The 71567-nt window shown below is 37.3% G+C and overlaps 4 protein-coding genes and 1 non-coding gene across 6 annotated transcripts; 3 read left to right on the top strand and 2 right to left on the bottom strand.

Moving 5' to 3' along the window:
- Positions 1-4671: 4671 nt before the first annotated feature.
- LOC145787382 (sodium/potassium-transporting ATPase subunit beta-1-like) lies at positions 4672-16276 on the top strand. 2 transcript variants are annotated; one of them, XM_082599117.1, is made up of 8 exons: positions 10281-10298; positions 10986-11163; positions 11277-11405; positions 11705-11821; positions 12522-12715; positions 13174-13314; positions 13697-13858; positions 14219-16276. In XM_082599117.1, exons 2-8 carry the CDS (start codon positions 11037-11039, stop codon positions 14327-14329), a joined length of 981 nt encoding a protein of 326 aa, XP_082455243.1. In that variant the 5' UTR covers positions 10281-10298; positions 10986-11036; the 3' UTR covers positions 14330-16276. The 2 variants fall into 2 exon arrangements, with proteins under 2 accessions (XP_082455241.1, XP_082455243.1); XM_082599115.1 differs by lacking the exons at positions 10281-10298; positions 10986-11163 and adding an exon at positions 4672-4877.
- Positions 16277-19224: 2948 nt separating this feature from the next.
- Positions 19225-23547, bottom strand: LOC145787644 (uncharacterized). The gene is made up of 6 exons (XM_082599426.1): positions 23331-23547; positions 22886-23042; positions 20907-21191; positions 20289-20499; positions 19640-19801; positions 19225-19479 (listed from the first exon to the last, which is right to left on the bottom strand). Exons 2-4 carry the CDS (start codon positions 23010-23012, stop codon positions 20429-20431), a joined length of 483 nt encoding a protein of 160 aa, XP_082455552.1. The 5' UTR covers positions 23013-23042; positions 23331-23547; the 3' UTR covers positions 19225-19479; positions 19640-19801; positions 20289-20428.
- Positions 23548-30472: 6925 nt separating this feature from the next.
- LOC145787160 (somatostatin receptor type 2-like) lies at positions 30473-49010 on the top strand. The gene is made up of 10 exons (XM_082598889.1): positions 30473-30584; positions 37197-37377; positions 39198-39360; positions 40504-40602; positions 41220-41340; positions 42565-42602; positions 43278-43616; positions 44501-44675; positions 46776-46921; positions 47943-49010. Exons 2-10 carry the CDS (start codon positions 37229-37231, stop codon positions 48078-48080), a joined length of 1368 nt encoding a protein of 455 aa, XP_082455015.1. The 5' UTR covers positions 30473-30584; positions 37197-37228; the 3' UTR covers positions 48081-49010.
- A 3575-nt stretch (positions 49011-52585) lies between these two features.
- On the top strand, positions 52586-68589 carry LOC145787685 (acetylcholine receptor subunit alpha-1-A-like). The gene is made up of 11 exons (XM_082599482.1): positions 52586-52704; positions 63419-63590; positions 64087-64241; positions 64548-64656; positions 65028-65131; positions 65358-65467; positions 66383-66580; positions 67004-67164; positions 67372-67489; positions 67958-68079; positions 68347-68589. The coding sequence occupies exons 1-11, from the start codon at positions 52682-52684 to the stop codon at positions 68473-68475; spliced, it is 1401 nt and encodes a 466-aa protein (XP_082455608.1). The 5' UTR covers positions 52586-52681; the 3' UTR covers positions 68476-68589.
- On the bottom strand, positions 54387-54475 carry Trnai-uau (transfer RNA isoleucine (anticodon UAU)). The gene is given in 2 exon segments: positions 54387-54422; positions 54438-54475. It is a non-coding gene; the product is annotated as a tRNA-Ile (tRNA).
- Positions 68590-71567: the final 2978 nt, after the last annotated feature.

The following is a 71567-nucleotide window of genomic DNA, read 5'->3' as shown; positions in this document are numbered from 1 at the left end:
GTGATCGTAGTGTAGGCCAGTGCTCTTCAACCGGTGTGCACGGTGCACCCTAGGGTGCACTAAAATATGCATGGGGTGCACCAGTACGAAAAGGTATACAAGGGTGCATCACAAACTTGTCACACTAAACAGATACTTTTTACAAAAACTTTCTGTGAGCAAAAATGAACCATTAATATGGCTCTCCAGAGGCAAAGTTCTTAGCCGTATCTTTCTGCTTAGAGAAGAATTGGGAGTTTTTTTAACAGAGGAACATAACCAACAAGCTAGCAAATTTCGTAACAATTTTGGTTGGCAAAAGTTGCGTATATGGCTTCCATTTTTGAATACCTCAATAAACTAAATCTGAATTTGCAGGGGAAGAAAGGGGATATTTTTGAAAGCATGTCCAAAGTCAATGCTATAAAGAAGAAACTACCACTGTGGCAGAACCGAGTTGCATCATACAATTTCTCTGATTTACCGCTTTTCCACGACTTCATGGAAGAACATGGAAGCAATTGTCAAGAGCAACTGTTGCCACTTATTCATGCCCATCTTAATTTGTTGCAAAAAAACTTTGAGAAATATTTCAATGCTGAACAGAATGCCACACTTAATGCCAGTTCTTGGATATTACAACCTTTCATTTATGACAGATCTACTACAGAAATTGAAGATTTGATTGATCTCAAATCGGATTTTGGTATGAAAGTATTATTTAAAGAGACACCATACACTGACTTTTGGGTGCACCTGTTAAATGTGCCAGAATACAGAAGTATAGCAGAAAGGGCAATTTCCGTACTTATTCAAATGCCAACAACGTATTTATGCGAAAGCGGCTTTTCTTGTTTGTGTGAAATCAAATCTCGAAAGAGAAATTCAATCACACACATCGATCCATTGAGGAGGGGAGCAATTGAAAAAGATATCATACCTCGGTTTGAGTTGTTAGTTAATAATGTGCAACAACAAAACAGTCATTAAATAATGATTTTTTATATCGCTTTTACCTCAGTTTACCTTTTAAGTAAACAGGGTGCATGAGTTCGTCACAACAACTTTAAGGGTTCACCAAACCAAAAAAGGTTGAAGAGCACTGGTGTAGGCTACAATAGGCTATATGGTAGGAAAAAAGCAGTGATGTACGCGCATACAAAAAATATTGACGCCGTCAGAGTAAACGCAAACGTTCGAAAAACTATGCGCCGTGCGTCAACGTAACTTGTAAAAAAAGTTGGCGGCGTCAGTGCATACACCAGGGTAAACTAATTTTGTTTGCTAGGTGCCAAACATTCACACGGTATAAACCACTCGAAACAAACAAGTTTTATTTGAAATTTCCACGAAGAAACACAAGCATCTGAAAGTGTTCATCTGACATTTTGCTGTGTTTTGGTTCCAATATGTCTTTGCTCATTGAAAACATTCTTTCAACTGCAGCGCTGGAAGGTGTTGGCGTGTTGTAGCGAAAAAAATACAGTTTGCGGCATAGCATTTGCGGCGTATACGTGCATCTCTGCAAAAAAGTGATTACCGTATCTTATTAAATAACATGATAGGTAGGCTATATAGCTTAGTCTACTAGGCCTACCTGTCAACCATGGCAAAACACGGGACCATGTTACTGTAAACCAACCAACCATAGGCACATATTTTTTGCATGTTTAGATGGTTTACAGCAACATGGTCCTGTTTTTGGCCGTGCTAAACAGGTTGGCACTACCTGACCTACCCCTGAAGAAGTTATAGTCGTGTCTGATTGACAAAATGTCGGAATAAAACCAGATTATCACGTTATAGGCTACATATTGTGGTAGTTCAGCTTAGTTTGCTCCAGAAGAAAGTAAGCCTATATCATGTTATTTAACTAAATTTCTGGTGAACAGCCTCATTCAATTTTTAGCTTATTATTAGCCCACTAGCTTCTTGTGAATGTGGTGCTGAGAAGCAGACCGCATTCCTTATCAATCATCAACGATTAAAGCCTACCATTAATAAGCCATCCAATGGAGTGGAAGGTCTGCATGTCTTAGATGATGAAACTAAAGACTGAACTGCTTTCTAGTAGCCTTTCAGCGTACTTTACGAACATAGTTAACCTGAGATAGTAAAAGGATACACTCTCGGTCCCAGAGGCTTACACGACGATCTTCTTCGTCGTGTCTCTGGGGCGATTGAGATTGGGCGATTCAGCGGAATTGATTGTGGGCTTGTGGCCTATTAAAACTACTGTACATTACACCTTTGGTAAGCTCCAAAGTTTTCTACCTAAAAAGAATACACATTAGCAGCAGAAAAATCTCCCCTTTTAGATTACATCACTTACTACTGTGCCAAAATTTGCACAGGGGGCATAGAGAGATTTTTGAATGACGCTTGTTGGAGTTTAGATTTTTTTTTGCTTGGCAGCACTGTTTGCACTAGCTAAAACAATCGATAAACTGGACAAGATTACTGTAATTGTATTGGAAAGCTCAGTTGAAAGAACTTAAGAAAATTCCATATTAATCCATGTAATGTACCGGTAGTCTATGTATATCGAATATAGGTATATACATGTAAAGTTAGTTGGAAAATGGAAATTAAATGTCTTCCACCACTCCAGATTCGCACAACAGAGCGGCTAAATGAAGAGGGAGTCTTCAGAACGCAACTCTGAGGAAGCATGTAGGACAATAGTTGATTATTTCGTGTCTATCTTGATAATATAGAATAGCCTACATGTGAGGCTACTAGCCTACAAGTACAGTATAGATACCACTTCATGTTGAATACATAATACATATGCAAAACAACAAGCAATGTACCTTAGTCATCCCGAAAACGTTTCAATGTATCACAATATTTGAATTAATCATTTGATTTCTTTTGAAAGTTGTTTGATAGGTAGCGTCTGGGTCGAGGCTGCTCCAGTTACTAGCCTATAGCATGCTACAGTATTACCAAGCATAGTCTCAAACATTTTTTCAGATACAGCAGCTGCTTGACTAATTGACAGTCCTACTAAACCTTATTTGTTTGTATTGCTTTGGTTGGTATTGTACAGTTGTGTAGTTAGGCTTATCACTTGCATCACAAAGAAGTACAGTAGTGCCTAGATTAGTATGACAATAGTATGTTGGTGCAGAAGATCATAAGTACAGTGGACTCAGGTCTAGTCAACTTGTGAGTAGTAGGCTACTTTCCATTAGTTTATATTTGCAGTTTTATGAAAAGGAAGATAATCTTTATTTTAAAATATGCAGTTACAGCAAAGCTAAAGAAAACAAAGGAAGAGATGCATGTGAAAAGGTACTCAAAAAGAATTATGAAAATTAGTGAAAAGCAGAAATGTTGAAAGGTAATTCAGCGTCATTGTTATTTGTGAATTACACTCATGCAGCTAGACCTACATTAAACTGTAGTTGTTAAGTAATATCAAATCTATTTTTTGCCAATTGATCAGGATTCTAAGCTTTATTTTCTCGTCCACTACGCATGGCCTACCAGAGATTTCCGGTAGCCAAAAGAAAAGTCCGTTTAATTTGGTGTTTTGAACAATAAATTGACATTCTGTTTTGTGTTCACTCCGAAGGTAAGAACAACACAAACAAGCCCTGAAACATATTTGCAGTTGTATTTAAATACACTGCTTAGTGTGCTTACCAAGCAGATGTAGAGCTAGGTGATCTTTGAGTTTTTATAGGGGGACGCTCAGAGTTTTTGCGAAACTTTCATCAGCTGCATTTCTTGTCGACGTGTGAGAAACCTTGCTGTGTTTCTGAAAAAGGGTTGAGAATGCAAGTGAGAAAAAAAGTTTCAAATATCAACAGAGTGGAGAAATGTAGGCAGCGATCAAACATAGCCTTTCGGCACAGTATTTTAATAGGCGCCATTTAGCGATTTTTTTCTTGGCCGTAGTCGCCAAGAGCTTAGAGGCCAGCTGAAATTCTAGTGGCTAATTAGGTCCACTGCAAATGCTCATTTTTTGGAATACCACAAACGACAATTTTTTCTGTTTGTGATTAAAGTGAGTCTGTCGTAAACAATTAGCTTGCTAGTGTGTGGACTAGCAACTGCAAACTCCAAATGTAAATATTGAGCAATTGCAGTGCATTTTGTCAAAATTGATTACTGTATTACCTTCTAATCACTTGCTGAAAAACATGAAAAACTTCTTTTGTTGGAAAAATACATATATTATATGAAAGTTTCTTCAGATCAGGTTAGGAAGCTGTATGATGTCTATTCTGTAAAGTCTATAAGCACTGTAGTAGTTAGCTGGGACTGGATATTAAATGGCAAAGCTCTATTCTGTAAAGTCTATAAGCACTGTAGTAGTTAGCTGGGACTGGATATTAAATGGCAAAGCTCTGTGGAAAGGTTGTGAATGAAAGACATAATCAATTTGAAATCAGTTATTATTAGCTAACAAGGTTATGATCATATGATGTCAATGTTTCCATTTGCAATCACATTGTAATATGAGACCCTTAACATGAAGGACTTGTTTATAAATGATTTAAATTTTGCATCACTGGCTTCTCATTTTTAAACTGTGTTTTTGGAAACACATTGAAGTCTTACATGATAGTTTTATAAGTTACTGCCTAATTGTAATTACTGCACCTTGATAGAAAACTTTTTATCATCACTAATAGTGATCTCCCATGCGTTATCCTTTTTTGTTAATCATTTTGCAGATAAATACTTGGTTAAAGAATTTTAGCACCTTAGTTTCACAGAATCAATAGTAATGTCTGGAAGAAGGGTTAGCCAAGACTCGTCTGTGGAAAGCGTAGGGCGTGTCGCATCATGCATGGCTGGCATGCGGAATCAATGGAATAGTTTTCTGACATTTCTTTGGGATCCTACAGAAAGAACCGTATTAGGACGTGGTGGTAAAAGTTGGGGTGAGTAACCGAAAAAATTATCTCATAAAAAAAAAAAATTCTTTACATTATTATTAAATTATTATCTGTGGTTTCCACTTTCCAATCTTTTTGTGGTCATGGACCTCTTATAAGTTGCTAAGTCTGGAACTAGACCAAGACCTTTGAACTTCTAATCTTGACTTTGAGTGAAAAACTTGCCAAAGTACTCTAGTGTTAATTACTTTTCATGATTTGGGTACCTACAGTATTTAGCCCTGTGCTAGATCACTGTATTGCTAGGTCATTAGGTGCAATTCTGTGTGAAGTGTATGACTCTGTAGTCTGTATGTTAGTGGGTGTTTGGTGGTTGGACGGTATGATATATTTTTCATTCTTTGATAGGATACAAACTTTTGTGTGGAAAACATTAACATACCAAGCTAAAAAATATAAAATCCATAACAATAGCATTGAACAATGAACATATATTGTTGTTAGGCCTAAAATATAAATAAAGAGTGATAATATATAAGCACCAAAAAAGTAATACTTTAATTGAAATAGCACCTACATCAGCTGGTGTCAGAGTGACCCAGCACCTAAATCACCTGACGCCATAATGTGGACAGACATCTACTTGGCACGTGTTTTCCTGTTTGTACCTGCAAGTCAATAAGTCATGTTTTGGAAATTCAGTAGTTTTACTTAAAATAAATGCATTCTTTGGCCCTTGAAACCTTTTTTTGGATTGCAGGTTGGCACCCATGCAAATGTTAGAGTGGTATCCAGCTGGCAAAAGTTACAATTTTCACATTAATTCAATGTCGCAAGATGTTGAACTAGTGCAACAAATAAAATTTTTGCTAATTGGTTATGCAGTTGGAATAGCTCCCTTAAGGTATCATGAACAGTTTTGGCTTTTACCGTTTAATACTTTGCCAAGCAAGCTTGCTACAAGACAGTGGTTGACAAACTCTTGTTATTATGGCCCAAAGCACTCTTTCAACAGCTATTGAAGGCCCACTTTATTTAAAAGCACACTTAATATAAATAATGGCTTAAAAAAATACTCAATCACTTGCAATTATCCAATAGCTTGGTAGGCCAGCAAATATTTTGGTAGGCTACTGTCTAAAGTTATCAGACTATCAAAAGCGCAGTTATAACAACGTGAACGTGTTTACTTTTTTTTTGAAATATTTTTGAAGAATCGGGAAGCCCACACCCCACTAAAAATTTCTAAAAGGTCATGGCTTAATTTGCTGATCACCCATCACTGCTTCAGGATTTCCTCATTTTTATGCTTATAAACACACACAAGCATGTGGCCCATTTGATAAAAACAAACAACTTTATTGTTGTAATTGTATAATGTATATCTATACTTTATTCAAGTTATTACTTGTGCTACTAAAACAGATGTACTGGTATGCACCCTCAAAATTACCAATATCTTATTGTGAATAGGATCTCAAATACATGGCAACATCTGCCTAGATGCCTCTCATTAATTATTCAATGTTCCTACTTTTACAAGTTTTATCTGTGTATATCCTGTGATCAATGTTCAGACTATGTTCAAATTATTAACCAAACTTACAAGCATATGTGATATTGTGTGTGCTTCCCTTTCCAAAAGCAAAAAGAACAATCATCATTAAATGCAATATTAGACTTACCCAAATTACAAATCCCATAATTAGAAGTAGATGCTCACAGTCACATGATGCGTTTCATGTCACAGTTTCCTTGTGTGATGACGTCACACAACATTTGCTTGTGTGTATGTTGAATTTTTTTCAAACTTTTGTGCCATCACGACAACTTTGAATTTTCACACAGGTTGAAGTCCAAAACCTACATAACCGTAAATTAATGATATGCGTAGTTTATAAACGTTTTTTTTCTGAATTCACCATTTCACATCAATATTGTCAGCGCCACACTTGTTTGATCTCGCACTTTGAATCGTTTTCGTCCAATGCTCTGCTGAAACCATTTGTACCCAAGTTTCCAACTTTCAATTTGTAAACTTTTTGTGAATTCACTATGCTTGTTGCAATGTGACTCTGCATAATGTCGCCAAACTTGATGTATGAGAAAAAATACGCATACTCTCACTTTGATTCAATATTTTCAGCTCACGGGTTTTTTTTCATGTTAAAAGCTTGGAGTGAATTTAATTTATTTAGTTGAGCTTTTCATTGTATTTGTCCTTATTTATTAATTTTTCTGCAATCCGCTGACAAATTCTGTGTCCAAATCGTCAGTTCTTAGTATCGTTTTTAAACTCAAACTTTATATTCCTTATTTTAGGTATTATACAGTCGATTTCTTCAGCCAGTGATACTAAAATTTTGTTTCATTTTCATGTGACTATCCAGTTAGCAAAATCCGTTGCATTTCGCTGTATAAAGTTAGATAAATGTAGATAGGACAGATTATGCTCGGTGGATGTTATGACTTTGGTTTGATCATTTCAATGAGCAATAAAGTAGACGCTGATGTCGCTCAATCTTTTTTCTGGTTTTTCGATTCTATGTACAAAGAAGTACAATCTACTGTATACAAGAGTCCATCACTCCATCAACCACCTGTAGGAGGCAACCAAATGAATGAACGCATCATGTGACTAAAATCAGCCGGGTCTGGTGACAGTGACTTGTAATACCAATCTATAATGTGAAAGCGGCTACTTTCTTATCGCACAAGAACAAAACCGGCTGAAAAACATTATCACGATCTTTGAGTTTTGCACTTCCGTCTGCTGGGAGTGTGGTGAATGGAAATTTACAAACTACCTCACAACGAGTACGTACGCTTCGTGGGAATTTAATGGTTTCAATTGCGCTGTTGCGTTGATACCACATCAAGAAACAACCTCTTTACCTACACTTTCATATATTGCGTAACTTCCTGACTGGCAAATCGTTGTTGTGGATGTGTGTAGAGCAGGGGTGTGCAACCTTTATTACAGGAGGGCCAGATATATATAACTGGGTGGAACCGCGGGCCGCACGTTTATTTAACATATGATTTCTAGTAGTTGCAGGCACAAAAGAGTAGTTTTTTTGTTATTCATGTTATTCTTATATTAGGGGTTATCTCCTTCCAGAAATAATAAGTTAGGACGCATAAATTTCTGAAGAAAACTGCTATTCAAATTTATTGTCACACAGTCTTTAAACGAGCTCAGTGAGAAGTTTGCAGCTGGCTTCTTTTCCCGACGGCTTTTTCCAAATTTACTTTAATGGAAGTGATCGCAATTCGAAGTCCATTTTCCAGGTGTTCATCTGTCAGAACCGATCAATAGGGAGATTTCATGACGCACGTTTTAGAAAAAAATGTTCGCACAAATAAGTTGAGCCAAAAAGTGCCATTTTTGAACCATGGATTTTTCAAATGTGGAAAGTCATCTTAGTTGAAATGTTTTTGGTAAAAATCGCCAAGATTCATTTCTAAATACTTTGCTTTCAAATCCGTTTTCTCTTGAAGATCAATCAGTTCAAGTTATATCTTCTGGTGCTTTGTTAATGTCTGTGTTGAATGGCGAAGCGAATATACCAAACAAATGTTCATGAGATTTGAAGTCCTTGAAACAAGCCAAAAATCCATACAACAATTTTTCAAGTTGGTCAGCAAATTCAGTTTTCATCTCAGGATGCATTCCATAGTCTCTTAATGTTGGAAAGTGGAAAAGATTTCCCGTCTGTACGTGAGCTTTCCAAAGTCGTACTTTGTTCATAATGCGTTTTATGTGACCATACATTTTTACGTTCCAAATAATTAAATACAATGGATTAGCGGTGGCCGATGGGAGACTTCTAAAATGGTTAACAGAAGGTGCGAAATCTACAATAATCCACTCCACAATGAATTGTTCACACGTGCCAGACTAAACTAAATTATAAACACGTTTCGCGGGCCGCACACAATTCAAAATTAGCACATCTTCGCGGGCCACACAATTTTTCTTCGCGGGCGGCATTTGGTCCGCACGTTGCACACCCCTGGTGTAGAGTTTAAGATAACTTAACAACAACAATAATAACCTCGTGCAACGTTCTATTCTTCTAAACGATCATTCTTCCTGTATTGAACAGAATACTTTTGTAGCTGATCCGTCAGCAAATACAATTCGACATTTGCATACTTGAAACCAAGATGTTGTTTCCCTTGTTTTGAATATGGCCATCTTGACTTTAACGTAGAAACTTTTGTCAGTTTTTACTCTGTAGTGTGAGACATAAGATATTCTGCTTAAAATAAATGATAAGGTTTGCTTTGCCAGATAAGCATACTACTTCTTCAAGTGTAGGCGTCTTTCACACTCAATATACTTAATTGATAATAAATCCAGCCTCGTAGGTAAATATCGACCCCAAACAAGCGATTCATTGCCCTGTTTCAAATGGTTTGATTAACACAAAGAAAAATCGAAATCAATCAAGTAAAAGGTGTCCTTCTGAAAACTTTGTTTTATGGCAGTGTTTTTTTTAGAATTGTTTTAAAAGCTTTCCTGGTGTTGCTGATAATGTGTGGCAGGCCACTGCAATCATCGCAAAACTTGCACAGCCCACAACTGAAATGATTAAAAGTTTTACGCACACTGTAATATGCTGTTTTGTGAAGCTTTTTCCCAAATTGAATTTGAATTATTCAAACTACAAAGCCTATTATCACATTCTAAATCTGATGTATAATACAGTTTAAACATTATTTAAACTCTTTGTCATACAGATAAGCTACCAAAAAATGAAGTATATACATTCAATGATTCAAATAATAATCACTTACCACTTGTCTGAATGTCTCGTCAATACCATGTCCCACTCCAACTTGAAGGTGAAAGAAAAGCAACTCTTCTGCCAAGTTTCCAATTCATAAGTTTATGTTTGTCGTTCATACCACTAACATCTTCCTCGGCCACTTTGAAAACCAGTTCTTTTGTCAAAACCGTGGTTTCAAGCAATAAACTTTCATCACTTCAGGATCAAATATGTCTTGCGATTGCCAGCCTTCTTTTGTATCATTGGCATCTGGGCAACTTTCGGTTACGGGGTTACTAATTTTTTATATATTCACAGTTACCAAGACTTTATAACTTTTATCAGCAATTTAACAACCTAACACCGTTAACTTTATATTATATTCAAGTCTTGCTGCGGGTGACACAGTCGAACGCTTTCGTCCGAGGAATGCTTGTAGAATCTGATTTGAGAATAAATTCGTTCGTATTCATGATTTATTGTCATTATAGTGTAAAGGCTGTTGTTTTTACTTACGATTTATCGATTGTCTTTCCGTTGTTGCAGTGATTATTATATTTTTCCATAATGATAAAAGGGATTTAAGATGAGATGCTGTATAAAGCCGACTCTTTCGATCAGATGCGATGTTCTTGAATTCTCAATTTCAGTTACTTCTTCAGTGAAGGTTGAGCCCAGCGCGTTTAAACCGGTTCGTTGGACTGGTTTGAAGTTTGTTTAGCTTTTTGTCAGTTGTTTCTGCAATGCGATAGTCAGAATATTTCGGAAGCCGAAAAAGGCTGTGAACACTGAAAAGTACGAAAAATTCGCTTCCTTAAAAAAAGAAATAAAATGATTACTGCCGAAACTACAAATCAACCGTTTTTTACATTGATTCAACGTCTGCAGACGTTGAATCAATATAAAAAACGTTTGATTTGCTGTCTGGGGGTAGGCTGGCTGGTGAAAAATGCTCTTGCAATTCAACCATAACGGTGGACAGTTCACAAGTACATAGGTTACATGCCATTCGCTGATATTCTTGAAAAAAGTACGGTTGTAGTTTGAAGGACGTTTGCAGCTGAGGAGTATCACGAGCATTGGTTTAAATATTTTAATACAGGCTTTAAAGCTTATCTTTCTTGGTATTGTGCCACTGATTGTCGCTTCGTATCCTTCGGCTAATTTTAAAAAAAAGATTCTTGTTTTAAAGAAGTTAAAAAAGCTGTTAACGTCGCATTTGTCTTTAAAACTTGACAAAAGCAGTGCGAATTCTTCAACCTTTGAGTTCAACGTTCTGTCAGATGCTAGTTTAGTTGTGAAATATCAGCATTTCGTTTTAATACACCATTTCGTTTCATTTTGTGGAGTGTGGTTGCAATCAGGTTTTCTACAACAGAATCGAGAGGAAAAATTTTTTGATTGCATCAAATACAAATAAATTTCCGCAATGGGAGAGAAAAAGAAAGAAAAGCAGCCGTTGACTACAACTGCCTCCAAAACTCTATCGGATTTTGCCAACTTTGTGGTAGATACAGAAAACAAAACAGTATTGGGACGGAGTGCAAATAATTGGGGTAAATAATTTTGGTATCATTGCAATATCGTGATTTGAGCGTTGTTGCAATATTGTGAAAAAAAAGCAAACGTGCTATTGTAGCAAGATTTTTTAAAAACTTTTCTTTTGCAGGTCAAATTTTGATCTTTTATGCTGTCTACTACTCTTTCTTGGCTTGTTTGTTCGCCATTGCACTGTCGATTGTACTCGGCACTTTAGATCCATATGTTCCAAAGTTTCAGACCAGAATTCAAGCACCAGGTGAGATTAATTCTAAGACAGCAAATCAGTCGTTTTTCCCATTGCTTCAACGTCTGCAGATGTAAATCAATGTGAAAAGCGACTGATAGATGTCTGAGTTATTGGTTCGATAAAAGAAATGCCACTTTTGATTGATATTTGCAAATTCTGTTCTCGTGGACAAAGCAATTTATTTCTGACCGAGTCATCTAAACGCGTTTTCATTGTTCTACATAATTAATCTCTACTGAATTCTTCGTGTTAAGGTATTTGCAAGGTTGAAAACGACATTTTTTTTTGTAAAAACAAATCTTTTTTAGGCGTTTCCATCCAACCCCGACTCATATCTCGTCAAGCCCTGACTTCGGACATCACATTCACTGTTGGCAAAGAAGCTAGTTACGAGCAATATGTAACGCAGTTGAAGGACTTTTTAGGTGATGCTCTTGTTGAGCCTTGTTTGTATAATAGTAGTATTCCTTTAGAGTGTGATTCATTGTACCTACTTTGACCGGCTCAATAGCTTAGTGGTTAGTGTGCCCGCCTCAGAATCGGTAGATTTGGGTTCGATGCCTTGACGGGTTATATCAAAGACTTTTTAAAAGTGGTATTGAATCTTGTTTATGCTTGGCACCCAGCACAAACGAATAGATTCAGGATAATAATGTATCCGGCCGCACCTCTGTCGGAATGGCCCGTTTCGGTGAGTCCGATTCGGTGAGTCCGATCCCTTAACGGGGGATTTTTTCATTTTTTTTTTTTAATTATCGGGTACCGTAGCCTAATTATCATTGCCGTTTTACGGTTAGGGGTTAGAGGTTAGGAACTCACCGAATCGGACTCACCGAATAGTAGCAGACCCCACCTCTGTACGGCTGCACAGATACTGCTGCTTTGTGAAGCGCTGAAGAGCAACGTATATTTGCGATGGATAAAACGCACTATAAAAACACATTATTATAAATTATGACCGCCTAGTCGAGTGTGAAAAAAGTGTGCGTAAATAATGTGATAGATATTTATTCCCTATGCCCCAACTGGTATGAATCCTGCTCTTACTCTTTAAAAGATGTTTTCTGTAGGTATTCACCGGTTTCACCCAAATCAAGTAACCCCATCACATTTATGGTTGTTCAGATTACGGACCCCAAGACGACAAGAAATTCTTTGTCAATTGTACAAATTCAAAAGTTAAAACAAGCCAAACATTTGTCGGCAACGAGACCGCCCCAGTCTGCACTTTCTACCCTAGCGTGCTTGGCCAGTGCGCGCCTGGTACAAACTACGGCTACGATGACGGCAAGCCATGTATTCTCGTGAAAGTGAACAGGGTGATTGTTTGATTAATTCTTGCGTTCATGTAACTTCTTTAAATGTGATATCGTCCGACTGAGAAGCAGTATTCTTAAGCTGAATTCCGTACATTGTATGTTTTCGTTATCCCCTTATTTCTGATTGAGCTTGGCGGTTAAAGTTTTTCACTTTTAATTGCAAGATTGTCAGCAGTAGTTATTCTATCGACCGTGTTTAGTTAAAAGAATGTATTTCACTCTTCAAATCTTGCTATGGAGATAATGTAAGTTTATGACACCGCAACTACATAGTATACAATATTAGGGCATAGCCCCGTCCGTCTTTGAAAGTTTTTGTTTACAAAAGCCTTGTAGTAATAGCCTATTTTCTCTTCTGTTAAATCATTACCTTTGCAACCTGAAAAATTCTTGCTTAGTATGTTATCATTGATGGTTTTTAACTTATGAAGATAAAGGGTTGAAAAATACATGTTTAGATCATCAACTGGTTTCCTGTCGGGTTTACCGACCTGTCGAAAGCAGTAGGAAATGATGAATCTAAAGCCCCTCCTCTGAAAGACGTGCTCATGAACAGGAAGTACGACCCTCTGTTGATGTATGTGTCTTGCTACGGTGTGGTGAGTAACTTGGTTCTGCCTTCTAGGCCGAATAAAAGTGATCATTAGTGTTTTCAATCAAGATGAAGTGTAATCGTAAAAGGCAAGCCATTGAAATCCCAGTCTATTGCCAAAGCACAAAACCGCTCGTCGTCGGCACTGGATGCTATTGAAGTATGTCTTGATGCTAACTTGATCGCAACTCCCCATGCCACTAAACATGACATTTTTCCTCAACTTGTTTGGCGGTCTGGCACCGCTCCACGAGAGTAGCACAATGGCATTTGAACAGGCCCTTACTTGTAAGCGGTCCTTGCTTTCTTGTTGTTTTTTTAGCAGTTTGCCTGCGTTCAGTTGGACATGCCTGTCAGATTTAACATCGATTGTTTGTTTGTTCACAAAGAATGACGACGATCAGAAGCATCTCAACGGAAAATCTGGCGTGAGCGAAAATACAAAGTACTATCCCGACGGTATCCCGTTCAAATATTACCCTTACCTCGGCAACCTGAGGATGCCTCAATACAAGACTCCAGTGGTGGCCGTCAAATTCACCAATGTCACTGTAAGTTTTTCAAGGTGCAGTTTCGAAAGTTAGCACAGTTACATATGTTAACTTTCAGAAGAGAAATTATGAGTTTAGGAGCAAAATCGTTTAGTTTCTACATTTTAAGCTCTTTATTTTTTGATTAAAATGATGATTTTTTTCATTGGCAATAAATGACATTGGCAATAAAAGTGACTTTGTTAAGGACCAATTGTTCTACACTAGTTATTGGATATGTACGTCATGGTCACCTGTTCCACGTTGTTTTAGACAGATTGAACAATGAACAGAGCTTAATGCTCCTTGTTTTATGCTGTCAAGCATTCAAGATACAACCTGTCCGACAGCAAGTCAAAATAAAAGTTCTGTTTCTTTCAGAGAAATGTCGAAATCAACGTTAGATGCAAAGCATACGCCACCAACATAGTAGATGACAACAGGATGCAAGTTGGTTTCTATAGCTTTAAGTTACGTGTCAACGACGAATAAGGGGCTGTCATCTTCCCAGTGTATGACGGTTCCTCTGAAAAGACTTTTTTAACAAATTTTACTGTGTGCTCCAATAATATCGTGTGTACCCTTCTCTTGAAACGACTTTGTTTGCCTATGAAATAACAATCTACCGCTTTTACATAGATACGACATTTTTTTATTATTAAAACACGCTAAAAAAGGCGGAATCCTGTCAAAAAGTTTCAGTTTTGTATGGTTTCAACGTTAAAACATCGTGAAATGGCAACTTTGCTACTTTGGATGCTACAACATGCTTTCAAGCGTTGTACAATCGACTTGCCCGCGGCGATCAATAATTAACCAACGACTCGCAACATGCAGAAATCCTTGGAGATTAATGAGCTAAGTAACCTGAAGGTCGACTGGTGTTTGTGCATGCGCGCGGTGACACCGCATCGACCTGACGTTCGCTGTGACCTCTGTCAATGTCGTTCGACACGTCTTGAAGTAGTAGTCGGTTTTCTGCATAGGTTCAACATTCGGCAATGCTCATTTCACGAAATAAAGCGTGTATGGTCCCTTAGTTCTCCAACGAGTTGTAGAGTCGACCCATTGTTGCGCAATGGTAGTTTCAATCAAGTTTCAATTTACATCTTGTAATTATAAAACCCTTTGACAACTTTTCACTAATCATGAATTTATGTTTCGATCTGAATCTACGGAAGCTATGCCACGCCCACAAAGTACAGTTGTCCCAAAGCCATCTGAAGACACTCAAGTCTTCACACTGAGTTTAAGTTGTATGTTAAAGTCGCATGTTTTTTTAAATTAACACCGAAGTTGATTTACGACCTAAGGTTTGAGTGTCTGTGCTAACGATAAGGATTTAAACTATCACTTGTGGGCGTTGTTTTTGTAAGTATTGGCTTGGATTTTGTAGCGTTGGGATGTAACCAGTTAGCAATCACATGAATGAGATGGTGAACTAAATATGTTACTTTTTAACTTACTAGCAAGACTCTGCTCTGTCGGATTCTTTTGAACTTGAAGACAAAACTAACAAAACCTGCCAACTCATGTTGTAACCCTTACGTTTGTACATCGCAAAGTCAATTCATTTTGCATTGAGTTTACGTTATGCAGGCGTTGTTTCAATGGAAATGCAGATTGCAGATTTTACTAGCTGGGTATCGTCCATGTCTACCTTGAAGATCTTTTCAAAGTTCTTACCTTCATTGACTTGTTTCTGTGACCTTGAAATGGTGTAAAGAGTGCAGTGTAACTTTTGCTGTCTGGCACTAGTGTCCAGTGCCCAGTCAGCTAATCAATACTTCGTGTTGCATTGATTCAACGTCTAAAGACGTTAAAAATTGTTTCTGTCGCGTTTAGATTGTTATCTGGAAATATCCCAAGCGGCACCACGTGTTAAGGCGCGCATTCGTTATTGCGTCATCTTTCCATGCTTCGTTGGTCAAGCAGACTGAAGGCAAGCGATGACTTAGATGGCAAAAATAACATTGTTGCGTCGTTTAAACGTATGGCGACATTGGAGCTATGTGAAAACGTCAACTGCTGTGAGTTGAATCAAAATTGCTGTTCCAATGCACTGACGACTGGGAAAATCCTTTCTTTTTTTGTTGGTTCAACGTCTGCAAATCGATTTTGCTGATGAGTAGTTATCCACAAACAGCAAAATCCATCGGTTTTACATTGATTCAACGTCTGCTGTCTGGGTGGGGTGTAGTGAGTTTTCGATTTGAATTTTAAAATAACAATGATTTACACCAAACAAGTATTGACAAGAAAGCAACGCAAATGGAAAATAATCGTATAATTATCACCACTTTTCCTTCAATATAGTGACATATATGTTTGATGTTTCTTCTGTAGTATGAAATGCATTGGTGTTGTTAGTAACAAAATACAAGCTATTGCAAACAAACAAGGTGTGACTTAAAGTAGACAACTTCGTGCATTGCACAGTTTGACATTTGACTTTATAAAAATGTAAAGAAAGTGTTCAAACGACTTGATTTGTTACATTTTGCAGACTTTGACTACCCCTACTACAACTTTTTAATCGAAATTTTATAAGATTTTTTTTTTTACTTTTTTCGACTTATTATAATATAAAAGCTTTTTGTTCCCTTGGGGAAGAAGTCAAGTGAGAAAAAAAAAATTAAAAAAATCAAGGTGTTAGTAAATGGCTAACAGTGTGGCTGAAATTTTATGAATCAAGTTGGCTTTGTTTTTCAAAGCCTGATGATCTTAAAACACATTGTGTCACCTGGACAAACTTTAAAATATAATTTTTTAAACATTTCACTAAGACATACAATACAGGCTTCCAAAAGTTGACAAAATCTGAAAAAGCGCGGAATGCAACAAATCAGGCCGTATCTCTAGGTAGCCATGTTTAAGCTAAAAAAGGTTTTACGGATATTTGGCAGCAAAGTTGTATACAGAAGTGCGATTATCACCAACCTCAGCTGTAAGCCTTCACTTAACTTTTCGTTGCCTTGCGATAAAATGCCATTGTTTGTTTCACCGTCGCGGTTACACGATAAATCGGTCTTTGACTCTTTGTTTACTTATGGCGTCGCTGATAGCAGAGATAAGCCGGCTATCGTAGCCGTAAGTACTGGAACATGATCTTTCAGTGTACTTTTGCAGTCACGTGACATTTTGCTAGCGGTTGAGCGGCAAAATGGCGTGGCTATCAGTTTACGCTGTGTTTGATTGCACTCATTTTTTATCGCTATTCTACTCTATTAAAACTATGATCGATTATTTCAATATGAGGGAGAGTTTTGTGCCCAAGTACTTTTGTTACTTCAGAACAATACGGTTTCCAAAAAAGCGGGATGGTTAATGTAGGCTAGACGTAAATTTTTAAATAATTTTTATCCAGTCAACTGATCAAACCTAATTTTCTGAGTCTTCAATTGTATTGCCTGAACCAAGCAGCGCCAAAGCAAGAAGTAGACCAACTGTTCTTTAATAACTAGTCGTCGTCGTGTGAGCCTCTGAGGCCTAGGGTCTATCCTTTTACAACCCCAGATTCACGATGTTTCCAAACTACACTGGAAAGCTACTAGAGAGCAGCCAGTCTTTGGTTTCGTCATCCATAACACGCAGGCCTTTCACTACATTAGGTGGCTTGAAGATGGTACAGTCATTGATGATGTGGTCTGTTCCTCGGCACCACAGGAAGAGGCCATTCCCCATTGGTGCATGGTTGAGCGGAAAAGTCCGGCGCCCGTACGGAGACGGTTGAAGCGCACCCGTGCTTGCCTTGGTAGTGTCAGGCCGATGGAGCGTGTATCGGCGTCGGGGATGAACGAATAGAGTCTGGTGGTGCTTGAATTCCATTTAACGTCCGCCCAAGTAGCCGCAAAGATGTCTTGTACATCGTCTTCGTTAATCAGAAGTTGAGCCGCTGGCACGAATGGGTGTCTTGATTTCAGTCGACGGGGGTGCTCGTTTGGGAGAGCAGATATCTTGTGGTGGAAGGACAGAGTGGTTTCAGAGACAAGGTGGTTAGGCTCAAGTGCCGGTCGACCGAGGGACAGAGTGTTTTTTTCGCGACAAAGCTCAGCGGGTTGGATGCCAGCGAGAATTGGGAGATTGTCCAATGGTGTGGGACGCATGCATCCGGTCACTGGCGCTGTTTATGGCAGTGTCGGTGTTATGGCAGTGAACACTGCGGCACTAAACAGGTGCACAGTACTCTGCTGAAGAGTAGACAAGGGCTAAGGCTGTTATAAGCAAAGTGTCAGCCCTCGCCCCCCCAGCTAGAGTTTGCCAGGCGCTTGAGTAGCGCAGCGCGGATGTCAACTACTAGTCGGAGTGAGCTGGCATTTTGAGTTTTGCAGTCATTCAATAATGGCTTCCAAATGTTAACATTTAATATTTTCATGGTCAGAAATAAAAATAACTAAACTGAAAAAAAGCTAAGGTTGCAAACACTCAATCTACTTCGGAAGAAATATTCAAACACCTTAGTGAAGTTGAAATGATAAAAACAGGTCACCATGTGTGGTCAGAGAACACTGAGTAGATCAAAATTTAAAACAACAACTACAAACTTTCTAAGTGCTTGACCAGCAGCCAGACTAATGAGAGTAGACCTGAGGTTTTGGCGCGAAAATATTTCCAAGCAAAAGAACTCGCTAAGCTAGTGTTCTTGTGGAGCTGGTCACACTGGAGCGTATTTTTTCTTGCGTGCTCTGGTTTATTTGCGCAATTTTCGTAAGCGGTACTAAGTGCAATTGTCTTAAACAAACAAAAAGTTAAGCGTGCTTAAAGCCTTAAGCAATAAAACAATCGTCGTGTGGCAGGGGCGGATCCAGAGGGGGGCGATTGGGGCGATCGCCCCCCCTAAAACCTAAGAAAGTAGCTTTATTCTTCATTGATATGTATACAATTTGGAAAACAACATGTCGAAAGCAATGCTGAATAAGTCTTTTGCCATGTTCAAAGATTAGGTTAGGCTATAGGCCTAATAATCCACCCCATAAACATTGGCTCGTGAAAAACACGAGAAAGATACGTGTTTTTTTACCCCAGTTTCTCGTGTAAAACCCGTGATGTGCACCCGTGTATTACATGGGTGTTTGCACAAACGCAACCCGTGTTTTTCACGACTTCTATACCCGTGTTTTACACGGCATCTAACCCGTGTTTTACACGACTTCTAAACCCGTGTTTTACACGACTTCTAACCCGTGTTTTACACGACTTCTAAACCCGTGTTTTACACGGCATCTAACCCGTGTTTTACACGACTTCTAAACCCGTGTTTTACGCGGCATCTAACCCGTGTTTTACACGACTTCTAAACCCGTGTTTTACACGGGTGTTTGCACAAACGCAACCCGTGTTTTTACACGACTTCTAACCCGTGTTTTACACGACTTCTAAACCCGTGTTTTACACATCAAACCCGTGTTTAATATGGCAATTTATTTGGTACCAAAATCACACATGCCAAAAAACACAGATATAACTGAAGACAGTACAGCTGTTTCACACATCATCAGTTGGGCGAACCGTGCTGGATGAAGATGTCCTTGCAACTGACTGTCTTCTTATTCTCTTTTCAGCTGATTTGAGGAATTCTTGCACAACAGCTTTAACATCGCCCATGGTTGTGTCTTTTGTGTAACTGTATGTTCGAACTGATGCTGTAAGCAAAAAAGAGTTAGTGCTTAGTCACAAAAGCAATAGGCTAGCAATAGATATACAGAATTCTTCACGGATCAAATACAGTATATTAAAAATAGATTGCAACATACGTTCATTAAGCAGGGTATACGTGCAAAATCTAAAGTTTAGGCTACGTACCATAAATTACAAAATAAATTTGCAATCTTTAATTGGGCGCTTGGAACCGCGTTGACCCATCCAATTAAACTTCGTCATAAGCTTATCCGTAAATACTCCAGAAAGAAGTTGCTTTACGCTCTTTTTGTAGTCCGTCGAAAAATACCGACTCAAATAAGAAATCTGCAAAACAACATTTATCATATAAAATTTAGACTTCACGGTTATATTCCATAGAATAAAAGTAGAGCGCACTCATACTGCAAGCTGTTAAATTTCATTGTTAACAGTCAGGGCCGTGGAGTCAGAGCCGTAACAATGTTTATTGTTTAGCCAAAGGAGTCGGAGTTTTAAAAATTGCACTGACTCCGACCCCTATATAAAATTGAGGAATGCTCTACATTGCGAGGAATTTTAAAATTATCCATTGTCAGAGTGTCAAAAACTTTGGGAAATGTATAATTTGTTGTTTTGCTGCAAATCAATGAATCGTTGTTTTGCTGCAGTCAATGCTGGTTGAAAGTTTCAAGAAATTTGCAGCAGTACGACATTGCAAAACTGTTTTAAAGAGGGTGAAAATAACCAGTATTTCTTGTATGTCTATTCTATGAGGAGAGTCGGAGTTGTGATACCGATTCCACAGCCATGTTAACAGTAAAAAAAAAATTACCAGTTTATTTTGAACAGTGCTGTTTCCCAGGTTGTGTTCAAGCTGATCAAAATCCTCCAGGCTGTTGATGGGAAAAGATGGAATGTCCGAAGGGGGTTCCTCTATTTGTTGAGCTGGGGCGCTTCTTTCGTTTGTCATTATTATATCCAATTATTCGTTGACAGAATTAAAATTCCCATAATTTCCAGTTGAGCAATTCGAATTCGTCGAACTGTGTGAAAAATAAATAGTTGCTTTAACATGATTTGGTGTTAGCAAAGGTGCTTTGCTTTGACAATACAAAAAGAATAGCTCCCAGGCTAGGGCAGTTGTGATTTAAGCAGCTGCCAAACAAGAAAAGCGAGTGGTAAATAATACTGCCAATTAAGAACAATGCTCTTGTAGGGGCGCTCACGTGAGAGACTCAACAGATCTTCCAAAATTCGAGAAACTGAATTTTCAAAATGCGCTGCTTGTGAGTAAAGATGGGAGTTACAAAGGATAAAAAAGAGAGTAAACATAAATAAACGACGTGAAGAATTATAGCTAAAACTATATCATCACACCGATGCAGCTGAGCAATTGTTGAGCGAAGTTAATCGAACAAGTTTCAAGATTTTAATTTAACCAGGTGCAAACCTTCACTTTGCAGCGCAACAAATTCGTCACAAGATATGTTCTTGGTTACTTCAGGCGTAGTGTCGATTGCAACATTCAACTGATTGTCATCCAAGTGAAAATCAAGGACTGATTGTTCACGCTCTGGACTTGATTGCTGTGGTGCCCTCACAGAGGAAGACCGCTTTCTTCTTTTCGATTTAGGTTGTCTACTATCATTTACTTCTTCTTCACTAGCTGCTGTTGAAGCCAAATCAGAAGTATTTTCAGCATGTTGTAACTTTATCAGTGCTTTGGCCAAATCATCTGTTGCAAAATATTAACAGGTCATCTTCCGATAACAGTGATCAAGATTAGGAAAAACAATACACTGGAGAATAAGATCTCATGCATATTGCATATGGAATAATAACAATCTGCTAAAGCGGTTAAATGGAAATTACACACCTTTTTACAGTAATATTCATACCCAAATTTTTGTTGAACATGCTCAAAGAATGCCCCAAATTCAACGTAATTTTTCAAAGTTTTTTGGGGGAGGACTCCCAGATCCCCCGCCGCTGGGTGTCGCCTTCGGCAATTACGCTGCCAGGCTTCGCCCTCCGACCGTCAAACCACCCCTCTTCCCCTTTCAAAATACCTAGCTACGCTACTGAATTGGATCATTGTCATTGGGGCCCGCAAAGCATATTTTGCACAGGGCCCGAAATACCCTAAGGCTGGCACTGTACTGGGGCGTTTCTTTCGTTTGTCATCATTACTGCATAAGCGTAGCCAGGGGGGCAAAAGGGGCCATGCCCCCCCAAATTTTCAAAGTTTGGATTCCGAAGTTGAATCCTTTGTTGAAAATATAATATAATTTGTATTAATTTAAATCGTTTTCCAAGACATCTGGCTATTAACACCCCCAGGATTTGTTTTAGACACACAGAAAGACACCAATAAATTTTGCAAATCGTAAATCGCGCAAAGTTGATGCGATTTACGCTTCTTTAAACTAATCTGTGGAAGCAATTTCAGAATCGCTTACTCTGTTGGGTTTTTGTGTAGCTGAGTTTTTTGTGTTCTCTAATTTTAGCCGCAGTTTTTGCCCATTCGTGTGTAACAGCTACCTTTAATAAGTTAATAGCTGTTTATCTGCCTACAAATTTCATACAATTATTACCCTGAAAGTGTTTCCAGAAAGCGCTATAATGCATAATTTGAGTGTAATTTTGCAAATTTTTCAGGGGGAGCATGCCCCCGGACTCCCCTAAAATATGCGTGCTTTAGGCACGCTCTAACCCCCCGCCAGCCTTATTGCTTCCCTTGCTTAAACAAAATATATTTAGTGATATGCTTGGCTCACTCTACACCTACAAGTGTCGCACACAAAAACAAACTGACGACTATGTTATTCTGGACTGTCCAATGTATCGCGCTCCAACTGGGGCACATGCTGGTCTCGAAGTATTTTCAGCATGTTGTAAATTTATCAGTGCTTTAGCCAAATTATGTGTTGCAAAATGTTAACATGTCATCTTCCCATAACAGTGATCAAGCTTAGTAAAAACGATACACTGAAGAATAAGATCTCATGCATATTGCATATAGAATAATACCTAACAACCTGCTAAAGCGGTTAAATGGAAATTACATATCAAAAAATTGACAGCTAATTAAGACAAGCAGCTGTGCTGCAACAGAAACAACAGAGCAAACATAAATTTTGTTGCACAAAACTCCATATATTGGAAAACATATTATATACATATAGGTACATGTTGATTGTTGAATGAAACAACTTTGACACTTGGCAATGTAAATTAGTAAGAGAGAATCATAAGGCCAGTGAATTCCAACTCTTAACTCTTAAGTCACCATAATTATATATATGTATAATATAGCCGGCCATTGGGTACTCTACTGGCAAAACCCTACCTCTGATTGTTTCCAACTTTTATTTAGGTGCCGTATGTATTATAACTTAATGGGTAGTATAAATTAATATTAATGTTTACCTGTTTTGTACACAATTCGTACATGATACTTTTTCCAATTTGGATTGACATCTGAATTTTGTAGGCATAACTGGCGACCTTGTAACCGGAAGCTCAGGCCAATAACATTCCAAAACATCATTATCATGAAATATCCATTTCTCTAGGACAAGATCAACTTCACCTCTTGATATAAAGTCTACGACTGAAAATGCTCTCAGTCATAGTCTTCATATATTTAATCTACAGAAGCACAAAATAGACTGGACTTACTTAACACAGACAGTAAAGCATTTTCAATCAGTGTTGTTTCTCAAGACTGCACATTAAATGATAGGCCAATCGAGTAAAACTATTCATACAACAGAAATAAATGCACTGTCTACACTCTACAGCAAGCCCTGTAGCCTGTAGGTAGGTACCATACTTCGATAGATGACAAAAAACAGGCACAGCTTTTCGCTACCTTTTTGAACAGCACTGCACCATTTCGGTATGTTCATCGCGATTCGTGCACAATCTTTTGGTAAAAAGAAAGATTGAACCTTTTATCTTCAGGCGCTTTTCGGTAGATTTAAATCAGTTAATGATTTCTAAATATAAATGGAAGATTAATTAACACAAACCTTGTAGCCTACTTAACAGTCACTCTAAAAAGTCCTCTCCTAAGCTGATAAGCAAATACTTAGTGAAATTCTTTGCCATTTTTTTATGTCACAGACTCACAGGGATATTTAATCAGGTGACCGCTGGTAACCGCGATATAAGGTTTACGAAAAATAAAGGGGAGAAATTCGGTTTTAATGAAAATTACATAATACTGTATTCCTGAGTTGCACAATTCCTATTGTAAAGATATTAATATAAAACACAACAAATAGCCTACTAGAGTTGAAAATTTATTTTAAACGAGAGAAACAAGGTGAAACAAACTTGCTACTAGCGTGAAAAAAACACGTGTATAACACGTTAAAAACACGTGAGTATACAAAAGAAGTGAATATGCAACTGCCGAATTTTTTTAAAGATATTAACATAAAACACATAAAATAGCCTACTAGAGTTGAAATATTACTTTAAACGAGAAAAACAAGATAAAAAAAACTTGGTATTGGCGTGTAAAAACACGTGTATAACACGTTAAAAACACGTGAGTATACAAAAAAAAGTGAATATGCAACTGCAGAGATTTTTTAAAGATATTAACATAAAACGCATCAAATACCCTACTAGAGTTGAAAAATTACTTTAAACAAGAAAAACAACATGAAACAAACCTGCTTCTGGCGTGTAAAAAACACGTGTATAACACGATAAAAACACATGAGTATACAAAAAAAGTGAATATGCAACTACCAAATTTTTTTAAAGATATTAACATAAAACACATCAAATAGCCTACTAGAGTTGAAATATTACTTTAAACGAGAAAAACAAGATAAAACAAACTTGGTACTGGCGTGTAAAAACACGTGTATAACACGTTAAAAACACGTGAGTATACAAAAAAAAGTGAATATGCAACTGCAGAGATTTTTTAAAGATATTAACATAAAACGCATCAAATAGGAAATAGCCTACTAGAGTTTAAAAATTACTTTAAACGAGAAAAACAAGATGAAACGAACTTGCTACTGGCGTGTAAAAAACACGTGTATAACACGTTAAAAACACGTGAGTATGCAGAAAAAAATGAATACGCAATTGGAGAATTTTTTTAAACATATTAACATAAAACGTATCAAAAAGCCTACTAGAGTTGAAAAATTATTTTAAACGAGAGAAACAAGATGAAACAAACTTGGTACTGGCGTGTAAAAAACACGTGTATAACACGTTAAAAACACGTGAGTATGCAGAAAAAAATGGATACGCAATTGGAGAAATTTTTTAAAAGTATTAACATAAAACGTATCAAATAGCTTACTAGAGTAGAAAAATTATTTTAAACGAGAAAAACAAGATGAAACAAACTTGGTACTGGCGTGTAAAAAACACGTGTATAACACGTTAAAAACACGTGAGTATGCAGAAACAAGTGAATATGCAACTGCAGAAATTTTTCAAAGATATTAACATAAAACGTATCAATTGATATTCTAGAGTTGAAAAACTTACTTCAAATATGATATAAAGCATTATTGCAATTGATGACATGTGTAAAAAATCTCGTGTTAATCACGTGTTAAAGAGGTGTAAAAAAAACGTACCCCAGTATTACACGAGTTCCCCCAGAATTTCACGTGTTTTTCACGAGCCAATGTTTATGGGGCATGCATCCAGGTGCCTCGGCTTCAACCATGCGCTTAATTTGTCTATGTCCAAGATGTCATCAGTTTCCAGTGTCCGTAATACAATTGGAACAATTAAAGAAGTCGTGTCCTTCTTTAACGCTTCTGCAAAGCGAAATCAAGTTCTTTTAAATGTGATCAAAGCTCAATTGCGGAGCATGTGCGAAACCAGGTGGGTTGAAAGAACAGAATATTGGCGCAATTTCTTGACCAGTTGCGGAAGATAATTGAAGCCCTTGAATACATTTCGAACTGAAATGAAACGAAAATGCTTCTCAAGCTAAAAGTATGATTTCATCCATACGAAATGTGGAGTTCATCATCACACTCTTTTTATCAACAATCTGTGTTTATGTTGTGTCTACCACTTAGCAGGTTGTTTTAGAAAAAGAGTCTGAATTTATCTGCAGCTACAACACTTGTCAGAGATTTAAAAAGCATTCTCAAAGCCCGGCGTAAAAATTGTGATGATGACTTCTATAGTTTATTCCAAAAAGCATCCCAAGTTTTGTCAAATTTGGACATTACCGTTTCCTTACCTCGAATTAAAAACGACAAGTTCACAGGACAAATGTTCCATCTTCGTCACAAGAGCAATAGGCCTACTACAAAAGGCCGATCTATATTCCAATGTTGGATTCCTTCATACTTGACTTGGAAACAAGATTTTCAGCTGAGACTTTAGCATATTGTCACCTGGACCTGACATCATTGCTACCACGAAATTGCTCAAGTATCGACCCGATAGCATTGACAAAAGTCATTTGCAATGCCTACAACGGCTTGTTACGTCATATATATAGTGTGGAATCAACTCTATGTTCATTCAACTATGGAAGGAGAAGTGGGCAAATATGACTGTTCCGGCGACTGCTGCAGTCTTACCGATGACTGCGCAAGAAGCTTTACAACAGTGCAATGAAGATGTGTACACAATCGTACACTCTCCTCTAAAAATATTATTAACCTTGCCAGTCAGCGTAGCATCAGCCGAAAGAAGCTTTTCATCTCTTCGGTCGTTGAAAACCTGGCTGAGGAACAACATCGGCGAGGAAAGATTGAATGGATTGGCCTTACTATACCAGCATCGGGACATTTTAATTGATACAGACTACGTGATAAATCGATTTGCCAACAGTAGAAACCGCAAACTTGACTTTGTGTTGTAGGCAAAGGTACGACACCTGTTAGTATTACTCGCACCGACAAAGTATTTTTTTTATTTTCGTTTTATTTGTGAAGTCCCCAGAAATAGTTGTTTCTGTTGTTGTTAGTTTCTTTCTTTATCTGGTGCAGCGACCGTGCATGACACGTTTTAAGGAAGACTATATCCTTTGGTCGTCATTTCACTATGTTTAACTGCCATTCTATAGTTTTAATGTAGGCTACAAATTGTAGTGTTTCGCTGGTCCAAAATAAAAATTTACAATCGATACCTAGCCTATAGTGGCGATTCTACGGGGGATGGAACATGACCCAGTGTTTTGACCTGGCCCCCACTTTTGTTGCTCATCATTATGTTGAATGTAGGCTATGCATAACCTTTCCTCATTGCTCTTTATAACATTTCAAAACTTGTCAGAGGAATAAAATCTTGAAGTTATACAGTAAGTCTACAACAACCTCAATATAATGCTGTGACAATGTGACATTGCAAAGACAGAATTATCTGTTATTATTTTGCCGTGGTCAATTTTTAAACTGCTGTGAAACAATCAAGAGTAAAACCTAAGTTGTTCAGGCTTCAACTTGACATGGCAAGAGCACATCAGCTCTTCATCTCTCCCTTTGTTAAACAACAGCATTGTTGAGGGTTTTTTAAGTTATAGAATTTCTCATAATTTGTGTTCGAAATGCTCTCAGAACGCATCAAATTCAACCTAATTTTTTTAGGGGAGACCCCCGTCATTGTTTGTGCCGCGCTGATCACTTGCCTAAATGTCCATGACATCGCCCCCCCTAACGTTAATACCTGGATCCGCCCCTGTCGTGTGGACGCGCATTTAGGTCATGTTGAGAGCTGATGCCATAGGCCTTCAGCTGGAAACAAATTAGCTTTGGCTTAATTCACACTCGCCGCTAGAAGGTGCCCGTGCAGAACATTTTTAAGGAAGTTATGATGTAAAAGTCGACAAATTGATGGGTCGGGAAGACTGGGATAAAGTGTGCAATGGGGTGAGATTAGAACCCTCGTTTTTCGAAAAACGAGTTGGTGGAATTTCTTTTTTCTGTGACCTGATTATATTAGAATTAGATAGAGTTGTCCAGTGAGAATCACATTTTACAATGGCATGCAACTATATTGGTTATGTCGAAAAATCTAAGTTTTCCTTCTGTGGCAAAAACATCAATAATTTTATTTTTACATTATGTTAATCAAGTCTGTTTTTGTTTTGGTGGGTATAAAATGTGATAGTATTCAATAAAATGTTTCGATTGGTCAATCGTGTAGTTTTTAAATGCTTTTAATTTTGTCGTAAAACTTAGAAAGAGGCAAAGCGTGCAATGTTAGTTGAAGTAGGCTAGGCTAAGTTTGAGCAGTTGCTCAACTTACACCGAAAGAAATAACCTTGTAGCCTAGCTAACTTAATGTTTAAAAACTGTTGAGTTTCGTGTTTATTAGTTTCTTTAGATAAAATAAAAAAAATAGAGTGTTATGTAGCCTATTGCTTCGCAGTTACAAAAACAAACTAGCGAGGAAAGCTTGAATTGTGCAACTTACCCCAGGCCATTACTCAACTTACCGCAAAAATTTTTTGTCGGGGTAAGCTGAGCAACACGCATATAAATATTAATATAAAAATATTCCAAAATAAGATAATCAATCTAAAATATACGTAATTAATTCACTGGTGCTTCATCAAATCCACTTTTTAACAAAAGCAACTAGAGCAAATAGATGCTCATTTTAGCTCGGTCTCTCCTTGTGTGAAATTTCTTGTAGGCTATAGGCTACTTTATTGTCACTTTCATTCAGTTGTAACAACTTAATTCCATTTTTTTCAATAGAACCAGGGATATCTATAACTACGGGATTGTAAGGAATTGAAAACACTTTTATACACCACTAGGGTCACTGTTCTTTGCGTCGCTGTGATAAAGATTTACATAAGTTGACCCATGGCTACCTACAGATGGCCATGGTTGACCTTAAAAAATAGCAAGTAGTAAACAGACAACGAAAAGTGTAACAATCAATGCACCTGCCGTAAACTGTAAAGTAGGCTATGAACTTGCCTTGTTTGTTTAATGTGTTTGCATTCTATTTGTGCAATAGGCCTATTGGAATCGCAGGACAAAACTGCGAAGTGTCAAGTGTTTTAAAAAAGATTTGGCTATTTGCTTTGGTGTCAACATGGGCTACGTTGTAATAGATTGTCGAACAATTTACTAAGGAAATCGCTTGATCATCAGACCACTCTCAACCATAATAATTGTTCCACATAGCCTAACTTCATCACAACAAAATAAATAATCTTGTATCTTTTTTTTTTCTAGATGAACGTGATTTAAGAGTATCCTAGCACAGTATTGCGTGACAAGCCATTTGCCTTTCATTAATCTACTGCTATTTTTCACAACTTCCTTGCAAACTTTTTTTTTCTACACTGACCAAGAACAAAAAAGGTCATAAGTTGCAGCTGTAGAACAAGAACGAAGAGTGTGCTTGTCCGACATAAACCCCGAAAGCACCATTTGTGCACAAAAGCAGGCACATCTTTTATATTTTGGGAAGAAAAATGATATAGTGCCACAAGTTGATTGAAATATAGCGAAGTTTAGCAACTTTTATCATGATTAGTTTGTTTAACGAAGCATCTTCAATCGCTAAGTTCGTAAAAAGCAATATTTCTAAAAAACATTGACGCAATACGGCAGTAGCTTAAGTCAATGTTCCATGGTGCATTTGAAATTGTTTGGTGAGGCGAAGTTTAAAAACGTTTGAAAACCTCTGCTTATTTACAAAGCATAGCCTAAGTGGGTTTGTGGAATTTTTTTCATTAATGCAGATCATAGGCCTATAGATGATGAATGTCTATGAATTGTGATATCCTGCGATAAAATAAACTGAATTATGAGGAGGCTCATCACATGTTTGAAGTACAGATAGGCTAAGCATAAATCTATTTCAATGTCCTTACAGCTGATACAGAGCTTCAGTTATAAAATCTATTTTTGCTACTGAAATTTCGAAGTAGTTTTTGTTTTGAAGTGTCTTACGTTTAGACAATAGCCTACACTACACGAAAAGGATGCTAATTTTGGAAGTAGTGCTTTTTCGATTGCGCTATTGCCGTATCTACAGTATAAGCATAGGCTACATGATGCTAGGACAGGGCTACTCAACTGGCGGACCGCGGTCCGAATCCGGACCTTCTGGGTGCTGATGGTGTACCTTGAGCTTATGGAAGAATAACCTCATTGCTACGTTTCAGGGCTTCAAAAACAGATTTCTACTTGGAGAAAGCAATATTTACTGTGATTATTCTAGTTGCTGGGGGGATTCGACTCCCAGACTCCCCAACACTTTCTCAGAAATCCAATTCGAGCTACATTTTACCTAAAAAAGTGGTTTGGTTTTTAACTTTCGTGGTTGCATGTGATATAACTTATTCACCGTACCGCTAAAAATATTCCACTTGTTAAACTGGGCCTTAGTTAAGATTAGTTGACTAACCCTGTGCTAGGACATTAAACTCAAAGCTAACCGTCGTATCAACTTTCAAGCATATTATTGTGTTTTTCCAAGACGCGTCTTGATGTTTTCGATCGCACTGTGCAAGCTAAACTTTTGAAATTTAAGTTTCATTAAAACCAAACAATAGAATGATTAATAGCCCACTATTGGGGGTATTGCATTCCAAACTCAGCTAACGTGATAGGACTCGAGCTAAGGGACAGATTTTAGATAAACAAGCCGTCTTCCATTCAGGCATGTTAGTTTTAGCTCTAAACTGTTGTGTGTGAGCAGTGGCGTAGCTAGGGAATGTGCCGAAATGTGCCGCCCGGGGTGGATTCAGATTTTGCCGCCCCTTCAAGAAAAAGCATGTGAAAATGAAATGCGTTTTTTATCAGATTATAATCAAAATCAAAAATCATAGTCTGAAAGTGTCGCCCCCAGACGTGCCGCCCGGGGCGGTCCGCCCCCGCCCCCCTAGCTACGCCACTGTGTGTGAGCAAGACTTTAAGAAATGAAAACAAAATAGAAATTTATTGTTGATTCTGCCTATCAATAAAAAAGGAAACTTCCTACCTTTTAGAGGAAATTCATTTGTTTTTAAATTAGTTTGTTTTAGTTTCTTAAGACATTTGGTGATATCGCCTACTGCAGATGTGCACTATCAAAAAATCAGGTCTATCAATCCATATTCTGAAAACTTTCATCTAGATACCTGGAGTTTTCTACAGAAAAGCGAAATAATCTTGAGGTGAGTAAAATAGAAAAAAAAACTATTCTGTCCTTATAAAAATGTAATTACTTTAGGCTTACGTCAAGGGATCTAGGCTATTATTGTTTGACAAGACCGAATGAAATAACTTTATCCAAGTCGGACAAAATTTATTCCAGTGACGTTTTGTATTGCTAAAAAACAAAGCACAACTTTAAATATAAGCACAATACCTGTAACTAAACTGCGGAATTCATATTATTTTTTTTTAAATACAAAAACCATCAGCATAAAGAAATAACTCAAACGTTTCCACCTTTCTTGAATCTATCATCAGGAAACATAAAAATACAATAAAAGTGATAGCGGCTATAATTTATTATTTTTGTATATAATCTCTACGACACATCTGCTAATTAAACACACATATTTTTAGACTACGTTTGAGTGAAAAGTTTAAAAAGGACAGATCAATCATAAGTCGAAAGTAAAATATCAAAACATTTGACATTAACCAGTCAAAGCTCTCATTGACTAAAGGATCAAACCTAAGACCAACTGACTTGGAGCCAAATGCAACATTCCGAAGCAGCTCTCAAACAGATAGAAACAATAGTAATAATAGGCTAATAATGTGTGTTTGCTAAGGCTATGTAGCGCTGAATCCATCGCAGATATGCCTTGCTCTTCAGCGCTTTACAAAGCAGATAGCGACAGTGCAGCCGTAATATGGAGAAGCAACCAAGTACATTATGATCATGGATACAAACGAATTTATTTTTACACGAGTCAGTTCAATCATAAACAGCTAAAAATCAATTTCGATCAGCTAGCAGCTAGATCATCTTCAGTTAAGCTTATTCAAATAGTAAAATTATTTTATTTAAATAAGCTTAACCAAAGATGATATAGCTGCCAGCTGATCGAAATCGATTTTTAGCAGGATTGAACTGACTCGTGTGAAAATAAATTCCTTTGCATTACAAGACATGTAACCGAGTCGTTCATATCAAACTTTGTTGTGGGTTTGACACCTGTCAGAAGATATTTTATTTTCTTGATGGTCATGAATATATTCTTTTTGCTGAGTGTCAAGGAAAAACAAAATTCAGTTCCACTTTTAAAAAGTCTTTCACCAATTCTGAGGCGGACATCGCATTTTTTTATATTAATTTAACATCTTATACCTGCTCTATTTACTAAAACAGGAACATGTTTGGTTGCTTGGGCTACATTGTAGGCCTACTGTAAATCTGGATAGTGGAGATCTTGTCAACGCTTTAATTTTATAAAATTGGAAGTACTTATCCACTAAGCAAACACATTTCGTCAGGTAATTTGCAACTGCGAGTAATAATAATAATGTTATGATCATGGTTATGAATTATGATTTATAATTGTCGCTCTATAACTGCGGCTGTCGTTTAGCAACAGGGCTCATTTTTGATTTTGTGTCATATTTACGATGTCACCACGTTACAGTATTACTTGATTTATCCCCACTGGGTTATGCCAAGAATGAACATACTTGGTACCGTTTTTAAGGGTTTCAGTATTACTCGATCTGGAATCGAACCCAAACTAACCAGCATTAGAACTAAAGCAATTACCACTTCACCACAAAGCTGGTACAACTGTATGTAACCTAACCCAGCGGGTAAAATACGTTCCTTTTATAGTAATATAAAAGGAACGTAACGTTATAAAAGGAACGTTATAGTAATAATAACAATAATGCATCCATTGCAAATATGCGCTGCACTATGACAGACAGTGCCTACCCAATCTTATGGAATCCCAGCCGAGTACATTATTACCCTGAGTCCATTTCTTTTTTGAGTGCCAACGCTAAAACAGGAATAAGATTCAGCACTGCATTTAAATTTAATGCAACGTTGATTCAATAACTGAAAGGAGATATTTTGCTGATTGGCAAGCGTGGTATTTGATTGTGGCTCCTTGCATGGTTGTTTGCCGATAATTTTTTATTTCAGGGAAGCGAATGTTTTGACTGATTGACAGAACAATAGTGGGGCAGTTGCTTGTGTGGCAATAAAGGGATCAGATTATGCAAGCAATCACGCATTGTCGCTCTGACAGCTCGCAAGATAAATGAATGTGATCCCACCTTATCAAGTAGGCTAGCTGAAAAGCGTAGCTATTCAAAAATCCTGACGTTTATTGGAGTAAAACTGTTTTTTTTTTAATTTCATGTCAGTCGAAATACTACTTTTTTTAAATAACTCTTTTCTGCTGCAAATACGCTTTTAAACTCTTTAAAAGAGTCATAGAAAATCATTTCTTCTGCCCATTTTAATACCAATCCCATACAACAAAATCAGTCATTTTTACAAAACGATTAAAAAAGTTGAATCAATGTAAAAATGACCGATTTTGCAGTCTGGAATACTGTTCCTTACGATAAATGGTTTCCGTAATAAGTCATAATCCCGGTATTCGAAACTTCGAGGGCCCCAAATCGTTACGACACCATAACAAGCAAAATATTTGGGTGTCCAATTTGTGCCCAAAGCCTCAACATACCACACTCCAGACTTTTGAAAGTGGTGAAAGTATGAAATACAGTAAATACATCTTCTCAGGGCACAATGCTACTAGGAATGTGATTGCCAACTACGTAACTACGCAAAAATGCGCGATATATAAGCCAATACCAACTTTTCCCTTTCAAAGCAGTGTTGCATGAAAGTTCTTAAAAGAATTTATAGGGCAAAGCACAGCAATTCGCTTCATCATCAGATCTCCTTGGGAGAGGGAAAGTGTTTTTATTGGCCTCTCACTTCTTTTCCAGCCTTTGCAACTCATAATTTTTGAAATTTACAATTGCTGTATCAAAAAAACAAAACAAGAACGTGCAGTACACTTGGGAAGTGCAACTCATCACATCTTGTACTTCTAGAAGTCTTGAACTGTATATGCACAACAGTCTTTCTGCAACGCATCTTTGCACTGATTTCTCGTTCTGAGTAGCTTCTCTTACTTAAAACCAGGATAGGGGTCTTTTTGTCTCAGAATTTAACGACTTTTTTCCGTTTTAAGATTGGAAACAGCAGCTTTCATACAAACAATTACGCGGTAAAATCATTACAAATGAAGTTAAACAGAAATTTTCGAAATTTTACTGACGGACTACATAAAAACTTTGATAAAATCTAAATTAATTAAAGTCTTTTGTGGTTGTCAAAAAGAAGTCAACTTCAATTTTAAATCAAACTCTTAAAAAAAATCATTACTGGGCCAGCAAAGTGACAAAACAAAATAAAATCTGTCAACATTTTTCGGGGTAAACCTTCATGCTTCCGTCAAACTATCTGCTTTTTAAAATCTCAATTTTTTTCATTGTCCATTTCGTCTTCATATTTTTTTTTTTTTTTTTTTAAATTTAGTGCGCTCAATTTCTAGATTTGCCACTAATTATTGTGCATCCTGATGTTGTGTTTACGGTTTGTGGCAGCCTATGGACAGCAATTTAAATGTGAAAGCGCTCTTTGTAGCAATATTTCTTGATCAAAACAGTGGAAAACAAAATTTTATGTTTTAAAAAGTTCCCAAATAAAAAAAAAACTTCGGATTCCTGACTGGATAAGTAATTCAAACTTAAAGCAAGGCAAAGAAATTAAAAAGATTTGTTCGAAAGGGTGTCGAAACATTCTTGTTTCAAATATTTGTAAATTTGAATAAACGATAAATGGTCGAATGCAACGTCGCTTACTTTGTACTATAATGTGCTTTCTCATCTACACAACAAATTAGTTGTTTGTTAGTTTTGGGATCATAACCGTACTGCACGCTGCAGCTTACAGGATATGATGCTTTCATCAGAACCTACCGTTCTACTTTGCAAATAAGCGAACACAAACAAAAGACATTTCCACTCTTGTTCCATGAATAAATTTTACAACTCAATGAACAATCGTCCTCTCAACACCTTGTTTTGTTGTTACTTGTTTGCTGGTGTCTTTTCTTAAAACTTCTGTAACAATCGGCATTTTTTTTTTTTGCAAGATGTCACACTTATACAGAAGTAATGACTCCACCATAGCAGTTGATAGAATGAAAGGTGCACTATTACGACGACAACTAGTTTTAAAGCTAAATTTTCATTTCAATTCAAATAAATGTTTACACTTATCAGCTATACATAGGCCTAAAACTTTATGCTTTGCTGTTCTGATCAAGATGTCAGAAGTCTTTTGATTTTAATTGCAACAAACTGCATTACAAATGTTTGAATGAAGCTTTAATGTTTGAAATGTTTTAATGAAATGTTTGAATGAATGTTTGAAGCATTAACAATATTGTAGAAAACCATTCAATTACTCTTCTACTCTACTGTAAATAGCCAACTGCAGTTCTGATATGACTAGTCAGTCAGGTATTGTAAGCTATAAGCAGGGGCTCCGAGAGGGGGAAGCAACTTTTCCCTTGTAATTACATTGAAAAGGAAAAACGAGTAGTTTTTTGTGTTTTTACTTTTGAGGGAGGCCCATTTTGCTACGAAAATAAAAATGTACTAACTTTATAACAATATAAAGAAATGAAATAAGTGCTCTTTCACTTTACCCTTTACCCTCTTTCCTCTTTTTACCTTACCCCTTTCAGCCTTGTGCTGATGGCCTGGAAGAACGTCCCTTCTTCATATAGCTTATACACTTATAAATATAAAAATGGTGTCCAAAAAATTGTTCGTAAAGCAATTGTTCGTAAGCAATTGTTCGTAAAATAATTGTTCGTAAAATTAATACTTCGTAAAACAATTCTTCCTAAAGCATTTCTTCGTGCATGCAGTTAAAATTTGATGTATACGAAGAAATGCTTTACGAAGAATTGTTTTACGGATTTCATTTTACGAAAAACAGTTTACGAACAATTGTTTTACGAACAATTGCTTAAGAACAATTGCTTCACGAACAATTGCTTACGAACAATTTGCCTATAACCATATAAAAATATTAGCTATAGAATAACAAAATAGCAATGAAAAATAGAATTAAAATCGATAAAAGTTAAAAGAGTGAGCTATTTTATGCAATATTTTGTAGATATTTATACAACATTTTTCATACAAGCAACTTTAAATTGGCCCAAGCACACACTAAAATATTTGTCTAGGCCACACTGAATATTTGAATATAGTTTTTTATAAGTTTTTTTTTTTTTTTTTCATAGCGCACCTGTCCTAAAATAATAGTGCCTTCGATACTGTTGTTACTTGTGCGCAAAAAGATTTTTATATTTTTACCGGTCCGGCAGTGTTAAAGGTCAAGAACCACTGGCCTTGGCTATTGTGTACCACTATTTCTAGACAATACAGGCCTAGTTAGCAACAGTGATATTTCGGTTGCAAGTAAGTTATAATCAAGTAAATTTTGAAAATTTTTATATCGAAAAAAGTTTTTTTCATATCAATACGTTCTTAAAATTAAATGTTGAAAGGAACTAAATTTCACACCGGGAAAAGTAGGCTACATTTAATTGCAGACAAACATGTAAAGCATATTAAAAAAAGTTTGTTTTTTGCTGAAAATTATGTTGTTGGAGCCCATCTTTTATACTGTTTTCCGACCAGTCCTGATTTCTTTTGGAGGATATCCCTTTTGGAGGATATCCCAACAGTATAAAGGATATCCCAGTTTTCATTTTGCTTCACAAGAAAAGTGTTAACAATTGTGCAGCCGAGTTATTTTTTGTGTCAGTTTTTCGCATAAATTGTTTGTAGATAAACAAAAGTTGTTCTTTTACTACGGCCTGCAGAAAAATTCTAACACAAGCACAAACCAAATAAAATCAACAAAGTAAAATTCTCATACAACGCGGTTTGCAATCATGATTTAATTGGCGATTAAATTCCAACTGATTTGTGGTCTATCGCATAAAACTAATTAGATCACTTTGATGGATCGCAGCGCTGTTACAGTTTTCCTTCGTAATGAACATTAAATATTAAATACTCACACTGGAACACTCTTGAAATTAAGTGAACATCTCTTTTGATGACGTCACCGCAATATCTCTCTTGCGCTTTTACTTGACGCAATCAGTAAAAATAGCTTAGGTAGCCTACATAGAATTTACCATCTTACAACTTATCGAAATGACCGTTTTGATTGAGGCCTTTCGAGTCTTTCACTTAACTGTCATTCAGTCTGTGCTGTCGGTTTGATGAAGCAGCATTTCGTAGACATACAAGCAAACCTAGTCTATTAGGCTACTTGCATTCTCACACTTTTGTTATATAATATATTAAATTTCAAATCGTTTTATTGACTCCAATAAGGCGCTAAAGTTCCAACTTAAGCTTTTCAAAACTATGTTTTAAATTTTGAAAAAAAAGCAAGGTCAAAGTTAAGTATTGACTTGGAGCAACCATGTCCCTTTCGGAAATTCTACAGCGGCATTTTGAGGGCAATTTAAGCCTTAACGAAGTGTTGGAATTTGCAGGTATGTGGGCCTATACCTGTTAGCCGTAAGCGTAACTAACACAGAAGAACTGCCTTTACGCAACATGCTAACTAAAATTTGTTTTAACAAAGCTTTTGCATCTGGTGGCAATTGTCTGTACATAATTTTCAATATTGCGAATATCCAGAAAGCGCTTAAGACGTAAGATTTTTCACTTTTTTTTTGCAGATAATTTCACACTCGAGGAGATTTCAAACGAGATGGACCATGAAAGCTGTTCTCATATCAAGCCTATCACTTCTTTTGCCATCGCGGAAGTTGTTATCTCGGTTCTTGGTTTTATTCTGAACGGAATTGCCATATTTGTCATTGTCACTCTGCGCGATTTCAAGAAAAGCATTTCTCATTGGTAAGACAAGTTTCTTGACAAGTTTCTTGTTTCAAATTTCTTGTTTCAAGTTTCTACGCGACATTTCAGCAAAAAAACATTTACAAATAGTTTGTACTTCATAAAAGCTTATTCTAGACAGTTTCGCCTACTGTAAAGAATTTGAACTGCTGATGCAGTTTTGATTATCGAGGTTGACAGAGTGAAGTTCCCAATTCGTTACGTCACTTGTTTTGTCATTTTCTATGTCATCAAACGTATCTCAGCGTTCATTTCGTTTGCTTAAGGTTCATCTGAACAAGTGTTATTAGTACCTACATATAAAATCATATTTTATTACATAAACATTAACTTGTAAAATAGACAATTTTTGCTCTGCAATTGAATCAGCCGTCGCAAATTGTGCATAATTATACATATTCTGTTGCACCCAGTTTCTAGAAAAGTCTTCTTAAAAGTAACTCATTATCGTTAATTAAAATCCAATGACTAAATTAGAAACATGTAACTTTGTGTGCTTGTTTGCCACGAAAACTTTTTCAACACCACCAATCGTTTAAAGAACACGGGCCAGTATTAGTCACTTAGAATTGTACTGCCCATCTTCATCAATCCCCGAGAAGATAAGGAAGTAAAATAGCTGAGATTTCAAAACAAAACTGCAAGATGAAAAAAGAACGAAATTTCACTTCTAAATACTTTCCCTTTTTCAACCGAATGAAGTGCAGTTCCAGGCCATTCTTTGCACATTTATATTTTAAAGTATCTATATTAAAGGTATTGAATATTAGCATTTTTTTCATTTTCCATAACTTAACTGTTGAAGACAGGCAAAATAAGTCGAAGTGAAATATTATAGTCGATTGCACCAGATTAGAAGACTCACCTACAATGATGTTAAACGCACGCAATTTATACTAAGTACGCAAGTACAGTATGTAATTGAGGTGAAGAGTACAAAAGCGCTGATTTGATTGGAAAGCCATGATAGTAATCAAATCAGACGTTTGTACCCTGTAGGCAAAAATGTTATGTTTAACTATAGACAAAAATGTTATGTTTAACTAACGAAAGACCAGAACAATCACAAACATAGGAAAAGCATAATTACTCTATGCTGTAATTCTTCATTGCGGCCAAATAATTTTTATATGGCCCATATTTGATCCTCGGGTCCGGTAATTGGACTACGCTAAGTAAAAAAATGGCTATTGCTCTATTTTTAACCCACGTTAAAAAAGCTATTTTGTTTGCTTTAAAGTTTAAAGGGAAATGGGTTTTGTTGACGTAGGCTGAGGAGCTCACAAAGCCACACATATTGTGATAACAAACAGCCGGAAAAATCTCTTTGCAGCCTAGCATACCTCAATATTTTAATCGGAATTTTTAAATCAATGTATAGTGTTTACTTCCTTTCAAAGATGAGGTAATGAAACCACGCATACTTTGTGCAACCAGCGATGAGTGCAAAATAAACTGCTCGATGAATGCAATCAAAAGCACAAGTTTTGACTTCATGCTGGAAAGGTTTAAAATGCGTATAAATGTTATCAACATAAGTATGTTGTTAATTTTTGACAAAAACGTAAAGTTTGTTACGAATAGGCCTAAAATTGTAGAGCCAATCTCAGCCAACAAACCGTTGCTTTTTACGTTTGATTAATGGCTAACTATCACTGTAAGCGGCAAAATGTATAGACCTAACGAACTTAACATATAGTAATAGACAAGAAAACAACTCAAAAGCAGAAAAGAAAAAAGGGAGTGAAAAAATCATGCATCCCTCTCTTTGCATAACTTTGCAACATTGGAAAGTACTTTATTTTCTATTTGATTGACAGGTACGTTCTTCAGCTTGCTATTGCTGACACAATGTTTCTGGTGCTTCTCGTGGTGGCGTCTCACCAGCATTTCAACCAAAGTTGGGAATTGGCTCATTGGATGTGTAACGCTTTCAAGGCATTTTTCATGACCAACTACTACGCTGGAATATTTTTCTTGACGGTACATTTTGTGGTTTGTAGACAAACTTCAAATGTACAATTTACTTATATTTGCACACATAGGTGTCAATACCACTTTCAAACACGAAACAGTTTTAAATTATTGCATTGGAGCCTGTGTAGCCTAAGTTTACATCACGCCAGTTTTTTACTATATTTTAGTGTTTATCGAAGACCGGCCCACATTATTGGAATTGGGGTAATATACGGTTTCCGGAATACAAAATGCGTGAGAAGAGTTTACCGGTCTTAATTTTGTTATAAGAGCACGAAGCATGTAACTTTAGCACAAAGTATGGGTACTGAGTACTGAGCCTACCGAGGGAGGGCGGTGTAGGCTATACAATACATTCAGCTTGTCGAAGAAGTGGTCCGCCCAAATAGCTTTTTATTGATTTATGCATCGCCAGCAATTTGAAACTTTTAAGCTTTACACGTGTATATGTAAGCAATGGCGTACGCGGGAGAGGGCAATGGGGTTTGCTTTCTGTTTTAAGAAAAACTTTTGTTTCAGTGATTTAGCAAAGTAGAGTGCATCAGCATTGAATATGTTTTATATAGCACTTTCAAAAAAATAACAATACTGTCATAAACTAAACAAATACTAAGTCTATGGCTCAATGCCCAACCCTCCTGCGTACGCCACTGCATATAAGTATAACAAAAATTTAAATTCAAACTTCAAAGTTATTTTCTGTCATTGCGTATGATAAATAATCTCTTACATGTAATCTGAAATCGTTTTTAATGACACAGTTTTAAACATCATATTGAATATGAATTAAACGGGCAGAAGTTTTCAAAACTAAAACATAAGACCATTGACACGCTCTAATGCATTGAAGAAACATTATCTTTAAAGGTACCGGTAGTATCTCAGTGCAATGTCAAAAATTGTTGTTTGTACTATTGTAAAGGTTCAAACATGACCATGGATTTAACAAAAAAAGAAAAAAGCATAACCTCAGCTGTGAGAAAAAAAGGAGTGGTTTACAAAAGCAAGAAAATAAAACAAGCGATTAACATATCAAAAAAAAATACGCAACAAGGAAAAACACCACACTTTTTTTTCCTTGAAGTCTATGCTTCTTTCTTCTTTGTTAAATCTGTGGTCATGTGCAAATCTTTACTTTTTATTATACAGGTGATGAGCTTCGACAGGTACATCGCCATAGTACATCCCGTATCAGCGTATTGGCGGAAATTGCGTACTCATGGAAACGCAGTTGTGGTGACAGTTGTCGTGAGTATTTAAGATACTTACACTTTTTAATTTTTCCAGACTGGCAGTAAGCTAAATTTTTAAAGGGAAGTTGATCGAAAAAAGCACAAGAAATAAATTTGCAAAGCTTTGAACAGTCTTGTGTTTTCAGCGCCTTGACCAGAGATAACTTTCATGTGTGAAGTAATAAACTTTAAATCTGGAAATGCAACGAACTGATAACAAACATGCCCGTTCCGTTATATCAGTAGTTGCGAGCCCGGCTCAAGATCACGCGGCGCTGGTTCGGCTCTCGGGGTGTGCGCTTGAGCAACGTATTTCAGAACTGCTCTCCATTCAGCGGCACCTAGTGAATGGAATAATTCCCCGACAAAAACACTTCAACAATCGGAACACTTCACTCTGCCAATCTCGGTAACCAGCCCTGCGTCAAGAGCCTCTACAAGTATGCGAAACTATCAGGAATAACCTATCAAGGCTTTGTCAGTCCGAGGATAAAGATTCAAAACCAAAACATATATTTTATTGCTTTAAAAAAAAATTAAGCTTTGAACATTATTTCCAGTCGACATTGTGCAATCAAAAACTTCTATCCGGGTAGAAATTTTAAGAATTTTACAAAAGCTCATTGTTGTTAGGTATGGGTCGCTTCCATTCTGTTGTCTATTCCTACTTGGAAGTGGTCATCCGTGGTGAACTGCACTTGTGGCTTTCATGTGCCATATAGGCCTAAAGGAAATTTCAGTTCAAGTTATGAAGGTAGATGAAAATTCTAATACATGTTTTGGAACATGTAGCCTAGCCTAAAATAAAATTAAAAAAATCGTAAATTAAAGAGATATTGTTTTAAACAATCAAATATGTTTTTAAGATTGAAACGAAAGACAGTATGTTAAATACATGTAGTTAATTAGTAAGCTTGCTGCATCACAGTAGACCAAGTCTTCTTTTTCGTGTACCATGCGTGTTCAAGGCTTAGAACGTTCATGTATAGTTCTTTACATTTATCTAGTTATTTAACTGTATAATTGTTGTGGTTGTAACGGGAAGGTGATCCTCGAGGTTGTTGAAAAAAGTGAGACGCCGTTTTCTTTTTTCACGTGCTCGTTTTCGTTTGGTCCTTCCACAAAAAGCAGTGTGTTCTGAGTTTTCTCTCTTCATGATATGGCTAAAAAGCTTGTTTTTCCCTTAATGATGTTCATTAACAGAGTTCTAGTTTGATTGATTTGAGTTAGTTGCAAGGGTCTCAAATTCAAATTGCTGTGAGAGCCAACTGATCATTTGTCAATTAACCCGAAGGCCACCATATACACGAAAAAACTTCAATAAACAAATTAACATAGTAAGAACGCAATAAAGGAGACAGAAAAAAGTAGAATGCACCAAGAACGTGAGACCCCAATAAAAGGTAGGCTATACTCGTAAGAACAAAGAGAAGAAAAACGCTGTACAAACCCGACAAACGCAAAGAAAAAAAAAAAAAAAAACGCAAAGAAAGGGAACTTGAACCTGGAGAGCAAAATCTTGCAATCAACTTTCAAAAAGCGCGGAAAATATAAAGCTTTGAAGAACTGACAGCTAATACCAAGGTTGCTATTGCGATTAAGAGTAAATATAGGCAATTCATTCCGATCTAACAATACGAGTTTCTCGCATGCAATGAAATGTCGCCACAGTATAGTCGTGCGAAGTTTGATGGGCATTTTCAGATATTTGGAGCACTTTTAAAGATAATTTCACTTTTTTAAATCTGTAGAAAAAATATGTAGGCTACTCGAATTATTTTAAAAAAGTTCAAAAATGTAATGCCCGCCGCACCAAAATGTCCTCGCGGTCCGAATGCGGCTACCGGTTGCGTGTTTGAGACCGTTGAGTTAGTAGGCTATGTTTTTCTTCATTTTATGGCTAAGGTATGATATTCGTTAGTTGACTACTATCATATCAATAAGCAACGTTTGTATGCAACTACTTCATGTTTTGCAGGATACGATGAAGATGAGCTTTTTGAATTTGGAAGTACAGTAAGTAATTTTTTTTATTTTTTACCAAATTAAGCAAAATAACAAAAAAACTATTGTTATCTACACATTTATTTGGAACTGAATGATCGAAACTTCTTTAATTTTTGCTCATCTTGTTTAATAAAGCAGACAACCAAAAGATTTCAGTGACTAATTGGGCGGACCATAGTTGAAAATCTCAATGGAAGTTTAATATCATCAGGCTCTCTTCTTTAATTCCCGATTTCGACATTCGTTCTATTGACCTGTCCTTACTAAGGCAGGCTTGAGTGCGCCTCTATCTTTGTACAGAGCTTTTTCACCAAATTATGCGTCAATGGGAAGTGGTATCTTCCTACGAACTTGGCGCTGAAGAACAAATTGTAAGCCTTACCATGAACGTTTGCATCATATTTAATTCACCTAACCGAATGGAAGGTCTGCATGTCTTGGATAGTGAATCTAAAAACTGGTTGTTTCTTGTGGCCTTTCAGTGTAGTCTAGGAAATAATGTCAACCTGTGGTGGTAAAACAATACCTTCGACCCTTAGCAGCTCAAAGAAAAAAGAAAAAGATTGAAACTGCCATTTTTAAGAGTTAGTTGTAGGCCTAGTTTTGTTTATCTAGTCGGAACTAGTTTTTGTTCATTTTTTGCTACATTGAATTTGTGTTTACTAATCGATTTTCTGTAATCAGGAGGACTTTGAGTTGGCGGAAATAAAACAAGGTCAAGTTGCTTGTTCCATTCATCCAGAAAAGCCCTATAAGATTTGGCTGATGATCAATTTTGTTGCAACGTTTCTTCTTCCTGTGGTGATTATGGTCGTCTGCTACAGTTTTATACTGTGGAGAGTGCTCCATCCAGCCATAGGTTCTGCGAACAAAAGCAGAGGTAGGCGAGTATCGCGCGATTCTCAGCCTCATCCAAAGAAACGTTCGATTCTTCGCTCCTTTCGCTCCAGCCTGTCGTCAACATCTTCAAAATCGCCTTCCAAAAAAAATCTTTCTCAAACTCATAAAGTCACTGTTATTGTGGTAAGTTCTGTTGGAAATTTTTGTTGATTTATTTCTGCGCTGAACACTCCATATCTCCGAATATTTGACAAAGTATTTTAGATTGACAACAGAACAAATCTCCTTTCTTTTAGAGCAAAGCAAAGTGTAGGTAAATCTTGTCGTGTCGAAAGCAAAATGATGTAGCCTATTGCCTAATATTTTTGCTACGAACAATTCCAACTCCTCTGTGGTGAGGTTTTTGAATGCATTATTAAATCAAACTATTTGAAGAAGACTGGACTTTGCCATACAAAACCGTTTTAATGGTGACCTGTGCCACCAAACAGAGATCAAAAGGAGATTTTTTTTGTAAAAACATTTACGTCGAACATAACTAGGATAGACTATTCTTTATGCTACGGCAAAAGAAGCACGTTGTTGGGCATACATATACCCTAATATCAATTCAACCAAATAAATTCCCTTGTTTCGCTATGAAATTCGTGCATAACGTAACGTTTAAGAAGTTTTGTGGTCATTTTTAATTTAGGTTTTGTTTGGCTGTTTCATGAAACCGTAAATCATAACCAAGTGACAATAATCTTAAACTAGTTGCTTGCTTCACATTGCTTCGTGATTCCCCTGCGTAATTTATACTGTGTCATAAATCATATTGCAGCAAAGGATAAACATTTGGGTTTGTTCAAACTTCATATGATCAACGCCACCTAATCGATATGACTCCATCGATTGGTGTCAGAGTTGTTATATTGCTTTGTTTAGGTTGGAAAAAAAGGACTAAGTTGGGATCATATCGTGGGAAAGGGTGACAAAATGAAAGAATACAGTGTCATATGATATTTGAACAGCCTCTTGTTATAAAGTTTAGAAAAGTTTTGTAAAACGTTGCAACTTTGTTCCAGGTTTCGCTTGTGGTCGTTTTCATTGTATGCTGGTTTCCATTTTACATGGTTCAACTGCTCAAAGTGTATGGCAACATTGAAGCTACCGAAACCAGCTGTAACCAGATGCAAGATGCTGTCAACATTCTGGCGTATCTAAACAGCATGTTGAACCCGATCTTTTACACATTTTTAGGTAAAAAAGACGATTTCTTATACCAACTATAGCTTTAACTTAGTATAATGTAGTTACATTGGTAAAGTAATACGAGTTGTGGTACTTCCTTTTTGATATATCGACTATTGCGGCTACTGTAGTAGGCTAGTATAACTTTACCTTGTTCGTCCCGAACGCGTTAAAAACACAAAACATAAAATAATATGATATGACGATGTTTGTTTTTCATTGATCGGTAACACAACAACCAGCCTATCGCGTGATAAAAACAGAAACTATTACATTGGCGACTAAAAAAAATAAAGTGACAGCTGTTTAAAATTCATTATTATCCTACGCAGGGCCTCCAAGAGCCCTGCCGGGCCCCGGTGCAGATGTTGCTGCCGGGCCCCCCAGCGCGACATGTCGTGTGATATCTCATCAATAACAAGCAAAATTTGCGGTGCGCGTTCTTACAAAGGATAAATATAAATTAGGTTAAAGTATTAACACTCCATTATTTCACAAACAATGCACTATTGTAAATATAACTTTAAATTCACAGATACACACTAGTTATACACAAAGATAAAATGCTGTAAAATGCTAAAACACTAGGCCTACATAGTGTAAATATAGCCTCAATAGCGTTGTCTGATATGGAATTCTGCCCTAATTTGAGGAAAAGTCTATTGCTGTTGAAAACAAAAACTTGTATTTTGGAAATTTTTTTTAGTCCTGGGCAAAGATCAAAACCTCAACATTTCCTAACTCTAACCTTTCCTAACTTTAATCCTAACTCTGGCAACACCTGATTGTAACCATGGCAACAAGTGGGTAAAATCAGCCTTTTCGAAGATAAAAATTGCAATACTATCCGACATGGCTGACATAGCATTGCATATGTGTGCATACAGCTTTACATCAACATACAATACCATTTCTGACCTTGAAATCTGCAGAGACTAGGGGGCAAACTTAGGATAAACGCATTGCAAATGTTCATGACATTAAGAAATACCAACTTCATATAAGAAATACCAACTTCAAAATATAAAAAAACATTTTTTTGCAAAGTTGACCTTAACACGCAAATTTAAACATTTTATCGGCCCCCTGAATGCAAAAAAATGAAAATTTTGTTGTTCTAAAAAAGATCATACCCATGAGGGGGCCTAATCAAAATACAAAACTAATAGGCCTATAAAAACAATATTTTATGCAAAATCGACCTGAGCACGCAAATTTAAACATTTTGTCGGCCCCCCCTAAACTCAAAAAATTGAAAATTCTGTAATTTTAAAAAAGGGCATAGCCTAGGCTACCCATAAGGGGGCCCCATTCGACAATTGGAACTAATATAAAAACAATATTTTAGGCAAAATCGTTAAGATCAATCTTTTTATTGCGTGAATTTAGACATTTTGTCGGGCCCCCTTGAACTCACCGGGCCCCGGTGCAATGCACCGGTTGTTCCCCCCTCTTGTGGGCCCTATTTTTTTATTTTTAGTATTTTATTTTAGTATTTCAAGTATTTTTTTAATTAAACAAATAATTCGTATAAAGTGCGATTCGTCCGTAGATTAACTCAGCTCTTTTCAGTAGCAACGACAGGGGGGTCCAGGAGGTGCTTTTAGACCCTAGCCCGAAATGATTTTAAGAACCCGTAACTTTTCCAAGAGTCCTGGAAGCTTGAATAAACCAACGCGCATTCTTTAGATATTATAGTTCTTCTTAGAAGTGTCTTGATTTGGAGCCCGAGGATTCCATTTGGTGCCAGGCCCAAAGAATCCTCTCAACGGCCCTGGCTCTATTACTAGGCCTACACGTACGTGTTGCCGATTTTAAAGTTCTTTGAATTGTCATACAGTATCAGCAAAAAACAAACCTGTAAAATTTCAAACATTAAACTATTTCAAAAGGGTCTCGTATGTCTATTGTGTCTACTTTAGCTATCTACTGTATGATAATGACTATTGTGTTGTATTCTATTTGATAGGTTTCTTTTCTTGAACATTATTGAACATCAAATCTCATTCAAATTTTGGTGTTATGTAGAAAAAAACATAAAAAGTGTGACAGAGATATGTATTGAATTTTAGCTGATATATAGATCTAATACCACTTGTTTTCATCCAGGTTCAAAGTTTTGCCAGCGTCTGACTACTGCAGTTCGCTCAGTTCGACGAAAGAGTCAGTCGTCTGGGTTCGTCAGGTACACAAGATCATCTCGCACTGGAGTAGTTAATTGCAGCCGAAACTCTGCTACAACTGCATTTAACAAGGTAACCTTTAGCCTCCCAGAATTTTCTTAATATAACAACTTATTCAGGACCGTTTTCTTGTCACACTCCGGCAAGAAAAATAGTTTTATCTCAAAACCCATTAAAGAGATGACAAGAAGCATCTTCCCTTTCTCAAAGCTGGAGAATCGTAAGGAAGTATTCAATCCTACAAATCTTTTTCCCAAACGCCATGACGATTTAGAAAAATTCAGTTACTAAAAAGATGAAGATGAAGGTTAATCTATTATTATTACATGGAAAAAACGTGATAACCATGAAAAAGACGAGATGACGAGATGCAGATGGCGGAGACTAAATTTTGAGATATCAAAACTGTAAGAGAGCAAAAAGCCATCTCTGATTAAAATCTACTGTGAGTCAATGTTTGCACAAGAGATGATTTAAAAAAACAACAGACTTACATCAATAAGATAATTTGACAGTTAAAAAAGGTGATGATATCAGTCTTGACAAAGGGTGCAGTGGAGAAAAACTGAAAAAATATAAAGCCCCTTTAAGTGAAATTGGAAGAAGCTAAAGGAAGGCAAAGTTAAATGGTGATAGCCCACATGTTATTTCTATGCAATTTTTACATTTAAAATGCAGATTTTTATTCTATTTAAAAGTTTAAAACTATTGATGCTCTTAGAAGTGAGTAGTTTAAGCAAAGTTTATAGTACGAGTACAATAGTCTACTGACATACTCTGACTAGTAGCATTGACAAGTGGTGCAAGGAGTACTTTTAGACTCGGATCCGGGATAATTTTTGGAGCAGTAACTTTTCCAGAGGCATGGGAAGTTGAAGAACCAACCTCGTTTTTTGAATATGCTGTAATGCGTTTTTCTTAGAATTGTTCTTGGTTTGGGATCCAAGGACCTCGTTGGTAATCGGCCCAAATTATTTTCTCAATAATCCTGGCTGTAACTCAATTAGGGCCTACAGTTTTATCTTCTAAACAGAGAAACGACAAAAAGCCCAAAAAAAAATAAACATTTTATAATTTTTCTTTATATTTCCAGGCAACTGATGTATCCAGCTCCACGTGCCAGGCACATACAAGTCACACAATTGTGTCGAAGTACCTCACCCACAGTCAACATGACAAGTCACAGCGCATACTGAGCACAAAGGATAGTGACTTCTCCACAGAGACATAAAGTTGTGCTTGCTTGAAACCTTACATGGATTTGTGAAGGAATTATTGCAGTTTGTCTTGTACTGATTTTGTTGTAGCATAGCTTCAAACAGTTGTTGGAAACCTATTCTTCTTCTTCGTTTGAACCTTCTTCGCCACTCTAGAGGTCGAGGGGCTCTGCCTTTTACCACCCTTGGACAGTGGCGGCGACTCGGTCTAGAATCTAGATGTTTAGGCAGCTGTCGAGCAGTCATTGAATTGATTCGTCATCCAGTTCACGCAGACCACGCAAACCATTTGGTGCATGGCAGATGGCGCAGTTACAGATGGTGTGGTCTGAGGTTTGTTCTTCCTTGCCACACTCACAGGAAGGACAGTCACCTTCACGCGGTCCCCCTGTAAGTAGCGTCATAAAAATGTGAAACAAAGACTGTCAAAATCGAACCTCGACCCGGAAACCTATTGAGCACTATAGACACTTTTCGAAGATGACCAAAATCAGGGAACCCTTGGTTGGTTTTGAATCTTGATGCTCGGACTGACAAAGCCTCTGATAGTTTTTTTCTGGTAGTTTCGCGCCTACTAGTCGAGTCTCTGAACCACTGATGCAGGGTTGGTTACCGAGTTAGACAGAGTGAAGTTTTCCGCTTGTTGTTGAATGTTGTTGTCTGTGAATTATTTCATTCTTCAACACGACTCTCGTAGTTTTAAAGTAGCAGTACCAAGGACTTTCCTAGAACAAGCTGTTACTACTTAAGCTTGCTATGTTTCTTGCTGACAAATTATGAATGCGGTACTTTTTGTGCAATTTATCTCCCCAGCATATTTTAAATCTAACCTTTGAAGCACAGCAAGCAACTTAATCGGTATCAAAATATAACCACTGGTGTTGGCGTTCATTATTAAAGCAAGAAAATAAATATTTCTTTTACGTCGATATCCTGTTTTAATAGGCTACTGATCTTTGTTTATTTTACTTAAATGTAAATAAAGTTTGTAAACGAGCAGTAATTTTTGATTACTGGAAGCTTCTTGGTTCAGCTTTGGTTGAGATTTCATTGCTTTTAAGTTATAATTTTAAACAGCGTACAGCTTGTATGACAGTATTAAAATTGTAACTTTTGTCTATTTTAATGTAAACAGTAACACATTGCTCTTCCAAAAAGTTGAAACGAAAGTAATCTACAATACTGGAGTGTTAATAGAGATATAAGATGGAATGTACCTTATGTAGCTTCCTGCAGATAAAGGTTAAGGGCTTTTCGGACGGCTTTCAAAATTTCGCTATAAGATATAGGCTACTGAAACATATTACATAGATACAAAGTGCCATTCAAAGTCCAAAGCGCATCCCAGTCGACCATCAGTCGAATTATAGGGAAATTTGATGAAAAGTTTAGGAACGAAGTTTTGTTTTGGAATAGATGCAAAGCTTCACCAAAAAAGGTTATTGAAATATTTTTTGGTCATGAAAAAATGATGCAAACCTTACTTTCAAACTAGATCTTGTATTTCCAACTTCTCCAAAAATCTAGTTTTTAATTTAAAAATTTGGTCAATTAGGCTACTATTTAAGCTACATCAAAAACAGTGCTGGACCACAAGATATGCAATAAAGCGACCAAAATAATGTAAAATCTTCCCTTCACACTTCCTCTACCCCACTATTTGCATTTTTGTACCTCAACCTCTACACCGTTTACTTTTTCTTACAATTTTTGTATTTATGGAGTACCATAAATCCCTCCATTAAACTTGTTTTTTTGAATGCGCCCTAACCTACAAGTTTAGGATTCTACCAGACGCGCACCTTTATCATGATTAACCAAATGAAAAATGGCAATGTCTGGTGCAAATAAAATGTTGTTCGCCTAAAAAGTATGTAAATAAACTCGTTGGCCAAACGTAGCTTTCGGTTAATGTAGCTTTCGTTGGCCAAACATGTGATTACTGGTTAGTTGTGCCATAGCTTTTGACTCACGACCCTTGGAGCCATTGCCGGATTATCCATAAGGCTAAACAAGTTGGAGCTTTTGGCCTATGAAAGTTTGACCCAACCATAAATAATATAAAGTACAGTATTTGAAATAAGTTCAACACTTGACGAATGAGATTGAAATAACGGAGTGGAACTTGAAATAATTACCTAACCTGTGGCCATTTACATAATAGCGGCCAAATAGCTGTCTGGAGGTTTAGTTGAAATACGTTTAATAGCCCTTTTGTAAGCCTAAATAAGTCTTACAAGTTTTTTGCGCAAGTAAAATAGGCCCACAAGTTTAAGCTTTAGGCCTACAATACTCATAATCAGGCACTGCTTGGAGCCTCTAATTTCCAATGTACGCAATGAAATCAGTTAGTTTGTGGTTGGTGTACTGTGGACAGGGACGTTGAGAAGATATTTTGGGCACGATGTTAATGAGATCTTTGGACCCCAAATCAAGGATATTTATAAGAAAAACGCATTGCATCCAAAGAACACACTGTGGTTTCTTTTTTATATGTTTTCAGGGCCCTTAAAAAGATTCCGGCCCCTAACATTATCCCGGACATGGATTCAAAAGTACCCCCAGAATCCCCGTGTCAACACTACCGAGTCTATCCAAATTTTGTTATTCAATTAGAAACTTCATACAGATACAGTATAATCGTTAAATGGAACTTACACGTGAATTTTTGAAACTCAGAGCAACGCAGTAACCTCATTTAGCAGCTACACTAGGCTATTTTGGTATAAACTATCTAAAATTAAACCTCAGTTTTTAACAATTTTGTGCACTGTAAAGCAACACTATTAGTCACAGTAAATCACACAACTTAGCCTGTGCATTGTACAAGTTCATGTGGTTTATCAAATCCCATTGGTGAAAGTCGATTCAACGTTGGGGGTTCTGTTTGGAGATAGTATAGCAGAGTAGACAACATTTTTCAACCCGCTGTGCACACTTAACATCAAATCAATGTAAAAAATGACATGATTTACTTCAATGATTTATGCTCCCTAAGGAAAGCAGCTGTTGAAAATTACTCAATGCCTTGAAGGGTTGGAACACAGAAGGATAACAATAACTGTTTTTTACGCTAAACAGGCTTGAACTGCTTAGTTTATTAGACTGTATCATCTGTGTTAGCCTACACATGTTGCGTTAGAATGTCTGCATTGAGTGTTATCGTCAACGTCATATTGTCAGTTCAACTATTAAACAGGACCGCCACAACGTTTTCTATTCATCATTGCGCAGAATTGTGAACATCAAAATAGCCTAATAGCCAGTAGAAGTTGTACTGTAACTGCAATCAGCTAATTTAAATCTTGCCTTCTGATTGGTTCATAAACCTCATCTGTTACAGCGACCTGAAGATTATAAATACGAGTACGTTCCCAGACAGATACAAAGCTTCAACGTCTACAGACGTTGATCTAATGTAAAAATAGCGGATTTGCAATCTGGGTTCAATACGCAGTGCGCTGCACCTGTTATCTTTTCGTAGCCTGTTTGTTACATACCTTCACTTTGCAAGGAAACAAAGCAAAAGTTAAAAATTCAAAAAATATATTAAATTCTCTTGCTTCACCGCAATATTCCTACGCACAAGCATCTTCAAACGCAGAAAGCACATCAGGTGATATTAGCCTAGCCTATTTCCATTACGGCGCATGACTTTAAGAAAAGTTCTTCGAAGAAATAATAGTTATTTAGGCTTACGAGTGTTCGAAACAAAAATGTTTTAAACATTTTTTGAAATTTTAAACTTTTGTTTTGTTTCATTGCAAAGTTTCCTGGTCTTGATTTTGTCGCGAACAATTTTAGTAAAAAATTCCGTGTCGAATTCTTTTCTGTAGATCAAAAGTTGTTTCGTCTCATTTGGGCTAAAATTTAAAATTGTTTTATAACATAACAGCTCTACTTCGTGTGAAGCTTTATCGATCAAATGGGATATGCAAGAGCTATTCTTTATGACAAAAGTTATTCTTTCGGCCATTGCTCGACAGCTTGCAGCAGACCCTATTTGCAAAATTCCTCAATCAGGGCATGGTCGCTATTGTCAGCCTTTAGTTTAGCTTGGCAAAAAAAATCAATGTTTTTCAGCAAACGTTTACAATGTTCTTCTCTGGTTTTACTTTTCTTTGCCGCAACTCTCAATGCGGCCCAGCCATAGGCCATTGCAACTAAGCAAAATCACTCTGAAACTACATCGGTCCTTTTTACATTGATTCAACATCTACAGACAAAGACAGTGTGAAAAGAAAAACTTTTAGGCGTTCAAGGCACAGCGATTTTCGAAGTAGAAATGACCACCACCTAAAGTACTTTAGCATAGAAGTAGCCTACGTTAGGAAAAGCCTGCACGATCTTGTCTGACGTTGCAGCCTAATGACGTAGCAAGTTGTCGTCAGCTGATAGCGGCAGTCTTTCATGTGCTTGCGTAAAGAGTCTTTATGACTGAGGAGTGTCATTAATAATGTTGTTTCCCTGGCTGTAGTTGTTGAAAGAGTATTGCAGTTCAATAGTCTATCAGCAATCAACTTGATTCAAAGGTTCTACGCGTTAAGCCACCGATTTCCAGTTTCACGCAAGCTTTACAAAGATCGTTTCTTTGGCATCGCCGAAAGGATCCACCATGAAACAAAACGTTTACGACATGTAAGTATCATACATTTAGTTTTAAAGTTGTGTAAATGTCCCGAACTTTTGCTGACTAAATGTTCGATAAAGCGATGCTTATTTTTCAACTAACTGCTACTTGAGGTTGTTTGTGGCCGACGTAGACTGTGTTAATCGTTTTGTTTGGATTAAAATTTTCTTATTTTTGTTTTATTTCAAAATGCAAGCTGTTTCGTTTCAATTTTAACTTGAAACAAAAAGCGAAACTCAAGAGAAACTCATAAATTAAAGTATAATTTAAACTAGATTAGAATTAGTTGGACGCAGTTGTCAGTTGTCACATATCTTTTTTTGGTTGGATAAAAACGCCAATGTGGCAACTCGGGATCAAAGTGTCATTCCACCATCATAGCACCAGAACCACTTACGTGATAATGTAGGCTACATTGTAACGTCAGTGAATGGATGAATTAATCGAATTTTTCATGACTTTGCTGCTCAGCTCAAGGGATGGAATGACACTTTGATCTTGATCGTTTTATTGCATTTTTTGTATAACGTTGATTAAATTGTTACCGTTTTAGTTTTGATTTTATGAAGTCTATTTACAACTTATCGCACTAACAGGGTGAGAGAGAAACCTTTTATTTTGTCTGTTGCTAGAATAGTACGGTACAATTATACACAACATGAATAAAATAGCACCATAGCAATCTAGATACCACAACAGACAGGAAGCAGCGAAAGACTATAACAGTCATCGAGTCAGCTGCTTCTCTATTCAAATGTGACAAATGTCAAGCATCGGCAAATTCAGTAAAAATCAAAGAAAAAAAAAAGTCATTTGCTGCTGCAATCCTCAAGTGAAGTCCTGTGGTTTTATTCAAATAAAGTGAGTGACATCAGTGTGACCTGTCAGGCTGCACAAAACTAACTCAATGTGACTGTGTAAATTGAGAAAGAAATTAAATAGAATATAGGCTAGATGAGAAATAATTGAGTATAAGCGAATAACACAATAGGTCAATAATATTTTCTTCAGATGAAATTTAACAAATCAAATCCAAGTAACGTATCATTACAAAGTTTGAGCCCAAAATAACAATTTATGATGATTTAAATGCACCTGTCACTCTTCTACTAACAAAAAGCAACAAAATTTAATTTCAATTAATAAAAATCATACACTTTGCTTTGAAATGAAAGCAAGAAAAGAAAAGGAGTTAGTTTTGTCGATTCAAGTGTGATTGATCCAAACTTGTCCCTTGTCCGGCAGTTGAGGCCTACTATTAAGTAATAGTAGCCCACTACAAAAAGTGCTCAATGCCAAACAAAAATAAAACAAAGTAACTTCAGCGGGTTTAACATGATGTATTACATACACAAATATAACATAATTAAAATAAACTCAAACGTTTTCGACACGTACATGTGTTCTCATCAGGAATTACAATTACATATCTGCAATATAAATAAAATGAAAATTGTGAGGTAAGTTTGACTTTGCATTATAACTGTAACTGCATACTAACGACACTCCAGACTGAAAAACACACAAAGTTTGTGTGTTTTTATATGGTTCAACAAAGCAAACTCTCTACCAAACAAAAAAGCCAAAGAAAGCAAATTACATAAAATATACTGTATTACTTTTTGTAACTATAGTTTAAAACCTTTTATATTAAACAACAAACTTAATTTAATTTTACGAAACAAAAACGTGCTCCAGGTGAGGCTCGAACTCACAACCTCCGCATTACTCCGTAACTGTTTATAAGTACGGCGCGCTAACCGATTGCGCCACTGGAGCTGGTGTTTGCTGCACGCGCAGCAATGAGTATGATTTCCACATTGCCTATTTGCAGTGAAGCAGTAGGTTGTCTACGAAATGAAGACCGTTTATTTAAATTTCAAACGATTTTGGACCTTTAAAACTCAGGGAACTTACGTTTTTGTTGTTAGAGAATAACAAAACACTTAATGAAAACAAAATTGCACGGATGATTGATTAATGCCACAGAAGCTCTCAATTTGGGTCAGGGGCGGATCCAGGTATTAACGTTAGGGGGGGCGATGTCGTTGACATTCAGGTAAGTGATCAGCCCGGCACAAACAACGACGGAGGTCTCCCCTAGAAAATTTAGGTTGAATTTGGTGCGTTCTGAGAGCATTTCGAACACAAATTATGAGAAATTCTATAATTTAAAAAACCCTCAACAATGTTGTTGTTTAACAAAGGGAGAGATGAAGAGCTGATGTGCCCTTGCCAAGTCAAGTTGAACTTGAACCCTGAACAATTTAGCCGCATTTATTGTTGAGACTGAAGGTTTCACCTTGATTGTTTCATAGCAATTTAAAAATTGACCACGGAAAGATAATAACAGGTAATTCTGTCTTCCCAATGTCACAGCATAATATAGGCCTACTCAGTGTTGTACGCGTCAATAAAATAAATTGACGGCGTCAGCACGAATCGCCTAAAAAATTGACGGCGTCAGTGCTAATTTCTAACGCTATTTTAGCCAGGGTCTCACAAAACGGAAGTATTTCAACCAAGTTTAGGCTAACAATAGCTATATAAATAAAGAGTAGGTTTTATGTTTTGAGACTGTATTGTAACTACCTGCTTTAGCTTATTAGTTATTTCCTTGTAGAAACACAAGCATTTCAAAACGTTTGTCTGACAATCCGCTGCGTTTGGGACGCATAATGACCTTTCCAAGTGAAAACATGCGTTCCACAGCAGCGCTGAATGGTAGCCTATAGGTGTGTTGTATTTCAAAAACAAGTCTTGAAAACGTTTACTCGGAAAGGTATCACTGTTCCAAGCGTGCTGTGATGGCTTAGCATATATAAATCTTTTAACGAGGTCCACTGCACCAACATCGCTCTTTTCAGGGGCATAGAGCTCTTGAAATAACGTATCATCAACCACCGCGATGACATTCATTGATTTTTCTCTTTCTCTCTCTGATCCCTCGTTCTCGATACTGATCACGATATGAGTGATCACCATTTGGCGAACTTCTTCCGCTTGCATTCCAGGTAGCTATTCCAACCAACACGAAATTGGGTAATTCGAATGAATCGCGCTGGCAAGAATACACTGTGAAACTCTTATTGTGAAACGAGATTTTCCATGAAAACAAAAAATGACGCATAGCGCTTGACGCTTAAAATCGGCAATATGTTTGACGGCGCTATCACTTCCGTCAACTAAAAAATAAATTGACGGCGCTATAGCCTCAGCGTCAACAAAAAGTTGACGCCGTCAACGTGTAACACTGATAATATTGATACAGACATTGAGGCAGGCGCGAATCTAAGAGTTTTTTTCGGGGGGGGGCAGAAAATTTGAAAATCAATTAAAAAGAAAGAAAAAGCTAAACAGATATGAACAATGATACTACGACATATACGATATGCTAGAAAATAGACATTAAAACAACCATTTTCATCAATTGTGATGCCGAGGGACTAATATCAGCTGTTTAGAAGCATATCAAACCATTTGATGCGGAAACATACAATTTTTCACAAAATTTCGGGGAGAGGCCGGGCCCCCTGCCTCCCCCCCCATAAATCCGCGCCTGCATTGAGGTTGTTATAGACTTACTGCATAACTTCGAGGTTTTATTCCTCTGACAAGTTTTGAATTGTTATAAAGAGCAATGAGGCAAGGTTATGCATGCATTCAACATAGCCTAATGACCAACAAAAGTGGGGGCCAGGTCAAAACACTGAGTCGATCCTCCACCCCCGTAGAATAGGCTAGCTTTATAGCCATTATAGGCTAGCTTTCGATTGTAAATTTTTATTTTGGACCAGCAAAACACTACAATTTGTACATTAAAACTATAGAATGGCAGTGAAACATAGTTAAATGACGATCAAAGGATATAGTCCTCCTTAAAAATGTGTCATGCACGGTCGCTGCACCAGACAAAGAAAGAAACTAACAATAATAGAAACAACCATTTCTGTGGACTTCACAAATAAAACGAAAATAAAAAAGCCACTTTGCCGGTACGGGTTATACTAATAGGTGTCGTACCTTTGACTACAACACAAAGTCAAGTTTGCGGTTTCTGCTGTTGGCAAATCGATTTATCACGGAGTCTGCGTGTCAATTAAAATGTCCCGATGCTGGTATAGTAAGGCCAATCCATTGAGTCTTTCCTCGCCGATGTTGTTCCTCAGCCACGTTTTTAACGACCGAAGAGATGAAAAGCTTTTTTCGGCTGATGCTACGCTGACTGGCAAGGTTAATAGTATTTTTGGAAGAGAGTGTACGATTGTGTACACATCTTCATCACACTGTTGTAAAGCTTCTTCCGCAGTCATCGATAAGACTGCAGCAGTCGCTGGAACAGTTGTATTTGCCCACTTCTCCTTCCATAGTTGGATCTCTGAACATAGAGCTGATTCCACACTATATATGGCGTAACAAGCCGTTGTAGGCATTGCAAATGACTTTTGTCAATGCTATTGGGTCGATACTTGAGCAATTTCGTGGTACCGGTAGCAATGATGTTAGGTGACAAGATGCTAAAATCTCATTGAAAAAAATTGAACTTTGCTGTTTCTAGATGCAATTTCAAGGTAGAATTCGAATGGTTTTAGTTCCACATCTGACCGCCAAAGTTGCCAATAACCTGCTCTGTCAATCAACTTATCTAGGACTATGTTATTATTATTATAGCCTACCCCAGCCTGACCTAATCTTTGAACATGGCGAAAGACTTATTCAGCATTGCTTTCGATATGTCGTTTTCCAAATCGTATACATATAAATGAAGAATAAAGCTACTTTCTTAGGTTTTAGGGGGGGCGATCGCCCCAATCGCCCCCCTCTGGATCCGCCCCTGATTTGGGTAGGCTACTGTTTTTGTTTTCAACATTTTGTTTATTCCGGGTCTAGTGGCTGTGGTTCCCAACCAGGCCCGCAACCAGCAAATATTTTCGGGGGGGGCATTTAATTTTTATAAAAGAACAAACATTAAAATGATGCATTTTGACATTTTTATGTTAATGTCCACGCCCATTGATAGAGTGTGTGGCCCTACCATGCTACGGTTCAGTGGTCATAACTTATGTCAATCACGTTTTTGTTTAGTACAGCATTAAAGGAAACTAGCCTTTGTAACCTTTTCTCATTTAGCTATGACTACCCTTGAAGGAAGAAAATTACGATATCACAGTAATGTGCTCAGTCGGTTACAAATAAAATACAACATCTGTAGGCTACGAACTGCATTGGCACGACTAGAGTCATAAATTAATCAATAACATATATTTACATCAACATAAACGAACAGAAAATTGAATGAGGCTGTTCACCAGGCATGTTCATATCATTTAATAAACGAACAGATACATATGAATAAACTCAACACGGTAATTACAAATTACAATCCTGAAACATTTTGTTGGCTCAACAAGTTTTTATGTTTGTAGGCCCAAAGAAGTTGACTTTGCAAATGCAAATGACATTTTAATTTAGAGCATAATGTCTAACTTTCTACTTGATTTGGCAAGTTCGTTTAACACCAATTCCGCGCTTGGAATTTGAGTACGATGGATTTGCATGAGAGCTAGTCCAGAAAGCCTGTCCTGCCCCATAGTGCTTCTAAGGTAACTTTTCAAGCGTCGTAGACAGCTCTAAATGTTCTTTCTGCAGAAGCAATTGTGACTGGAAGTGTAGCCAAAATTATCAAGAGTTTGTAAATGTTTGGATAAAACTCTTTTTGGGATTCTATTGCTGACACCGCATCAATCGCACTTGCTGGCCTTTCACTTTCAAGAATTCATTTAAAATCAGATTTACAAATGCCTAAGCCCAACTGAGTAGCTTATTCACCACGCTATCGCAGCTGCTTTTGATCTCGAATTATTTAGTTGTTTTTAAACGATTTTGATGGTGATGATGGATGCTGACATTATGTATACGCTAACGAAACAGATAATGAGGATGCCAGCCTAATTTATCGAACAAAATTGTTAGCATAGCTTCCAACCAGCGTAGCCTACTTTCGGTTTCGATAGTCTACAGTCTACACTCCACAGTGCGTGCACGGACATTTTGCCGAAAGGACATTTTGCCGAAAGACATTTTGCCGAAAGACATTTTGCCGAAAGAACATTTTGCCGAAACTCATTTTGCCGACAGGACTAATTACCGAATGCTATAATTTCGCCAATTTGTCTAATCGGCATTTAGTCCTTTCGGCAATTAGTCTTTCGGCAAAATGAGTTTCGAAAAAATGTCTATTTGGCAAAATGTCTTTCGGCAAAATGTCCTTTCGGCAAAATGTCCCTTCGACAAAATGTCCGGGTACCCTACAGTATGGCTGTACGTGTACGACGTATAGTAGGGCCTACATATCATACTGCATAAAACGCTTAAAAAAATTTCAAAAAATTTCGTGGGGGGCAAATGCCCCCAATGCCCCCCCTGGTTGCGGGCTTGTTCCCAACCTTTATGCATTTCTTCCTTTGCTTATGCTGGAGCTTTTTATTCTTCCTCTCCTGCTGAGCGAACGCCCGCACTTATTTCATATTTCTTTGCTAAACGTTTCATTTTCGGACGGAAGAACTAAGAACAGGGGCGCCGGAACGATTTTTGACTGGGGGAGCAAGATTACAAAAAAAGGGCACTTTTGTTTGGAAAAAGGCCAATTTTTTTTTCAAGTTTTAAGATAAGATATAGCGATAATGCTAATCTATCAGCTCACTATGTATTGTAATTTGTAGGCTATTGAGTAATGATAGCCTACAAGTGTCCGGTATACAAAGAAGGGCATCATGCTATGTTATAATGATGTAACCTACTGTTAAGCCTTAAAGCAGCCGGCGGCCATGGCCGCTAAGTAGTGCTTGAATGACCGCCGGTGCTACCTTCTCCATCGGCCAAGTTTGGCCGCCGGTCTCTTCTAGCCAATTATTTAATTTCGCAATAGAATGATCGTGGATTAACTGTCGAAAATATGTAGTATCAAACAGTGACGCAAAATTAGGTCAGCGCGTCATAATCGCCATTGTTGCATTGTGCTGGAATATTTGTTATTGATGGAATATATCCATCTGCGATCACCAGCGCTGTAGGCTAAGTCTTGTTTGTAATTCCCGACGTTTATTTTAACATTAGCTCAATTGGTTAGCGCGTCACTTCTGGAACGAAGAAGCTTCAAGATCAAGCGGCGCTGGTTCGACTCTCGGGGTGTGCGCTTGAGCAACGCACGTTGAGGACTGCTCTCCATTCAGCGGCATCTAATTGATGGAATAGTTCCCCGGCAACAAGACTTCAACAATCAGAAACTTCACTCTGTCAATCTCGGTGACCGGGCCTGCGTCAGTGATTCAAAGCCTCTACAAGTATGCGAAACTACCAGGATTAAGCTCTGCAAGAAGCTTTCCTAGTCCGAGGACAAAGATCCAATCAATCAATCAATGAAACAAAGTCTTAATCCGAAGTGCTAATTTACATCGCCTGGCAATATTGTCGTTTTTATGTCGATTCGATGTTGTCGGACATTGAATCGTTGTTAAAAAGGAGAACTAGGTTAGTTGACATCCGAGGAGAAAAAATTTTTGATCATATTTTGCAAAAATTATGCTTCTTTTAGTAGGCTAATGTCCTTCACATCATTGAAATACTTATTTCATTATCTTGCCGTCATCGTCAACACAGTCATGTCGAACGTTGTTTTTCGTTGCTAAAAAGAATTCTAGGGGAGTGGCGAACTTCTTTTAAATCAGCCCACATTGGAGACACTCGTACGAGTGTCATTAGATGGTCCCGCAGTACTACGTTACAATCCCGATAAAGCAGCTACTGCGTGGTGCAACGATTCTATTGTAGGACGTCGCCCAGGCCCAGACTTCAACAACGCTAAGTGATCATTTTAGCATTGTTGCAAGTTTAATTTTATTTACTTGTGCTATCGTTATTTTTATTTTGTATTTTGCACGCAGATTTGGCCGCCGAGAAGGAGCTCCGGGTAGGCCACAATGGCTGCCGGAAAAAAAAACGAGTTTTAAGGCCTGTACTGTGTTGCAGACTTGCAGTTGCAAAATTTTGTGCCGTGAATATTATTTTGAGGCAAAAATGAAAGATTAACTTATAAATAGGCTAAAAGGGAATAGCAGAAATTGTTATATTGCAAAATGTGCAGTAGCTGAAAATGACTTTAAAAGGGCACCAAGAAAATGTTACATCACTTTAAAAGGGCACCATTGCCCCCCTACCCCTCCATCCGCGGAAAAATTGAGGGCAGGGGGGCACCCGCCTGCCTCCCTGCCTGCCTGCCTGTCTGCCTGGGCATCCGCCCTCCCGCTTCCGGCGCCCCTGACTAAGAAGTAGGCCTACGGTAGCCTGAACCCTAGGCTACCTTAGCCTAATTGTGATAAAATGTGTCAGTACCTAAACAGTAAATCAGTAGCTTTTTACATTGATTCAACATCTGCAAATGTTAAACCAATTTAAAATACGACTGATTTGCTGTCTGGGTAGTGTAAGACTACTTTGGACAGTTTGAATCCAAATTGAATTCAAAATTTTTGATGGCTCTGTGAAAATTGGAAGAAAAATCGTAACCAACTTTCGATGCGCTGACGACATAGTGTTAATTTGTGGAAGTGCAACGGAACTGCAAGAACTTTTGAACAGGATCAAGTCAAGAAGGGAAGAATGTGGTTTGCAATTAGCCTACATCCCACAAAAACAAAAGTGATGGCCATCACTCATCAGCCTACCCTAAAACAAATGAAATTTGTCCAAGATTGGTGGAAATGCTGTTGAAAATGTAGGCTAAGTATGTAGTTTGCGTTATCTGTGCAGTGTCATAATAACAGACAGTTACGAAACGATGATAATGATAGCACAGAAATTAGGCGAATTGCAATGACAAAAGCAGCTATGACATCACTTACAAACCGTCTTGGTAAGAACACAAAGTTAAGATTACTGCGAACTCTCGTTTTCCCACTTGCCACGTATGGATGTGAGATTCGGATACCGTATGCAAAAAACATGACTTTAAAAAGTTTTGAAATGGTGCAACAGGAGGCTGTTACGCATCAGCTGGATGGAAAGAAAAACAAATGAATTTGTTATTAGGCCTACCCGACAAATAGACGATGACTGGAGTCTGATTAACAATATTAACCTTAGAAAATTAAGATATTTTGGACACATAGCAAGAAGCAACTCATTGGAAAATTTAACGTTGACTGAGATGGTGCAAGACAAAGGGACGACAAAAAATGTAATATTTTGGAAATATCAAGCAAATTACCGGAATAAAAATATGCCAGAAGTACTAAAAAAACAAAAAAACAGAGCAAAATAGAGGGAGTTCATATGGGAGGCCACAGCTGATCAAATATGATTAATCTGTTGAAGAAGAAGAAGTGTAAGACAATTAATCATCCCTCACCCCCAAATAACACCAAATAAAATTTTATAATGGCGATGCAATAAAATAAACAATTCAATCAATCATCGGCAGCAGTGGCGAGTGGTTAGCGCGTTGGGCTCGCAGTCGAGAGCCTGCATGTTCGACTCCAGCCACCCGCACTTGCTGTTGTTTCTCTGGGCAAGAAACTTTACGATAATTGCCTCTACCCTGTGATCGATTTCGAGTGATAGGTAGTACCAAATTTAAGTCATAAGTAGAGTAGACAACCGGAAACAGACATTGCCGTCGGCTGCAGCGTGGGTCAGGTGTGCGTCGGAAGACGTACACCGATGCATAGCGCTTAAGTCCGCTTTCCCGCAATGCAGGATAAAGATAATAAAACAAAAACAATAAAAAAACAAACTTCAATTAAACAGCACAACAACAATTCACTTCCAGTTTTTTGTCTGTGTTATATCTGGGCCGGTTTAGATGAGCACAAAGTTGATATTTCGGCATAAACTGCAGAAAGACAAACTCAAAGCTATTTTGGTTTTCGACCGGTTTTCCATGCAACACTAGTCAAACTAAAAAAAATATTCCGGAACAACTGACGATCTTTCACGGAACGCCGGTTAAAAATCACTGTTGTAAAGTACAGACATGCAGTTCGTATGACAATACTCAAACCACAATGACATCTTTATTCAAAGAAATCTTCGTTTAAAAAAATTAAAAAAAAACTGCAAAAAAAATGTCAATCGCTCGCCCAAAATTGTAGGCTACCTTGCCCTCAATAAAAGTTGATTTAATGACGTTACATTTCATATTGATTGACGTTTTCTCGAGGTTTGGCTGTATTCAGTAGCTGTAGTTCAAACTTTTTATTTCAAATATACTCTCCCAACAGTCGCTGTTGCCCCCCTAATTTTTTTTTAGCTGTGTCACTGGGTTAGTCGTACAGAAACTTATGCTAACTTATGCACCACGTTGGTAAAAATTATGATGTGGTTGATTTGGTAGGTTGAGATGGTTGGTAAAAACGATGCTTTATAAAACAACATTTCATGGAATGACAGATAGACTGGGGAAGACAATGATAAATAAAGGATTAAAATTTTGTGGAGTTCGTGGGAGTGGTAATTCTGGCATTTAGGACTTTTAGTAGCCTAATTTTTTTTATTCATTTATTGTTTCTGTTGAAACAGTTAATGTTGCAAATCCTAGAATTAGTCTCTTTTTATTTACCTTTCACAAAAAAGTGAGGGAATATGGTTCGCACCACACCACCTCTGGGTGTACCCTACATGGGCTACAAATTCATCTTATTCATCAGATGTAGCTATATTTTACAGAATTTTCTACGTTTTTCTGATGCTATGGACTGAAAAGTGCTTTGCAAAAACTCGAAGTGATCTCACGACAGATCTTATGAAAAATTACGACAGCAAAATTCGTCCAAGCACGAGTTACAACAACAGCGTACACATCCACTTCAAACTTCACTTAAATCAACTGCTAGATGTCGTAAGTGAAAAATGAAGAGATTAGCTTATCTGATTCGTAGGCCTATAACTAGAAATTGGCTAACCATAATCAAGATTCTAGACGCGAAAAGCCAATCCGAGCTCAATTAATTTCAGGTTTTCTGCTTGCTCCAAAAAACCTAAATTAAGGTTTTGGTTGATTGCATGGGCTGTATCCAAGGGGGGGTGATCACCCCCCACTTATTGGAGTGGTTTGGAATAACTAAGACGACTTTAGCCCACTGTCTAAAAATCACCTCTCCCCCGAATTTTGAAAGTGGATAGAGCCCCTGGTTGATTGGCGAATTTTAATCGGAGTAAACAAAAGATTCTACTCTCGAAAAAAATCTGTTCAACAATATTTTTTTTTTGTTGATGGCAGGCTACTTTTGATTTAAAGCACCGTGATACATTAGGCTAAGCAATTTATTTTGTTGCATAGATTGAATTATTTCAAAGTAAAGCAAACAAATTTCATTTTTCTACTTTTTACGCAGAGTGAAGTTAGTCAGAAGATAGAAATGAAGCTTTTTATATCCCACATTTGGTATGAGCCGAGGCTTAAGTGGGACCCTAATGACTATGAAGGACTCAAATCCGTTCACATCTCTTCATCTGATCTGTGGTTTCCTATACTGGTGCTTTACAACAAGTAAGCTTTGCAAATACAATTCAGTCTATTTAACAGTCTGCTGTAAGGATTAAGCTACCATGGATTACCTTATTTTAAAACCAAAATCTCAAATTTTTATGTTGATTTAAAACTTTTTTACATGACGCTTATATTTTCTACTTTTGTTGCCTCAGACGATGTTTCAACTAATTTGATGAAGCTGCGTCTATGATTGAATTCGAAAAAGTAGCCTACATCTAAGATTGTTATCAAGATCTGTTTTCTGACATAAGGTTTGAACGATTTATTGCTATAATCTGTCATTAGGTTTCTTCATTTTTTTAGTGCCGATGGAGATTTCGGCATCTCTCAGTTTACTAAAGCGAAAGTCAATTATTCTGGTTGGGTAGAATGGAACCCACCTGCAATATTCAAGAGTTTCTGCGAAATTAAGGTGAACTTTGGTGAAAATTGTTGTTCTATACATTATAACATGTTAAATGATGTTTCATAAATGCTGGCTTGCATTCAGTAGCTATAACTTATAACAAACTCTTTATTTTAAATAGAAAAATGTCTGCTCCCCGAACTGTTACTTTTGCCTTCCTAAAATTTTGTTTTTAGCTACGTCTCTACTGGGGTAGCCTACATGACCTTAGACCTTGTGTGGCGATTTTCCAGTTTCTAATATTGTAAAGTTAGGCTATGTGTCAAATTAAAAATTTTAATCTTAAATCTTGAGATGCTACTTTGATTTTGTTTACTGTTTGTGATAGGCTGCAGTTTTTGCTGAAGTAAAAAGTAATAACTTGCTTTTCCTGTTAGGTAGCAGACTTTCCTTTTGACACTCAAAACTGTACAATGAAGATCGGGCCGTGGTCAGATCATCAAAAGTTAATAGACATGGTCAACTCAGATGGTGAAGTCAAGTATGTTTGTGCCTGTGTTTGTTTTGTTTTGTTTTTTTCTTCTTTTTCTTCTTCTTCAACAGATTGATCATGTTTGATCAACTGTGATTTTCCATATGCACTCCCTTCATTCTGTTCTGTCTTTTGTTTTTAGTATGCCTATCCTACCGCTGCTTTTTATTTTTATTTGGTGTCTATCCGTGACACGTCTGTAAAACAGGCTACGAAAACCTCAAATGCATTTTAGAGATCACAAATGTGAAGATCCAGACATCTCAGCCTACGAAGTTAGTGGAGAGTGGGACATTTTGTCGGTTGGTTGCCACAAACACTACATCGACTACGCTTGTTGCAGAGGTAAACAATTTTGCTTTGTTGATATCTACTGCTTGCTTTTACAAATAGGCAGTTATCCAGGCAATAGCGTTAAAAGAGAATATAAGCTAGGGAAAACGTTTGGACGCAGCCCGAACTGATTTTCGGGGCCCCTAACATTTTCAAGGGGGCTGGGAACAAAAGCCATTGCGTATTCTTTGAATATGGTGCGCTTTTCTTAGAAATGTCTTGATTTGGGCCCGAGAATCTCATTGATAGGTACAGGTCCCTAATGATCCTCTCAACGGCCCTATATCCTGGTGCAACCGAATGGGTGAAGAGGCTTTAGCCCGAAAGTTTCTCTACTATAAACGCAAACATGTGTTGAAAATGAGAAGTGTTGCAATGACTTGAAGCTGCAGATTAACAATGCGCATCAGCAGTTCATGTGGAATAAGTTAATAACTACCACATCAGACAGCAAAATTTGTCATTTTACATCGTCTGCAGACGTTTTTGCGTATGCAGACGTTAAATCAATGTAAAAACGGTGGATATTGCTGTCTGGAATTCGCATCATGACAATGTGATGCATGAAAGTGCAAAAAGCACTTAGGCCTACCCATTTCTTGTTCTACTCCCATAGTGGTATGAAATACCAAAACAACATAGCTTATAGGGCTTAGGCAAACGGTATAGGGTTAACTTAGGGTTAATCAGGTTAACTCGGATTTATATTAAGTAGGATATAGTTATTTGTAAAACATTAAGTTGCAAAATGACACAATGGCCACACAAATTATTATTTCAAAACACTAATTAATGAAAATTAATTTCAGCAGCGTTAGAGCTAGATTACGTCAGCAAGTTTCCAACTTCAAAGCAAACTGGTTTCACGCATGTTGTTGACCAAACTATGTTGAAGCTTGCTAATTTCCAATGTTCTTTTCTGTTCAGGTGATTTTTTCATTGATTTTACATACCACTTCATCCTCCAACGCAAACCACTTTATCTAATTGTCAACATCCTTTTCCCAACAATGCTCTTTTCTTTTCTAACTTGCGCCGTCTTCTATCTTCCGTCTGATGCTGGAGAAAAAATGACTCTAAGCATTTCGCTACTCCTCTCCCTTATTGTGTTTTTACTTGTTATCGGTAAGTTACAGTAATTTTTTTTTGTAGTAAAATATTAGGCTACTTTCTCAGACTATTTGCCACGACATGAAGTTGTGATAACAATTGAACTAACGGTTCTAGAGTGAAAATAATATTTTTATTTTAAAATTTATTTCTGATTCCAAAATAGCCTAACCCTAAAATTTAAATGCCCAGCAAGCAGCAGCATGTGCAAGAAGTCTTCTCATAACTAGATCAATGACGTCACATTGTACAAAGCAGGCTTAGGCTACAAAAAGAAGTAGGCTAACCTGCTATAAGCAAAGCAACTATGCACAAAATGATGTATGTATGTTTACCCACCTTAGATATCTAAGAGTACGTGCCCGCACATCAATTTAGCCATAATACCTTTTTGCAATTTGTTGGTTGTGAAAACGAATTCCTTTAATTTTTTTTCAGTTGAAGCGATCCCTTCTACAGCTAAAGGTGTGCCTTTGTTGTGCCAGTATATCGTGTTCACAATGATATTAGTGTGCCTTTCCATCATGATTACGGTTGCTGTATTGAACGTTCACTACAGAGGTCCAGCCACTCACATAATGTCTGACCGAGTTAAAAAGGTACTCATCAGCTTACCATCCTACATGGCCAAAACTTCGTTCTTTTTACATTGATTAAATATTTGTAGACGCTGCAACAATATAAAATGCTTGTTTTTATTTTACCTGGGATCAAACAAACCAATTTTATGTGCAGTACGTTTGTGCACTTGCAGCAGTGGCATCTTGCTGGAAAGTCGTTTTATTTCATCGCTTATTAATTTTCAGATTTTTATGATATGGTTGCCAAAGTTCATCTTCAGCTCCACAATGAAGCGACTTGATCCTTACGAAAGCGAAAAAAATGAAGCGGTCAAGCATCCCCTCATGTGCAATGACGTCAGTGGTGAGTGCTCGCTTGATGAATTCTAATGACTCCTCATACAGAGAAGGTTGCTTCTGCCAAATTAGCAATTTTAGATGTTGTGCTCAATTGTGTTTTGTAAATCTTGAACATGGTGGCACAGGTGGAAATGCCACAAGGAAGCAGTTTTATACATGTTTAAGTTACACTTTAAATAGCTATGGAATCGCATTTCGTTTTTTTTACTCATTAAGTATTGTCAGCATCTTTCCTTGCACCTTTATGATCTGTGTCAAACAAAGTCATTTCTATTCAACTTCCGTATGTTAAACACCCTGGACCCTGGTATTTGTGAAAAAATGAGTTATGTTCGCAAAACAACGCAAATGTAGGCTAATTATTTTACAGAAAATTGTCCCTTTTTATGTTAGTGGTTCACACCTTTGACTTCAGCTATTCATATTTGTGAAAACAGGTTTGTTTGTTTAGTTTTGCATTTAATCACTTTAGAGCTCTCTGGCCAGCATCCGGATTTGCAAACTACTCCTTTAGTTGGAAATGACGTCAGACAGGCGGCAGATGGTGTTAATTCTGTGTCCGAGTACTTCAAAGATCAACACGAAAGTCAAAAGGTTGAAATATTGTTTAATTGTTATTACTACCATAATATTGCTATAGTTGCTAAATATGACTATTGTTTTACCTTTTTTATTTTTTTGCTATTTGCTACAGTCACTGAATATGACCATTAATTGTTGTTTTATTTTCAATCTTTTTCCAATATTTGCATTTTGGAGTCTATTTCCAAAAGCGATTTGGCCTAAGAACTTTGCAAAGAACAAAAAGGTTGCAGTTCATCGTATAACCGAACACTTTCATTATTTCTAAAACATTTCTAGCAAGAAGACCAATGGAAATACGTGGCCATGGTGCTGGACCACTTTCTTTTGTACATCTTTATCATAGCCTGCTTGCTTGGAACGGTTGCTATCTTTGGAAAGAGATTGATGGAATTTGGGTCAGAGTAGGAACGCTTTTCTAACAACAACTTGGTCTACATGCGATTGTTGCTTAGTTAGAGCACAAATATCATGGAACTTCGTGTCATTAAAATTATTTGAGGAAGTAAACTATTTTAGTTTAACGTCGTCCTGTGTATTTTTGTTCTGTATTTTTGCTTTTTGAAAGAAAACTTTCCTGCGTGTCTTGCCTAGTTTCAAATCTGTGAAAGATGTTTGTCGTATCCAGGCTTACACCTGGTGGTTGAAGATTTAGATTAAGTGGACGGGAAGGCAAGGAAGCCAATCTTCGTGTCCACCTTCAGGCATGTCTTTAAGTGTCCTGCCAAAGACACAGCCGCATGCTCTTGAGCGGTGTCGAACCGGCGCCCTTTCGATTGCCGTTCCAGGGCTCCCACCACTCGGCTATGCAGCCGACGAAAGATGTTACGCTTGTTTGGAAACGCTTAAAAACTTTTGATTTCTTTTTTAATATCAAGCGGCTCTCCTGGTCCGTAACAGTCATTTTCAAATGGAAGCCGCCAAATTCAAAAATGTGATCTGTTTATACAGAATAACAGTGTTTCTTCAGTTCTAAAATCTCCGCTCTATTCGTTAATGCTTATGAAAAAGAGGTCCTTTGCTCATTAGGCCTCAACAGCCAAACTTCAGTCGGTCAATAGGCCAACAAAGGACCTAAGATCAAAATACAGACTGTAGTCTACTGGCCGTACAGACCTGAACTGGCCTCTCTCTGTAGATATCACAGCTGATACAGCCCTCGATGTACAATGATGTTCGAGTTTGGTCGATCTCGTGCGTCTTGCCAACTGGCTTACATTGCGTTAAAGTTAGTACCGGTATGTTTGTTTAAGCGGAGTTATGTTTGTTTGACCAGTATATGTTTATAGCGGAGTAGAATATAACTTTGACAACAATGAAAACGAAATTGCTCAAACCCCAATCAGAACAGGAGTTTTATGTGAATGTGACCAGTGGAAGCTCTAAGCAGAGGCTCAGTCAAAAATAGTCTAAAGCTCAAAAATTCCTTTGAAGTCAAAAGGGGATGGTACATCCATATCTGCGGAATTCAAGCGCAAATCAAGTTTTAAATGTTTTGAACAGGACAGTGCGGGTAGGGTTGCCAGAAGTTCACTATTTTAGTGAACAAATCACTATTTTAAGAAAATGTTCACTGTAAACTATTTTGCTAATAGTGATAGTGAACATGTTCACTATTATGACAATTAATTTTTGTCTACAATTTTGTCAATGTATTTTAGCCAATAGCCATGGATTAACCAGTGACTATACACTTCTGCTGCTTAGAAAGTAAAAGCACATGAGACTGGTGCTTTGAGGAAAAACCCCTAATATGCTAGCTCAGTGTAATTTCGCCAAAGCCAGGCTTGGCCAGCACGAAGTCCAACAGTGGAGTGTACACTGTACAGCCTAGGTAGCTGACAAACTGAAAGCCACTAGCCTGAGCAACTAACAGCCTAGAAGTTTGGTCATTTAACTGTTTGTTTATAGACTGGGTAGGCCAGCTACTCAATCATGTGTGATGTGGCTAATAAGTTAAGATCATCGCTGGAAAAGTGGACTAACTTCTTTCAGAAAGAAACTGCACCTAAATTGTTAAAATTTGTCCAGTATGCAATGTCTATCCCTGTATCTAATGCCAATGTTGAGAGAATTTTCAGTGTTATGGGTAACATATGGACAGATGAGCGAAACCAGTGGCGTAGCCAAGTGTCACGCGTGTGACATCATGATATTGAGAATGATGCTTTCAGTCTCTATGCCTCAAAACAAAGTTTGCCAAATTTTAAACGAAACTGCATTAAAAGAGCGAGTTTTGCCAATACCAAACATTCAAATATCTCAGCTGGGAATTAGCAACAAGAAAACATAGAGACTTAGCTTTATTACCGAAAAATGCCCTAGAAAACGTGATCTTATCCTTTTTATATGCCACCGGACAGCACCATTTTACAGGAATATTTATACCCATATTTTTTGTTGAAAATGCTCTCAGAATGCACCAAATTCAAAGCAATTTTTCAAAATTTTCTGGGGAAGGCCTCCAGATCTCCCGCCGCTCGGTGTCGCCTTTGGCGAACACGCCATCGGCCTTCGCCCGACGGCCGTCAAACCCCCCCCCCCCCCCCTTTAAAAATTCCTGGCTACGCCACTGAGCGAAACCGTTTAGCTGTTTATTCTGTTAAAAGTGAATTGTGTGTGTTCTTTAACATACCTTTTAGCTGCTTAGAATTTAAAGAACAAATTTCTGCAAACAAACCTTTATTGAAGGCAGCAGTTGCATGAAAAGTATGTTAAGTAAACTAAGTTACATAAGCAAGTAGGAGTGTTCTAATTAGCACTTCTAATCGTGGGTCTCTTTTCTTGCCATTTTAGCATCAGTAGGTATATCATATGCTGTGTACACTGCAAGATACTAGCTAGCCAATTACCTGGATTCAACCTGTGATAAGTAGAGCACTATACTTGCTAAAGAAGATCAAGAAAGTAAAATTTTATTAATTTTCATCTGTGGTATCATTTTTGAACCAAATTGTTATGTCAGACAACATCACATATTGTATTGCAACAATTTTTGCATATTATTTATGCAATAATTCTTTGCATATTTGGGCATGGTTGCACTCATTTAGGCGTGTGGCATGCGTTAGAGGGTGCAATTGCGCGTATTTTGGGCTTTGGCATGTGTTTGAGACAGTGGCGTAGCCAAGAAGGGGGTTTTAGGGGTTACAACCTCCCTTTTGGCACGCGTGTGATGTCACTATATTGAGAATGATGCTTTCAGTTTCTATGTCTTTAAAACAAAGTTTGCCTAATTTTAAACGAAACTGCATTGAAAGAGCGAGTTTTACCAATACCAAACATTCAAATATCTCAGCCAGGAATTAGCAACAAGAAAACATATTACCGAAAAATGCCCTAGAAAACATGATCTTATCCTTTTGCTATGTCACCAGACAGCACCATTTTACAGGATTATTTATACCCACATTTTTGTTGAAAATGCTCTCAGAATGCAACAAATTCAAAGTCACTTTTCAAAATTTTCTGGGGGAGCCCCCCAGACCCCCGCCACTGGG

This window comes from Aplidium turbinatum, chromosome 18 (genome assembly GCF_918807975.1).
Source record: "Aplidium turbinatum chromosome 18, kaAplTurb1.1, whole genome shotgun sequence".
NCBI lineage: Eukaryota > Metazoa > Chordata > Ascidiacea > Aplousobranchia > Polyclinidae > Aplidium > Aplidium turbinatum.
Note: the sequence above shows the minus strand (reverse complement) of the source record. Positions and strands in the feature narration are given on the sequence as shown.

Bases quoted from the DNA above. Each gene is read 5' to 3' on its own strand.
- LOC145787685 (XM_082599482.1), top strand. From the start codon at position 52,682: ATGAAACAAAACGTTTACGACAT. The intron at 64,657-65,027 runs GTGAACTTTGGT...TTTTCCTGTTAG, and splicing joins AGAGTTTCTGCGAAATTAAG to GTAGCAGACTTTCCTTTTGA. The intron at 67,490-67,957 runs GTGAGTGCTCGC...TAATCACTTTAG, and splicing joins CATGTGCAATGACGTCAGTG to AGCTCTCTGGCCAGCATCCG.
- LOC145787644 (XM_082599426.1), bottom strand. From the start codon at position 23,012: ATGATAATGATGTTTTGGAATGTTATTGGCCTGAGCTTCCGGTTACAA. The intron at 21,192-22,885 runs GTAAACATTAAT...ATTTTGCAACAG, and splicing joins ACGAATTGTGTACAAAACAG to ATGATTTGGCCAAAGCACTG. The intron at 20,500-20,906 runs GTTTGCACCTGG...TTTTTCACACAG, and splicing joins TGTTGCGCTGCAAAGTGAAG to TTCGACGAATTCGAATTGCT.
- LOC145787382 (XM_082599115.1), top strand. From the start codon at position 4,721: ATGTCTGGAAGAAGGGTTAGCCAAGACTCGTCTGTGGAAAGCGTAGGG. The intron at 13,315-13,696 runs GTGAGTAACTTG...TTGTTCACAAAG, and splicing joins ATGTGTCTTGCTACGGTGTG to AATGACGACGATCAGAAGCA. The intron at 13,859-14,218 runs GTAAGTTTTTCA...TGTTTCTTTCAG, and splicing joins TCAAATTCACCAATGTCACT to AGAAATGTCGAAATCAACGT.
- LOC145787160 (XM_082598889.1), top strand. From the start codon at position 37,229: ATGGACCATGAAAGCTGTTCTCATATCAAGCCTATCACTTCTTTTGCC. The intron at 41,341-42,564 runs GTAGATGAAAAT...CATGTTTTGCAG, and splicing joins TTTCAGTTCAAGTTATGAAG to GATACGATGAAGATGAGCTT. The intron at 44,676-46,775 runs GTAAAAAAGACG...GTTTTCATCCAG, and splicing joins GATCTTTTACACATTTTTAG to GTTCAAAGTTTTGCCAGCGT.